The 71,060-nt window shown below is 42.7% G+C and overlaps 1 protein-coding gene across 1 annotated transcript; it reads left to right on the top strand.

Annotated features, from left to right (window-relative positions):
- The first annotated feature begins 7,910 nt into the window (after positions 1–7,910).
- Positions 7,911–60,525, top strand: vps4a (vacuolar protein sorting 4 homolog A). The gene is made up of 11 exons (XM_061977734.2): positions 7,911–8,087; positions 14,525–14,636; positions 14,719–14,863; positions 14,934–14,995; positions 17,807–17,926; positions 19,999–20,155; positions 23,380–23,528; positions 38,512–38,593; positions 43,146–43,365; positions 50,618–50,758; positions 55,000–60,525. Exons 1-11 carry the CDS (start codon positions 8,067–8,069, stop codon positions 55,099–55,101), a joined length of 1,311 nt encoding a protein of 436 aa, XP_061833718.1. The 5' UTR covers positions 7,911–8,066; the 3' UTR covers positions 55,102–60,525.
- The last annotated feature ends 10,535 nt before the right edge of the window (positions 60,526–71,060 follow it).

Consider the following 71,060-nt stretch of genomic DNA (forward strand, 5'->3'; position numbering starts at 1 on the left):
GTCCTTGTTTCCCTTGCTGTTAGCTTCCAAGAATTATAGGCCTTGTTAAATGTTTTTTCACGTTTTTTGGTGTCCTCGTCATGCATTTCTTGGCCTTTCTCTGTTAATTTTCTCTCACGTGAGCTAAACCTGACTGGTGTGTATGTAGGATTCTCTGTTTCTTCTGTTGGGAGTGACATTATATTTGCTTGTGCAACTGCTTTAAGTCTTGCGTGGCTTTTGATTGTCCTATGCCTAAATTCACTTATAAGCTGTAGTTATCTTTTACCACAGAGTGATACTGATATCAAGCATTTGCATATTATGGACATTCAAAGGATTTTTAACATAAAACAGTAACAACAAAGTATGTCATAAATGAGCGCTCTAACCATTAATAGCTAAAGTGCTTCACCCTTTAAACCTTTATCGCAACAGACATGTCACAAATTACCTTTTAAAGACATATACCAATTGTCTTAAAACATTCACCCATTTCAGAATTGTTACGTGTTGCTCACAAATTATTTTGACCTCAAAATATGATGTTAGTATTTAAGACACTTCAAATACGCTGTAAGCTTGTAACGTGTGTGTAAATAGTCTCCTTTGCTCCTTGGCACCCAATGTTATACCTTTAGCGTGCTGTCCTTTTAATCTTGCCTGTGCAGGATGTGGGTGCAAATGGAGTCAGTTGGCTGGTAACAGGTTGGTAGCTGGATCTCGGATGAGATGGCGTCAGCTTCTCTGCAGGGATGGCAGGTCTGTTGCAGCCAGAAGTTGTCACTGGTTGCAGTCGGGGAGTTTTCACTGTAGCGGCCCACTTGGATTAATGACACAAGATGCAGAGAGCTTCGACTGGTGCAACTTTAATTCTCTCCTCCTTTACTCCTCACAATTTTGACACCGTGAAAACTATGAAGATGGACAGAAAATACAAATGCCATATTTCCACAAACAATACATAAATCATGTTTACATTTTCAAACTTATAAACAAATCTTTTTAGTAAACTTAAAGAATGAATTTTCACATGAATTAAGCTTAATTACAAGTTACAGCTCTTATTTAAATAAAAATAATGACATTTTCCCGTTTGTTTTAAATGAAATGAACCACTTGTTTTACAATAAATAAAACCATTAGTCTCCTCCTACCTCCTTCCGCTTCCAAGGGCGCTAAGTTTGCTCCGCTAGTTAGCTTAGCTTCCACACACAGCTCGGAGTGACTCTCCTTAAATGTGACATATAAACAACACAAACACGAGGCACAATAAAATAACCTCTCACAAATGTTCACACAGAATATGAGAAATATATCTTTGTCAGCATGTTTTACCAGTCCTGGAGTAACGTGAGTATGCTGTTGAAGTCAGACAGAACGGCAGCAGGAAGTCAAGTATCAGCAATAAAGGAAGTAACAGAATAAGAGTGGGCTCTTCAAAATAAAGGCACAAAAACGTAACATGCCAGAACTGCAATTATCTCCTGAACAAAATTTGCTGCCATTTACATACACACATCTACTCATTGTTGAGTTAAGGGTTGAATTGTCCATCCTTGTTCTATTCTCTGTCACTATTTTTCTAACCATGCTGAACACCCTCTCTGATGATGCATTGCTGTGTGGCACGCACAAAAGTGCTTTCATCAAATGCACTAGAGTCTGAAATCTTCCATCTCTCCCTAGCATGGCCCAAAACCGGTCAATCTTTGCTTCCTGAGGAAGATCTTCACTGCCAAGCACTTGCTAGTCCACTACTTCTTCCCGGAGGCTATCCAGGTCCAATCGCAGCTGCGGCTTGGAACTTACAAGCGTATTTCTTCATCTTACTCGTCGTCGGCGTCGCCACGGCTGTATCTTCCTCGTTCTTCTGCTTGTCTCCTTGTTGTGTGCGCAGTCTCTAAAAGCCGTAGATGTTATTGTCACATATGCATGTACAGCAGATGGCAGTATTGTCCTGTTTAAGAGTGTCACAACATTGCTGTTTACGGCAGACGAACTGCTTTACGGTAGACGAAAACGTGACTGCTGTTGTTGTGTGTTGTTACCGCGCTGGGAGGACGTTAATGAAACTGCCTAACAATAAACCCGCATAAGAAACCAAGAACTCGCCCTCGATCATTCTACAGTTATAACGTGATTGGGCAGGCACGCTGTTTATATTGTGGGAAAGCAGACGTGAAAACAGGCTGTCGACACGTCACTCAGGTCCGCATGAGTTTCGGGAGATTTTCGGGAGAAAATTTGTCCCGGGAGGTTTTCGGGAGAGGCGCTGAATTTCGGGAGTCTCCCGGAAAATCAAGTATGAACATGCATACATTTACAATACATGTGATTCATCATATCACCTGAAGATTCTCATTTCTCTTCTCAAGATGTCCAAAAAGGAGTGGGAAGAAGCCAGGCTTTATTAACCCTACCCCTTTTCTACTTCATATAAATGTCTAACACATATCGTCACTACCTGTTCTCATCTTGTTACACAGTTTACATTGTATATTGAATTCCAAATACAGCAGTTCTCTTTATAAGTCTATAAATCAATTCTGGTTCTCACAATGCGTTATATGGAGTTTTCAATAAAGTTCAAGATATTAATCAACATTTTTATTCTTTGTACCGAGTTAACACTTCTAGTTTGAACAACGTCTTGAACTGAGTCATATTAGTTTATTGTTTGATTTCCATTCCATTCCATAATTTAATTAAGCCTTCCTGATATATTAAAGGTTTTAAGTGTTGTACGCGCATACAAATGTTTTCAATTAGATTTTTCTCTAAGGTTATATTCCTCCTCTTTTGTTGAGAAGAATTGTTGTATATTCTTGGGTAGCAGGTTATAGTTTGCTTTGTACATCATTTTAGCTTAGGATTTGTATGTTCTTTATATCCAACATTATCCAACATTATGTATTAACCTAACCGTCCTCTCTTGTAACACAGTTAGTGAATGAAGCGCACATTTGTAGTTGTTTCCCCATATTTCTACGCAAAAACTCAGACATGGTAACACTAGTGAGCAGCAAAGAATATGAAGTAATTTTTGGTTGAGAACATATTTTGCTTTCTTCATTATTCAAACCTGTTTTTCCTGTTTGTGTTGTATATTTTTGTATGAGATTTTCAGTTAATTTTATCATCAATTATTACACACAAAAATTTAGTTCATTTTACTCCCTCACTGTTTTCTCTGTCTATTTGTATTTGTGTTTGACTTTTTCTTCTACTGTTACCAAATAGCCTTATTTTAGTTTCACTGAGATTCAATCAATCAATCAATTCCTTTTATTGTCATTGTCATAATAACACTTAAGTCATACATGTCAACGAGATTTTGTTTGAGCTTTGTCCAGCGGCATAGAAACTGCATTGACCATAGTTTACATTTTAGCATTGTCAGGAAGATCGCGATAAGAGGGACGTAGGGGTGGGAACAGTCAGATGTCTGATGGGTGTTACATTAATGTTGCAGCAATGCAATGTCCAGAGCACAATTATTGAGGTGGTGAAGAGTGAGGTAATAAGATGGTCCGGGGCAGCAAAGGGGCAGGCTGTTCATTTAGCAGTCTCACAGCCTGGGGATACAGACTATGAGACATTCTGGTGGTCCTGGCGCGAATCGATCTATACATCCTACAAGAGGGTAGCAGGTTGAAGAGGCAATGTGCTGGGTGGTATCTGTCCTTCAGGATGTTGTGTACTCGCTTTAGGCAGCGAGTTGTGTACATGGCACTCATCTCTGGGAGTATCATCCTTGTAATTTTCCCCGCCGCTTTAACCACTCGCTGGAGGGCCTGTTGGTTCGCTTTAGTGCAGCTAGCAAACCACACTAAAAAGCCGTAAGTGAGGACACTGCTGATGGCACAGTTGTAAAAGTTTACCATTGATTTCTGCGGAATGTTTGAGATAGTCTGTTTTTGTCAAACCATCTTTTTAATTTATTAAATTCTTCTGCTATTATTTGTATTAGCTTGTGTGTGTTCTCTCCTGAACAAAATGCAGTTGTATCTTCTGCAAATAAAACTTTACAGATGTCATTTATATAAAGATTGAACAATTTTGGTCCGAGTATTGACCTCTGGGGTACGCCGCACAATATATTTAGCATTGAAGATGTGTATTCGCCGAGCTTCACGTATTGCTTCCTTTTGGTTAAGTAGCTTCTTATCCAATTCAAGACCAACCCTCTAATGCCATACTGTTCTAACTTGTTGATTAAAATGTTATGATTGATAATGTCAAATGCTTTTGTTAGATCCATAAACACTGCAGCTGCACACTGTTTGCCATCTACTGCATTATTTCCTGTTATGTTGATTAATGTAATGGATGTGGGACGGCGTGGCGAAGTTGGTAGAGTGGCCGTGCCAGCAATCGGAGGGTTGCTGGTTACTGGGGTTCAATCCCCACCTTCTACCATCCTAGTCACGTCCGTTGTGTCCTTGGGCAAGACACTTCACCCCTTGCTCCCGCCATCAGTGTGTGTGAATGGGTGAATGTGGAAATACTGTCAAAGCGCTTTTAGTACCTTGAAGGTAGAAAAGCGCTATACAAGTATAACCCATTTATCATTTATCATTTATGTTAAAATGTTAGCTCTAAATCTGTATTGGTTTTCTGCTAGAGTCCCACTTGTGTTCATGAATTTCTCTAATCTGTTATTGAATAGTTTTTCAATGATTTGTGAAAATTGTGGAAGTAAAGAAATCTGTCTGTAGTTAGTAAATTGGTGTTTGTCTCTACTAGTATATATGGGTAACACTTTTGCTGTTTTCATTTTGTTAGGTCATTTTCCTGTTTGAAAGGATAGATTGCTTATATATGTGAGAGGTTCTGAGATTTCGTCGATAACTTTTTTTTATCGTGACCATATCTATTCCGTGATATTCAGTTGAGGTCTTGGATTTGTACTTCCGTACAATTTTGATTATTTCCTTCTTTGGTAGGTTATTGAGGAACATCGAGTTGGGATTTCTTTCTATTGTGTCATTCAAGTCCTCGACTGACCCATCATTCAAACTTGGAATCCTTTGTGGTCCGTGTACCTTCCGTTCATTCTATTTTCAATTCTGAAATGCAAATCAAAAAATAAAATCAAGGCTATTTTTCGATTTTTATTATATATTGCAGATTTTAAAACAAACAAAAAAGGGGTTGATTTTTATTAAAATATTGCCATAAAATTGGATATTGTGCTGTTTTCCTTTTAGGGATTTTATTTGTTTCAGATAAACACAAATATCGAAAAAAATGTTCATCCAAAATGCAAAAATGTGTGGTTATCTGTTTGATTACAAATTGAACCGAAAGTGGTATTTTTAGCTTTTCCTTTGCATTTAGCATGTTTTTAGCAAAACGGTAACATCTTTGTTCAGTAGGAGTCCTTTTGTCATTTTTAAAAAGTCTCATTAAATAGTTGTCCAACTTTTGTTCCAGAAATTAAAATAGAAAAAATGGTCCAAAATGTGTTTTTTGATTTGCATTTGAAATAGAATGAACACGGACCGGAAAACAGCACAAATTCCAATTTTATGGCAATATTTTAATGAAAATCCACCCTTTTTTGTTTCAAAATCTGCCATATATAATAATAAAAAAAAAAAAATAAAAAAATAAAAATATATATATATATATATTGTTTTTTTTGTGTTTCAGAATTGGAAATAGAATGAACTTAAGGTACACAGACCCTTTGTTCCAACTTTATTCCAATTTTTACAAAGTAGTCATTAAAGTGTTCAGCTATTTTGTCCATATTGTCATTTTTTTAATATTACCATGTAAAAAATATCGAGGGTAATCTTTTTTGCACCATCTTTAATAATACTATTTAGAATGCCCCATGTTGCTCTTGTGTTGCATATTTGTTCTTGTGCAATATTTTACTATTATATTATTTTCTACATGTTCATAGTATGCTAGTTAGCTTATTCTTATAGTTTTTGTACTTATTTTCTGCCTCTATAGATCTTTGTGTTATAAATATTCAATATAATGTATTTTTTTTAAATACAAGCAATTTTACAGATTCCTACCGTACATTGTATCTAAAGTCATCAATGATTTATTGATTTATTTTTGGCTTATTTGGCTTCAAAAGGTCGATGTTAAAGTCTCCACATAAGAAAATCACCTTTTGACTGATTTCAGTGAAGGTTGTCTTATCCCAGTCTATTTTAGAGACAGTTTTTGCTGTGAAACAATGCGTTTTGCGAGGTCACTTTGTCTTTGAATAACCATATCCAAGTTATCATGAGCAGCATTAATAACCACACTATCTTGTGCAGAGTGATTTATTATTTGAATCTGATTTACACTCTGGGTCTTTCAGTTGCGTTTTTGTTTTGAGGTTTATTTAGATCTTCTGATGTATTGGTGTTCCTTTTAAGTAGAGGTCTGTGGAAGTTAAAGGCCTACTGAAATGCGATTTTCTTATTTAAACGGGGATAGCAGGTCCATTCTATGTGTCATACTTGATCATTTCGCGATATTGCCATATTTTTGCTGAAAGAATTTAGTAGAGAACATCGACGATAAAGTTCGCAACTTTTGGTCGCTGATAAAAAAGCCTTGCCTGTACCGGAAGTAGCAGACGATATGCGCATGACATCACAGGTTGTGGAGCTCCTCACATCTGCACATTGTTTACAATCATGGCCACCATCAGCGAGAGCGATTCGGACCGAGAAAGCGACGATTTCCCCATTAATTTGAGCGAGGATGAAAGATTCGTGGATGAGGAAAGTGAGAGTGAAGGACTAGAGGGCAGTGGGAGCGATTCAGATAGGGAAGATGCTGTGAGAGGCGGGTGGGACCTGATATTCAGCTGGGAATGACTAAAACAGTAAATAAACACAAGACATATATATACTCTATTAGCCACAACACAACCAGGCTTATATTTAATATGCCACAAATTAATCCCGCATAACAAACACCTCCCCCTCCCGTCCATACAACCCGCCAATACAACTCAAACACCTGCACAACACACTCAATCCCACAGCCCAAAGTACCGTTCACCTCCCCAAAGTTCATACAGCACATATATTTCCCCAAAGTCCCCAAAGTTACGTACGTGACATGCACATAGCGGCACGCACGTACGGGCAAGCGATCAAATGTTTGGAAGCCGCAGCTGCATGCGTACTCACGGTACCGTGTCTGCGTATCCAACTCAAAGTCCTCCTGGTAAGAGTCTCTGTTGTCCCAGTTCTCCACAGGCCAATGGTAAAGCTTGACTGTCATCTTTCGGGAATGTAAACAATGAAACACCGGCTGTGTTATCCGGCACAACAGTCAGGGGGTGCATTCTACGGCGGGGGTGCGTTATCCGGCACAACATCTGCCGCAATACACCGCTTCCCACCTACAGCTTTCTTCTTTGCTGTCTCCATTGTTCATTGAACAAATTGCAAAAGATTCACCAACACAGATGTCCAGAATACTGTGGAATTTTGCGATGAAAACAGACGACTTAATAGCTGGCCACCATGCTGTCCCAAAATGTCCTTCACAATCCGTGACGTCACGCGCAGACGTCATCATACCGAGACGTTTTCAGCAGGATATTTCGCGCAAAATTTAAAATTGCACTTTAGTAAGCTAACCCGGCCGTATTGGCATGTGTTGCAATGTTAAGATTTCATCAATGATATATAAACTATCAGACTGCGTGGTTGGTAATAGTGGGTTTCAGTAGGCCTTTAAGATGGTTTGGTGAAGTGGGGTTTTGGGTATTGCACCTAACTCTGTAAAGTCCACATTGCTCTCCATAGTTTCTGTTTCATGAATTAAATCACTTTGAAGGATTTCTATTTTGTCCCTCTCGGTAGAGCCTATCCCAGCTGCATTTGGGCGGAAAGGCCAGGTTTGTGAGTTTATATTTTCTTTACTCTTACTTTGAAGGGTTAAACCGGATGTACTAATTGTGCGTTGAGTATTCTGTGGTTGTCAAGCCTGCTAGCAAACATCACAGGATTAGCTTTGTATTGTCATGTTGATACCAGGATTTATGTTGTATTCGCTTGTATTCTGCGTGGAAGGAAAGTAAATCTGTGTGGGCAGCGAAAGTGTGAGATGAAATGTCAACGTCAACATTGCAGGTAGGCTGATTGTGTCAAGCTAGCTTAGCTTTAGAAGCCTGAGTGCTAACAGCTGAGGCCACAGTGAGCTAACCATCACCATCTACTGTAAAATGGACGAACAATATTTGTTTGGACGCGTGTTAACTGCACGAAGATTGTTTTGATGCTGCAGTCTCGTTGTTAAAAGGACTGAAGTGTTTTCGCACATCAACGTTTATACTAGGCGTGTAACGGTAAAGTAACGGTACGTTGTCCTCACAGTTTCAGTTCAGTTTCAGTTTCAGTTTATTTCGAACATGCATAAGATACAATACTACTGCATCACATATTTCCTGTTGTTTCATTACAGCACGTCCGAAAAGGAATAGGAAGAAGCTGAGCTTATTTACCCTACCCCTTTTCATACCATAGCAATTGTATCCCATTTCCTTGTTCTCTGTAACAGAACAGTCAATAAATACATAATAAATAAATAATATACCCATAATAAGTTAAATGCAGCTGAGATAGGCTCCAGCACCTCCCGCGACCCCAAAAGGGACAAGCGGTAGGAAATGGATGGATGGAAGTTAACAAATATTAAATACATAAATAATATTTATCTAAAAAAACAACAAAAATAAATTTAATAAGGGTTCAAGATGGTCATCATAATTATTGTTCTGTGTACTTTTTGAACACTTGCAGTTTGAACAGTGTCTTAAACTCGATCATATTGGTGCTTTGTTTGAATTCTTTGCTTAATCCATTACATAATTTAATTCCATTTAGACTTAGACTTAGACTTAGACTTCCTTTTTATTGTCATTCAAATTTGGACTTTACAGCACAGATAAGAAATTTCGTTACATAAGCTCATGGTAGTGCAGGATAAAAAAGCAATACGGTGCATATATAAATAAATAAATATAAATAATATATATATATATAAAATAAATAAATACATATAAATAAATAAATAGATTACTGTACAGATAAATATATTGCACTTTTTCCACATGCGTCCACGTTTATGGATGTATGTTATATTGTCTTTTTTATTCCAGCGAGTTAATCCATTTTGGGGGGAGTTGAGGGGATAATTTAATTATGATGCGTTTAAGAGTCTTACGGCCTGAGGGAAGAAGCTGTTACAGAACCTGGAGGTTCTGCTTCGGAGGCTGCGGAACCTCTGTCTAGAGTCCAGCAGTGAAAACAGTCCTTGGTGGAGGTGGGAGGAGTCATTGCAGATTTTCTGAGCCCTGGTCAGACAGCGGCTTTTTGCGATCTCCTGGATAGGAGGAAGAGGAGTCCTGATGTTCTTTTCCGCCGTCCTCACCACTCTCTGGAGAGACTTCCAGTCTGAGGCATTGCAGGCTCCAGTCCAGACAGAGATGCTGTTGGTCAGCAGACTCTCTATAGTGCCTCTGTAGAATGTGGTGAGAATGGGGGGAGGGAGCTGTCCTCTTTTCATCCGACGCAAAAAGTGCATGCGCTGCTGAGCTCTTTTTACAAGAGCTCCGGTGTGTAGGGACCAGGTTATATTGTCAGTTATCTGCACCCCCAGGAACTTGGTGCTGCTTACTATCTCCACCGCTGTGCCGTTGATGTAGAGTGGAGCGGGGCTGGACTGGTGCTTCCTGAAGTCAACGATGATCTCCTTGGTCTTGTTGACATTCAGGACCAGGTTGTTGGTTCTGCACCAGTCAACCAGATGTTTCACCTCCTCCCTGTAGTCCATGTCGTTGTTGTCACGGATGAGGCCCACTACTGTCGTGTCGTCCGCATACTTCACAATGTGGTTAGTAGTGGATGTAGCGCAGCAGTCATGAGTAATTTACGGATATGCTAAAGGTTTTAAGTGTTGTACCATCGTACAAATGTTTTAAATTTGATTTTGCTCTAAGGTTATATTTCTCCTCTGTTGTTGTGAAGAATTGTTGTACATTCTTGGGTAGCAAGTTATAGTTTGCTTAGTTCATCATTTTAGCTGTTTGCAAATCGTTGAATTTGAATATTTTTGATTCAATAAAGGGTTTGTATATTTTATACATCCAACATTATGTATTATTCTAATTGATCTTTTTTGTAACACAGTTAGTGAATGAAGCGCACATTTGTACTTATTTTCTCCACATTTCTACACAATAACTCAGATATGGTAACACGAGCGAGTAGTAAAGAATATGAAGTGATTTTTGATCCAGAACATGTTTTGCTTTATTCATTATTGATGTGTTTCTTGCTACTTTATGTTGAATATAGTTTGGTTCATCTCGTAAAAGTACGCAAACAAAATACAAAACATTAAACTGTTAAGCTTTTGTTTAAACACCTGTTATGATTTGTCAAATAAAACACAACCAATGCAAACTGCTGGTGGGCAATTCTCCAATAAATGGCCAACAAATAACACAGACAAGGTTGTGTCTGTGGATGCTCTCATTCATCCAGGTCACTGTACTCTAAAGCCATTCAATCGATCGAAACGAACATTTGTTGTGTCTTAGAAGCATTTTGGCTCTCATCCAAGTATCCTATATCACTTCATGCTCATAGACTAAGGCCATGTCCACACAAACACAGAGAGTTTCAAAAACACATATTTGGGGTTAAAGCAATCTCCATCCACACAAGTGTAGTTTCAAAAGTGTCTATGTCTACACACAAACACATACACTTGCTGTCATGCACATTTTGTCCAATCAGAAGCCTGAAAAAAGCAGCAGTAGCTGACTTGGTGGAATTACACCTCCTATTATGTTTATTTTGATATACTATAGATGTACAATGACATGTACATTATCTTTAAAACCAGCTTGCACAGAGCCCTGGGAACATTATTAAAGAACGAATGCACGCCTGTGCTGCTGAAACCCAACACTCATAGAATTATAACATGTTCAGCAACATGGGGGTGTGCAGTGAAGTGTACATTATTTCTAAAGTCAGCACGCACGAATGAGCCAAGGAAACTATTTTGCATGTTTAAGTGCCTATTTAAAGCGCGCAGACGTGCGTGTGCCGCTGCAAAACCCTCGTGGAATTATAAAGCATCCGACGCTTTGCATTGGACTTGGTGATGTATAATTTAGATGCAGCTGCTCGGCCATGGAAACCCATTCCATGAAGTTCTCTGCGTACTGTACGTGGGCTTATTGGAAGGTCACATGAAGTTTGGATCTCCGTAGAAACTGACTGCAGAAAGTCGGCATCCTCTTGCGCTTTAGCATCCGCTGACCCCTCTCTGTCAGTTTTCGTAGCCTACCACTTCATTGCTGAGTTGCTGTTGTTCCAAAACTCTTCCATTTTCTTATAATAAAGCCGACAGTTGACTTTGGAATATTTAGGAGCAAGGAAATTTCACGACTAGATTTGTTGCACAGGTGGCATCCTATGACAGTTCCGCGCTCTTTCACAAATGTTTGTAGAAACCAGTGACGTCCGGTGAGGTTCATGACTGGTGAGGCACTGACTTCATCACAGTCAGATTTACAAACATATTAACCCTAAAGAGTATCTTATTCACCATTTGATTGGCAGCAGTTAACGGGTTATGTTTAAAAGCTCATACCAGCATTCTTCGCTGCTTGGCACTCAGCATCAAGGGTTGGAATTGGGGGTTAAATCCCCAAAAATGATTCCCGGGCGCGGCGCCGTTGCTGCCCACTGCTCCCCTCACCTCCCAGGGGGTGATCAAGGGGATGGGTCAAATACAGAGGACACATTTCACCACACCTAGTGTGTGTGACAATCATTGGTACTTTAACTTTACACATACAAACTGTAGCACACAAAAAAGCACATTTAATAAAAAAAAACTTTATTATGGTCTTACCTTTACTTATAAATGAAGTCCATGCGCAGCTCCTTTTGAATAAAAGCATCGATAACTTGTTTATAGAAGTCTTCCTTATCTTTCTTCAGTTTTAAAAGACTCTCTGTCTCGATGGAGATCTTCCTTTAAGTATTACCTCCTGCTTCAATTGAAAGTCCAGTTTAGAAAACTGTTTTATTTTAGATATGTAATCCTCCACGTTAATAGTCCAGGCAAGAGGAAAAAATAAACGATCGCTGCTAACTGTTGCTGCTTGTTGTCACTTCTTCTGCAGCCGTGTAGTCGCAAGAATGATCTCTGGGATCACTAGCGCCCTCTACCACTAGGAGGGGGGATTACTGCGAGCCTCAGCCAGTGCGTCTTCGCAGCTGTTTTATGATTGCTCAGCACAAGAAATACGTTACACACATACAGTTGTTGAGAAAATACACTGTACATTATATACCTCAGCTAACTAAACTATGGAAATGTATAATATAAATCATATAGCAATGCGGTCTCACTGCACAGCAGGCCAGCAGTTAGCCGAGTCATTGCGCAATACATGGTGAGGCTCAACTCAGTGACGTGCCTCAACTGGCTGCTGACTCAATGGAAAATAACTTTATAGTATAATCACTGGATATATATAACAATTTCTTTCTTTTTTTTTCTTTTTAATTTTTTTTTCTTTCCACGATGGCACGTGAGGCCCCGCCTCACCTGCCTCCCCTGACTGCATGTCACTGGTAGAAACAGTCTCCATGCCTAAGTGCTTGATTTTATACACCTGTGGCCGGGCCAAGTGATTAGGACACCTGATTCAAATTATTTGGATGGGTGGCCAAATACTTTTGGCAATATAGTGTATATAGTAGTAGTGTGTAGTAGTGTACCAGTTTGTGCCACTGGTACACATCATACTACTACTGGTATGATGTGTACCAGTAGTAGTAGTATATATATATATAGTGGATATACATATATGTATATACAGTCATGGCCAAAAATATTGGCACCCCTGCATTTTGGTCTATAATATAATATATTTATATCATACGGGACAAGCGGTAGAAAATGGATAGAATATATCCATCCATCCATCCATCTTCTTCCGCTTATCCGAGGTCGGGTCGCGGGGGCAGCAGCCTAAGCAGGGAAGCCCAGACTTCCCTCTCCCCAGCCACTTCGTCCAGCTCCTCCCGGGGGATCCCGAGGCGTTCCCAGGTCAGCCGGGATATATAGTCTTCCCAACGTGTCCTGGGTCTTCCCCGTGGCCTCCTACCGTTCGGACATGCCCTAAACACCTCCCTAGGGAGGCGTTCGGGTGGCATCCTGACCAGATGCCCGAACCACCTCATCTGGCTCCTCTCGATGTGGAGGAGCAGCGGCTTTACTTTGAGCTCCCCCCGGATGACAGAGCTTCTCACCCTATCTCTAAGGGAGAGCCCCGCCACTCGGCGGAGGAAACTCATTTCGGCCGCTTGTACCCGTGATCTTGTCCTTTCGGTCATGACCCAAAGCTCATGATCATAGGTGAGGATGGGAACGTAGATCGACCGGTAAATCGAGAGCTTTGCCTTCCGGCTCAGCTCCTTCTTCACCACAACGGATCGATACAGCGTCCGCATTACTGAAGACGTCGCACCGATCCGCCTGTCGATCTCACGATCCACTCTTCCCTCACTCGTGAACAAGACTCCGAGATACTTGAACTCCTCCACTTGGGGCAAGATCTCCTCCCCAACCCGGAGATGGCACTCCACCCTTTTCCGGGCGAGAACCATGGACTCGGACTTGGAGGTGCTGATTCTCATCCCAGTCGCTTCACACTCGGCTGCGAACCGATCCAGTGAGAGCTGAAGATCCTGGCCAGATGAAGCCATCAGGACCACATCATCTGCAAAAAGCAGAGACCTAATCCTGAGCCACCAAACCAGATACCCTCAACGCCCTGACTGCGCCTAGAAATTCTGTCCATTTTTTTTGCTAATTCTTGCATGTTCAATTGCTGAAAAACCAGGAGTTTTGGGGGGGACCTGCGGCCCCCAGATCCCCGGCTGGTTTTCAGTCTTTTTCATTAAGTTCAAATCACATGCCTGCAGAGGTGCTCAATAAAACCCTAATAGTGCTTGTAAATCGGTGATGGGTATTGGTAATTTGCATAGCCTGTGGTCTATAATATATTTGCATCTTCTCTGACGAGTATTGGGGGTGTTTTGATGATCAGCATATATTCTGCATATTATTGAAGACAAAGACGCAAAATTGAAGGCACGCCTTATTCTGCTCACCTAAAAGATGCAATCCACTTTAGACACATTTAATAGATCAGCTATCAAGCTTACACTGGTTTTAGTACATGCAAACCTTTAGTAAGTTAGGCCCTAAGTTTCTCAAACCACGGAAGAGGGTTGTCAAGCTCTGGATCCTCCTTGGCGGTATTGCTAGCCATGACTCCTGCTAGCCAAAGGCAGGTCTACACTGTTTTTAATGCCATAAATACTTCCTGGCCCTCACTTGAGATGTGTACCGTGTGGTGAAACGGGTTTGCGAGTAAGAATACAAGTTCTGTTACAACTTTAGTTGATCTCATTTGTAAGTAGCATTCACAGTGAAAAGCTCTCAAGTTGCTCATGTTTACCGTGTTCCATGTCAGAAAGCGATCGACCTTGTGACCAAAGCCACAGAAGAAGATAAGGCTAAGAACTACGAAGAGGCGTTGCGACTTTACCAACATGCCGTGGAATATTTTCTACACGCCATTAAATGTGAGTACCACGTTCTGACCATCCGCCCGCCACAAACGTGGCCTGAAGTTTTTCACCCGGAATGTTTTGGTTGCTGGAGCAGATGAAGCCCACAGCGACAAGGCGAAGGAAAGCATTCGAGCAAAGTGCATGCAGTATTTGGACCGAGCGGAGAAACTGAAGGACTACCTGAAGAACAAGGACAAGCAAAGCAAGAAACCTGTGAAGGAGTCACAGAGCAATGACAAGTAAGTGTTTGTTTTTCACAGCCAGAATCAGATCCTAAAGTGCTTTTAATGGACTTTGTGTTCCGCGTAGGAGTGACAGTGACAGTGAGGGTGAAAATCCAGAGAAGAAGAAGCTACAAGAGCAACTTATGGGTAAGTGACCTACAAGTTACATTTACATATGATACACCTCATTATACCAATACCAATATTTTAATCCATCTTTCATTATTATATTATTATTATATTGTAGGGCTGGGCGGTTCATCAAAACATAATCAAAACCAACATTTAGAGCTTTTAACTGATCGAAAACTGCTACTTATTTAGCTTATTCCTCCATCCATTCCTACAAATAACCTCAACCATCCATCTATTTTCTGTACCGCTTATCCTCATTAGGGTTGCAACTTTGGGTGAGGTGGTGTACACCCTAGACTGGTCGCCAACCAACCGCAGGGTAGTCACCTGAAATGGTTTTCACTTCACAGGTGTGCTTGAAGCTCATCGAGAGAATGCCAAGAGTGTGCAAAGCAGTAATCAGAGCAAAGGGTGGCTATTTTGAAGAAACCAGAATATAAAACATGTTTTCAGTTATTTCACCTTTTTGTGTTAATTGCATAACTTCACAGGTGTTCATTCATAGTTTTGATGCCTTCAGTGACAATCTACAATGTAAATAGAAAACGTATTGAAGGAGGAAAGGGTATGTCCAAACTTTTGGCCTGTACTGTACATATATGTACATATATACATATATGTATGTATATATAAGTACACATTTGGGGTAATCTTCCCACCACCGCAAATATATGTAAAGTATGTATATATATATATATATATATATACTGTATATGCAGTATATATATATTAGGGTTGTCCTGATACCAATAATTTGGTACCGGTACCAAAATGTATATATTGATACTTTTTGATACATTTCTAAATAAAGGGAACTATGAAAAATATTTTATTTTAATAGAAAATATTACAATACAGACAACATATGTTTTCTATTGCACTCAAAGAACAATTTTAGAAGGTTAAAATCTAAGTTAAAAGGCATTAAACACATTGGGGTTTTTGTTGTTGCACTCAAAGAACTATATACAATTTTCCATATTACATATAGTCTGCCATAATTAATTATTATGTTAGAATAGAACAGAAAGTTATATTAAATTATTCATGATTTATGGTTGCCACTTCTGGTATTTGCTTTAAGACAAACTATTCACAATCATTATGAAAGACATGACGACGGATGTATTTTTTTTTTATGTATTATAACTCGTAAATAAACGTAAATGAAAGTCTGCTTACAACGGAGCCAATGGGAGGTCCTCTATTTCGCCCATAAAACCCAACGCTGTGATCGTTCCGTGTGTGCCTATGTTTACATCATCGAGTGGTCTGCTGCTTTCTCGCTTCTTTGCTCCCTGTAAGTCAATTCTAGGTCATTAATCATGCATCTCAACTGGACATGAGACGTCTGAGTAGGTAGTCCGACAAGTTGGGACACTTTGACAGCCATTACGGACCTGGAGATGGCGAGGACTACACAAAAAGCGCTTGTTCCCCACCCCGTTTCTTCGCAAGGATTATGAGACCTTTTTCAACTTAAAGGGAATATATGAACATCCTAGCAGTCGGCATCCTGATGATAGCAGACCTTGTACAGTAAGTGATATTTTATTATGTTTGTTGGGTCTCAGTGCAGTGAGCAAAAATCCGGAAAAAAAAAATGCATGATGCGTTTTTGAAATTGTTGCGCTGCGTATGCTTAAAATGATCAAAACTCGTAAATGTTATTATAAATGTGCCTGTTACTACATTTAAATATATACTTTAATCATGTATATAAAACCTCATTGGAAGTGTTTGGATATTTTTTGGGGCTCTATAGCCAAAATTGAACTACTCCCATAGGCTCCATTGTAAGCGGACTTTTACCGTATTTTTCTGAGTATAAGTCGCTCCGGAGTATAAGTCGCACCAGCCGAAATTGCATAATAGAGAAGGAAAAAAACATATATAAGTCACACTGGAGTATAAGTCGCATTTTTGGGGGAAATTTATTTGATAAAACCCAACACCAAGAATAGACATTTGAAAGGCAATTTAAAATAAATAAAGAATAGTGAACAACAGGCTGAATAAGTGTACGTTATATGACACATAAATAACCAACTGAGAACGTGCCTGGTATGTTAACGTAACATATTATGGTAAGAGTCATTCAAATAACCATAACATATAGAACATGCTATACGTTTACCAAACAATTTGTCACTCCTAATCGCTAAATCTGATGAAATCTTATACGTCTAGTCTCTTACGTGAATGAGCTAAATAATATTATTTGATATTTTACTGTAATGTGTTATTAATTTCACACATAAGTCGCTCCTGAAAAAAACTGCGACTTATAGTCCGAAAAATACGGTAATTGTTTTTATTTGATATTTAGAATGAAAAAAATATATATATCCATCGTAATGTACGTCATAATGATTGTGAACAATGAAAAGTGCAGTTCCCCTTTAACAAAACACCCAGACACCTCCATTTAGGTTTTATGTACATGATGTAATTTATATGTAATGTAAAAGGCACATTTATAATAAGATTTAATATTTACGTAATTTTAAAAACGCATCACGACGTTCGCTTTTTTTTCTAACAACATCACTGTTGTTGTCACTGCAGACTTTGAGCGTCAACAAACATAATAAAACATCACTTACAAACTTCATAAGCTCCATTGTAAGCAGATTTTTGATCGCATTTATTTACTATTTAGAATGCATTAAAAAAAAAGAAAAACATATGTGTTCTTGCCTTACATGTGAATGATAGGCAAAACTCCAAAAAAAGTGTGGTTCCCCTTTAAAGACAGCAGGGGTCCATTCCAGACAGTAATAATTATGTCTTGTTCTCTGTTTGTTTGTTCTGTGTTTCCAGGTGCAATTGTGATGGAGAAGCCCAATGTGAGATGGAATGATGTGGCTGGACTAGAAGGAGCCAAAGAAGCTCTGAAGGAAGCCGTCATCCTTCCCATCAAGTTTCCTCACCTCTTCACAGGTGTAAACACACAAAAATGAAAACAATATATTACCATTAAATTTTGAATCTAGAGCAGGGATGTCCAAACTACGGTGCACGGGCCAAGTGCGGCGCGATGGCGTCTTTAGTATGGCCCGAGAGACGTTAAGTTAAATAAGAAGTCTGGCCCGCTGACTGTCTCCAGTTTAATTTTAATTACTTTACGGTCTAATTCCTGCAAACATGTCACTATATTGTGGACATGTAGTACTTTTAGTTACTTTGACTATGAGTTTTATTTTGAAGTGTAGCGAGCACAGCATCAATTAATATGACCCAATCCAAACAACCTTTTCTGCTCATGGTGCAAATATATTATTACTAACACAAAAAGTAAACACATATGGTTGCACATGACACACAACCTGCTCACTGAACTATGTGGACATTATAAAAATGCTGAAATATCATACACAATTGAAAATTAAACCCATAAAACATCCCCTACAAAGCAGAATGAACTCTCTCCACACTTTGCCATGTTCGGCTCATTTTAGCTGCTTGATATTACTAATTGATTACAAAACTTTCAGGAGGTTGTCATAAAGGAGTCAAACTTTCACATGCTCTAACTATTCAATGGTTTATCAATTATACTTCATATTGCACTGTCGTCAGGTTCTGATGTGGGCGGGGGAGGTTAATAACAGTTATGTGTTGCTCTTCGGTATGTCAGCTCTTGCTTGTTTATATCAATGTAACGGAAGTGTCTGATCATTTCCTAATAATATTGTAAATCCTACAATCTTCTTTTTTGTACAAATGATTGCACCTGGGGATAGGTTGATTGGCAACACTAAATTGGCCCTAGTGTGTGAATGTGAGTGTGAATGTTGTCTGTCTATCTGTGTTGGCCCTGTGATGAGGTGGTGACTTGTCCAGGGTGTACCCCGCCTACCGTCCGAATGCAGCCTTTATAGGCTCCAGCGCGTCCCGCGACCCCGAAAGGGACAAGCGGTAGAAAATGGATGGATGGATGGATGGATGGATGGATTGTTGTTACATCACATTCAACGTTCTGCTGTGTGGCGAAAAAGAAACAGCGTTATGTGTCTTATTTGTCTGCGTGTCTGTGTGTGCATTCGCACGCATCTATATTTCAATATTTTTAAAATTTTTACTTTTTTTAACCAGGTAAAAAGTCATTGAGTTTAAAATCTCTTTTACAAGATTGACCTGGCCAAGAGGGCAGCAAAACAGGTTTCATAAAAACAACAAAAAGCAGTGGTTAAAAGCACGGATTACTTACAACATAAACATAAAAACACGCAATTGGTAAAAAAATAAAATGTTTCAATAAAAACAATTTAAAAACAAGTACATCGCCTACTAGAAACAGCTTCTCGATCTTTTAAAATGGCTTGAAATTATATAACAGCATATTGGTGATTACCCTCAAAAATATGGCTTTACAGCAGGTTGTACTGTATTTTTACATGCTTGGCAAATTTTCCTCTTCAATTTGGTATGAAACTAATATAAAGAATTAAATCATTGCGATTGCCGATTATGTGTAAAAACAGCTTTCTAAACGTCATCAGTATCAATCAATCAATCAATGTTTATTTATATAGCCCTAAATCACAAGTGTCTCAAAGGGCTGCACAAGCCACAACGACATCCTCGGAACAGAGCCCACAAAAGGGCAAGGAAAAACTCACCCCAGTATGAACGCACAGGCACTCGATCTGAATAACACAGCACGCAAAGTTGTAATAAATAATAAGGGAGTCCTGGCCAAGAGGCAGTACGTTGTGTGTACATTGTGTGTGTGTGTGTGTGTGTGTGTGTGTGTGTGTGTGTGTGTGTGTGTGTGTGTGTGTGTGTGTGTGTGTGTGTGTGTGTGTATATATATATATGTGTATATATATATATATGTGTGTATATATATATTTATATATATATATATATATATATATATATATATATATATATATATATACATACACAATATTTAAAAAATATATATATATATTTTAAGGATGTAACGGTATCAAATCTCACAGTACAATATTTTCACGGTATTAAAGAAAACGTCTGTGCACTTTCAGGTAAGCGGACGCCATGGAGGGGCATTTTGCTGTTTGGACCACCAGGGACGGGGAAGTCGTACCTGGCAAAGGCTGTGGCTACTGAGGCCAACAACTCCACTTTCTTCTCCGTCTCGTCCTCAGATCTCATGTCCAAATGGCTGGGCGAGAGTGAAAAGTAGGTTCACTGCTTTATTTCTTTTATCATTACAAGTTCAGAAAACAGTTTGGTTGGCGTGATGATATAATTGTTAAATTTGCATATTTGGCCATGATGCATCTGCAAAAAGTGAGTAAAAAACATTAAAAGAAAAACAAACTTGTTTAGAGCTACAAATAAACTTAGTTGGGTCATTTATGTTTATTTAATTGTTTTATTTCCGTATAAGATTAGCTGCATGTGAGTCTTTAGATGCCGGAAGAGTGGTCTACAGGAGCACCAGTCTGGAAGGCTCGCAAAATATTAGAAGTGTGCCGACTAATCGATTCTTCTTTTGAACACAAAGTCAAGGCTGATTGGCGCGGTAGTACCACAGATCTCCCTGAAGGGGGCAAAGTCCTCCACCCTCTACTCGATATCAACTGCAGTGCTTCCGCGTAGCTCCTTGGTGGTTGGTGACGCTCAACGCCAGCTTCTAAACTCCGTCCCCTCCTCCGCATCTACTTTCTCTCCACGCGGACTCCTTTGAGGAGAGTGGCCAACAACCGAGCTACGGCCAAAAGGCTCTGCGGTATCACATCCAAGATTTCACAAAAAGCGAGAAAAAAAAGAGGCAAAACACTAATGGAAACATTAACCGAGACAAAATGGGGAATACAAGAGCACAGAGCTCCTGCAACTAGCTGCCACTATAATGGCATCATTTTGGAGTATGTTACAGCTGTCACATAATCATGTTCGGTGTTTACTTATAAAGTACAATTCAGTCTGGTGTGTCCTAATCAAACACATAATATGATTCCTTCCTCGGTTGTGTTCCCCCTGTAATATCTACATCAAGTTAAATGTAGAACAGTAAGAAATCAACTTGTTATAGACATCAACGAACTAAACAAATACTGAAGATGACATTAACTTAACTTCAAGGACATAAAAGACAACTCAAAGACTTATTGCAGCTGATGCCAACAACTACAAAAATAACAAGATTGACAGATTCTACAATATCAAGTAATACACAACATTGATTAAATATCACCATTAAGTTATTACGTATTTATATATACCTTACCTTCTTTCAAACAGGAAGTGAACATAATGTAAAAATGAAAAGGGTGTAAATGAACTGTCAGTAAAAAAAGACATAGGAGAAGCTTAAATATACAAACCCCGTTTCCATATGAGTTGGGAAATTGTGTTAGATGGGTTATGGGTTATACTTGTATAGCGCTTTTCTACCTTTTTAAGGAACTCAAAGCGCTTTGACACTTATTTCTACATTCACCCATTCACACACACATTCACACACTGATGGCGGGAGCTGCCATGAAGGCGCTAACCAGGACCCATCAGAAGCAAGGGTGAAGTGTCTTGCTCAAGGACACAATGGACGTGACTAGGATGGTAGAAGGTGGGGATTGAACCAGGAACCCTAAGGTTGCTGGCACAGCCACTCTCCCAACTGCGCCACGCCGTAAATATATTATATATATATATATATATATATAGATGTAAATATAAACGGAATACAATGATTTTTAAATCATTTTCAACCCATATTCAGTTGAATATGCTACAAAGACAACATATTTGATGTTCAAACTGATAAACTTTTTTTTTTTGCAAATAATCATTAACTTTAGAATTTGATGCCAGCAACACGTGAGAAAGAAGTTGGGAAAGGTGGCAATAAATACTGATAAAGTTGAGGAATGCTCATCAAACACTTATTTGGAACATTCCACAGGTGTGCAGACTAATTGGGATCAGGTGTGTGCCATGATTGGGTATAAAAACAGCTTCCAAAAAAATGCTGTCTTTCACAAGAAAGGATGGGGCGAGTTACACCCCTTTGTCCACAACTGCGTGAGCAAATAGTCAAACAGTGTAAGAACAACGTTTCTCAAAGTGCAATTGCAAGAAATTTAGGGATTTCAACATCTACGGTCCATAATATCATCAAAAGGTTCAGAGAATCTGGAGAAATCACTCCACGTAAGCGGCATGGTCGGAAGCCAGCATTGAATGACTGTGACCTTCGATCCCTCAGACGGCACTGTATCAAAAACTGACATCAATCTCTAAAGGATATCACCCCATGGGCTCAGGAACACCTTAGAAAACCACTGTCACTAAATACAGTTCGTCGCTACATCTGTAAGTGTAAGTTAAAGCTCTACTATGCAAAGCAAAAGCCATTTATCAACAACATCCAGAAACGCAGCCGGCTTCTCTGAGCCCGAGATCATCTAAGATGGACTCATGCAAAGTGGAAAAGTGTTCTGTGGTCTGACTAGTCCACATTTCAAATTGTTTTTGGAAATATTCGACATCATGTCATCCGGACCAAAGGGGAAGCGAACCATCCAGACTGTTATTGACGCAAAGTTCAAAAGCCAGCATCTGTGATGGTATGGGGGTGCATTAGTGCCCAAGGCATGGGTAACTTACACATCTGTGAAGGCACCATTAATGCTGAAAGGTACATACAGGTTTTGGAACAACATATGCTGCCATCTAAGCGCCGTCTTTTTCGTGGACGCCCCTGCTTATTTCAGAAAGACAATGCCAAGCCACATTCAGCATGTGTTACAACAGCGTGGCTTTCATAAAAAAAGAGTGTGGGTACTTTCCTGGCTCGCCTGCAGTCCAGACCTGTCTCCCATCAAAAATGTGTGGCGCATTATGAAGCGTAAAATACGACAGCGGAGACCCCGGACTGTTGAACGACTGAAGCTCTACATAAAACAAGAATGGGAAAGAATTCCACTTTCAAAGCTTCAACAATTAGTTTCCTCAGTTCCCAGTCGTTTATTGAGTGTTGTTAAAAGAAAAGGTGATGTAACACAGTGGTGAACATGCCCTTTCCCAACTACTTTTGCACGTGTTGCAGCCATAAAATTCTAAGTTAATTATTATTTGCAAAAAAAAAATAAAGTTTATGAGTTTGAACATCAAATATCTTGTCTTTGTAGTGCATTCAATTGAATATGGGTTGAAAAGGATTTGCAAATCATTGTATTCTGTTTATATTTACATCTAACACAATTTCCCAACTCATATGGAAACGGGGTTTGTATATTTAGTTTATCTCATAAAATCACAAGGTATAAATATATTCTTTATGAAAGGTATCATTAATTTACTTGGGATGTGGTGCTTGTCTTGAAAAATAGAAAATAAAATAATTTCACTCTCTAATATTGTGACAACCGTTCACTGCATGCTCTTTTTTTTGTCAGACTTGTAAAGAATCTGTTTGACCTGGCCCGCCAGCAAAAACCTTCCATCATTTTCATCGATGAGGTGGACTCACTATGCGGTTCCAGGAACGAGAATGAGAGCGAAGCAGCTCGCAGAATCAAGACAGAATTTCTGGTCCAAATGCAAGGTGAGCAGAATCCACTTGTAATCCTTCTGAAGAGTCGAATCAGCAGTAGAGCAGACAGACGTTTGTATCAGTCCATCTAGGATTTCACTAAGACCCCATCATGCCAATTCATCACAAATTCAATCATCCATCCAGTTACTACTGTTTGTCCGTCTCGGGGTCGCCAGGGGGCTGTAGCCTATCCCAGCTGCACTTGGGCTGAAGGCAGAGTACACTCTGGACAAGTCGCCATCTCATCGCAGGGCAACCGATCCACACAAATTATGCGCTGCCTCACAATTTTGTACAACTTCCCCACACATTTTAGCCAATCAGTCATTTTCACCAATGGAATTTCTCTCTCAAACGTTCACTTCAACTGTCTAATCAAAACGCATGTTTGTTTCTTGTGTAGATGAAGCAGGTACAACGTGTAACAAAATATCAACTTATTGTTCAATCGACACAATTGTTGTCCTCCCGTGTAGCTCAGACCTACTTCCTGTACCTGTCTACAGCGTTAAGCCTTCTGGGTAATATAGTATATAAACATTTATTTTCTAGTTCTGTCTTAGTGGGGCGGTGTGGCGCAGATGGTAGAGCGGCCGTGCCAGCAAGTTGACAGTTCCAGGTTTGAGTCTAGCTTCCACCATCCTAGTCACAGCTGTTGTGTGCTTGGGCAAGACACGTCACTCTTACTCCTGATGAATCGGGGTTAGCGCCCTGCATGTCAGCTTCCGCCATGAATGAATGTGTGTGTGAATGGGTGAATGTGATGTAAAATGTAAAGCGCTTTGGGTATCATTCCAGGTATAGTAAAGCGCTATATAAATACAGACCATTCACCATTTAGTTTACATGTAGTTATATACCGTATTTTCCGCACTATATGGCGCACCGGATTATAAGGCGCACCTTTAATGAATGGCATATTTCAAAACTTTGTTCATATATAAGGCGCACCGGATTATAAGGCGCACCTATGCATCCATTAGATGGAGCTGCGCTAAAGGGAATTTCAACAAAACAGTCAGATAGGTCAGTCAAACTTTATTAATAGATTACAAACCAGCGTTCTGACAACTCTGTTCACTCCCAAAATGAATAAACAGCTGTTTTATTATTTTCCTCGAGGTAAAGTCAGTGACGTGGTGTTTTGTTTATCTTTTAACAACAGCAAGGTGTAACAGTAGTGCAACATTTATATCACATAGTGGAGGGGAACTTTTCCCTGATTCAATAAACACGTAAAAAACAGTGATACTGTTACGATAAATCAAACGTTAGTGCAATCACAATATAGTAACACTCGAAATAGTGCAGAGCAATAACAATATATCAATAACTCAACGTTGCTCAAACGTTAATGTGCAAGTTTCAGTAGGCCTTTAAATCTTTAAAGTTAATTTTTTCCTCATATTAATGAGCTGTGTCTACATTAGACACAGCTCTTAATTTTGTAGCAAAACACATCATTGTTGAAATTTTGGCAGCGATGTCAAAAAAGAAAATGTTTGATATCATAAGGTCAGAAGTATTTAGACCCTTTGCTCAGTGTTGCATAGAAGCACCTTTTGAGCTAAGACACCCATGAGCAACGTACCCTCTAAGGTGCGCGCCTGCGCAATTGCGCACGGCTCACGCGTCCTCTGCGCACAGCAAATTAATGCCGCGCAGAAAATCAAAAATCCCATCGGAACTTTAAACAAAATAAACACATTACAATTTATTCTGTATGATTTTGCAATGCAACTCTATGAGTGACAGGTGACAACAAGTGTGGCCCCAATGAATAAAACAATCTTTGTCAACACAGTTCAATTATCGTCTGTCGAGACACTTTATGGACAGGAATTCCATCAATCACTTCATTGAGAAAAACTGTTTGTAACCACACCAAAAACATGAGTAATACAAACTTTTATCTATAAAAACTGGTCATTTTCTGCAATACAAACCATGCTTTAACCAACTTTGTCATCCGTCGTTTTAACAGAAGCCGTTCGCTCTGTCTCACCTGCACCAACACACGCACTCATGGCACTTAGCCAGTGCTGCGTTTATGGCCACACAAAAAGTCGGACAACCCCAACGCCAAACAATGTGTAAATGCCAGGTTGTAACACTCTGACTCCTCAATCAGATGTGTGCTTATTTTACTGCCATTTATTAAGAATGTTAATCTAAGGATATTATTCATGAAATATTGTCACTAGATTTCATAAATGCTAATAAAAAGATGTATTTTACAGACAGAAAGTTACAGGAACTAAATGTAATCTCTGAAAGGGGTAACATTTCTTTTAAAGGCAGGACCCGCAGCCAGACATACAATACTAGCACATAGGTCAAGAAAAACATGTATTTTTGTTATTTTCATTGTAAGAGGGCAAAATCACTTATATCAGAAAATTATTTTAATAGAACATTTAAATTGTTATGATGTCAGGTTTGGGACAGGTGTGACGCTGGTGTGGCCACAGTGTGCACGTCTGATGTTGCTCACATGTGCGCCACTGAATGCTCAGGGAGTTTGTGCGTTTGCTCACACACATGAAAAATTTGAGGGAACATTGCCCATGAGTCTTCTTTGGAATTAAGTATTTCACACCTGGTTTGAGATCCTCCGCCATTCTCCTTGCATATCCTCTCAAACTGTCAGGTTGGGCGCTTAATGTTGGTGGACAGTGATTTTCAGGTCTCTCCAGAGATGCCCAACTGGGTTTCGGTCAGGGCTCTGGATGGGTCATCCAAAAACATTCATGAATTGTTCCTAAGTTACTCCTGTTATTTTAGCTAGATATATTTACCAGACTATTTCTATGCTTACTGTAGCTGCATTCACATTTCTTTCAACTGTAGTCAGTGGTCTTGTCCCCACAGCTACAAAGCACAATTCTGCCACCACCGCGGTGCACTGTTAGATTGTATAGCAGGTGATGAGCAGTGCCTGCTTTTCTCCAAACATATCGTTTAGAATTCATACCAAAAAGTTTATTCTTGGTCTCATCAGACCAGATAACTTTTTTCTCGAAGACTCTGAGTACTCCAAGTGCTTTTTGAAAAACTCCTTGCAGTCTTGCACTGAGGAGAGTATTCTTTCGGGCCATTCTTGTTAGGATATGGTGGAGTGGATCCCAAGGATGCAGAGACGTGTTGTGTACAATTGTTCTTCCTTTTATTTAGGAGGAGCACAAAGTAACAAAACAAAGGTGATGGTAGATAACACACAAAACTAAAAGCGCTAGACAAGGCTAGGAAAAATACTTCATGAAAGAAGTTAATATAAGGACAAAGTACAAACTAAAAACGCTAGACAAGGCTAGGAAGACATACTTCATGAAAGAAGTTAATATAAGGACAAAGTACAAACTAAAAACGCTAGACAAGGCTAGGAAAAATACAGGCAAACCTTAGATGAATGGTACACGATGAACTAGTGAGTTCTCTGGCAATATCAACAGGTTTGCAAGCAGTGACAAAGTTCCGGCGCTCACAGGCCGTCAGCAGCCAGGTTAAATAGGCTGCTTCTAATCTACGTCAGGTGTGTGCTGCTGCCTTGCGCCAGCTGCACTCCATACTGTGGACGAGAGAGAGAGTGAACATGGTGTGCAGACAACAACAGAACTGAGCAAGGAAATTTCAGATTACCACAGTACCCCCCCTTCAACGGACGCCTCCTGGCGGCCTACCTGGCTTGTCTGGGAATCGAATGTAAAAATCCTTGATCAAGTCTTTGTCAATAATAAGCGATCTTGAAATCCATGACCGCTCCTCCGGGCCGTACCCCTCCCAGTCTACCAGGTATTGGAATCCCCTGCCCCTTCTTCTCACATCCAAGATGGTGTTTACTGTAAACGCTGGGTGACCCTCAACCAGCCTGGGTGGAGGAGGTGGTACCTCAGGAGGTTCTGAGCGGGCTGGATGCGACAGGCTTGATGCGAGACACGTGAAAGACAGGATGGCATTTGAGAGATCTTGGGAGACGGAGCTTGACTGCAACACGGTTGATGATCTTGATAATGGGGAATGGTCCAATGAACCTGGGAGCCAGTTTCCTAGAGTCGGTGGCCAATGGTAGGTCCCGGGACGACAACCAGACCTTCTGTCCCAACTGGTAGTGTGGGGCTGGTGTGCGATGGCGGTTGGCTAAGAGTTGGTTCCTGGCCGATGTTCTTTTTAACGCCGCCCTGGTGTTGCGCCAAGCCTGGTGAGCCCGACGCAGGTGTGCCGTTACGGATGGTACGTCGGCATTGGGTTGGGTAGAAGGAAAAACTGGGGGTTGGAAACCATAGGCGACGTGAAATGGAGACAGGTTGGTGGCGGAGCTAATGAGGGAATTGTGAGCGTATTCTATCCATGGGAGATTCTCAGACCAGGTTGAGGGTTGCCGATGACAAGTGCACCGGATGGCCGCCTCCAGGTCTTGGTTGGTCCGCTCGGTCTGTCCATTGCTCTGTGGGTGGTAGCCGGAGGATAGGCTAGGGGAGGCCCCCAGGGACTTGCAGAATGCCCTCCAGACAGCCGAGGAAAACTGTGGCCCTCTGTCGGATACCACATCAGCGGGGATGCCGTGCAGCCGGAAAGCGTGGAGCACTAACAGTTGGGCTGTTTCAAGAGCCGAAGGCAGCTTGGGGAGGGCCACGAAGTGGGCCATTTTCGAGAACCGGTCCACAATGGTCAAGACAGTGTCATTTCCTTCAGAGGGGGGAAGTCCTGTGACAAAGTCCACCGCTATGTGTGACCACGGGCGGGAGGGGATGGGTAATGGGTGTAACAGTCCTGCTGGGGCCTGGTGGGATGCCTTGTTCCGGGAGCAGGACCGACATGCTGCCACAAACGCCTTCGTATCTGCCAGAATGGATGGCCACCAAAAACGCTGGGAGAGGACAAAACTGGTGCGACGAGTACCTGGATGGCAAGCGATCTTTGACCCATGTGCCCAATCCAGAACGCTGGAACGGAGCCGAGGAACCACAAACAACCGACCTGGTGGGCAGCCCCGAGGAGATGTGTCCGACTTTAGGGCCTCCAAGACTTGCCGCTCGATGTCCCACTGGAGTCCCCCAATGATGTGGGTATGGGGAACAATTGGTTCAGGTGAGGAATCCTCAAGAGACGAAGAGTAGAGACGGGAAAGGGCATCGGGCTTCCCATTCTGAGAACCAGGTCGGAAAGTGATGATAAAGTTAAAACGGGTCAGAAAAAGTGCCCACCTGGCTTGGCGGGGGTTCAGTCTCTGTGCGGTCCTTAAGTAGGACAGGTTCTTGTGGTCCGTGAAGATGATGAATGGTAGCTCCGCCCCTTCCAGCCAATGTCTCCACTCCTGAAGAGCCAAGATGACCGCCAGAAGCTCCCTGTTGCCAATGTCATAATTTTTTTCAGCAGGGGATAGGCGACGAGAGAAGAAAGCACAGGGGTGCAACTTCTGGTCGGTGGTAGATTGCTGGGAGAGTACGGCCCCTACACCTGAATCAGAAGCGTCCACCTCAACAAAAAATTGGAGAGAACGGTCAGGGTAACAAAGCACAGGAGCCGAAGTAAACAATCTTTTCAGCCTCAAGAACGCGGAATTGGCTTCGGGTGTCCATTCAAACGGAACTTTAGTAGAGGTTAGCCTTGTAAGTGGCTCAGCGACGCGACTAAAATTGCGAATAAATCGCCGATAAAAATTAGAGAAGCCCAAGAATCTCTGAAGGTGCTTCTTGGACACCGGAGTGGGCCAGTCTACTACTGCTTTGACCTTAGCGAGGTCTGGTCTGAGTCTACCCTCCTCAATGATAAATCCTAAGAAGGGAATGGAGGATGAGTGAAACTCGCATTTCTCCGCCTTCACGAACAGTTTATTTTCGAGCAATCGTTGAAGGACCAACCGAACCTGCTGTACATGTTCGTCAAATGTCGATGAATAAATTAATATATCGTCCAGGTAAACGAAGAGAAACCGACCTGTCATGTCCCGAAAAATATCGTTAATGAAGCCCTGAAAAACGCCAGGTGCATTAGTAAGTCCAAAAGGCATGACAAGATACTCAAAATGTCCGAGAGGAGTGTTGAATGCGGTCTTCCATTCATCCCCCTCTCGGATGCGAACTAGATGGTACGCGTTACGTAGATCGAGTTTAGTAAAAAACTTTGCGGACTGTAAGGGAGTAAAAGCAGAATCAAGGAGTGGAAGAGGATACTTATTCTTGACAGTAATCTGATTAAGAGCACGGTAGTCTATACAAGGCCGTAGGGACTTGTCCTTCTTTTCGACGAAAAAAAATCCGGCGGCTACCGGTGCGGTCGAAGGGCGAATGAGGCCCGCAGCTATTGATGTGTTTATGTATTCTTCTAGTGCTTTGAGTTCGGTGTTAGACACCTTGTACAAACGGGTCGATGGTAAAGCCGCTCCGGCTAGCAAATCGATACCACAATCGTAGGGTCGGTGGGGGGGAAGTGAGAGTGCTCTATCCTTGCTAAACACCGCTCTTAAGTCATGGTAGTTTGTGGGCACGTTTGTCAAGTCTATGTTCTCTATAACGGCGGTAGGTGGCGGTGTGTGAGATCCTGCTGCGGAACGAAGACAATGTGTGTGGCAGGTCACACTCCAATTAATAATGGCCGAACGAGGCCAGTCTATGTGCGGGTTATGCTTATGTAACCAGGTGATCCCCAGAATGACGGGCGCGGACCGTGATGGCACAATAAAAAAAATTATTTTCTCACAATGATTACCAGACAAGCGCAGGTTGATTGGCAGGGTCTGGTGGGTTATGCTGGCTAATAGGCGCCCATCAAGAGAATACACCCTCTTGGGCACATACAGTTTTACAACAGGAATCTTATGGAGTCTCATGAACTCAAAATCCAAAAAGTTATCATCTGCTCCTGAGTCAATGAGAGCGCAAATGTCTATTTGTTGGTTAGGCCAAGAAAGAGTACCTTTTAGTTGCATTCTGCCTGCGGCCAACGAAGGAGAACGGCGACCTCTGGTGGACGTGTCCTCTGGCGAGTGAGGGCGCACTCGTGGCCGTGCGGCGGGGCGCGGTAGTTCCTTACAGTGGGAGATGAGATGATCAGCGGCCCCACAGTATAGGCAGAGTTTGAGGCGAAAGCGGCGTTCCCTCTCGGCGGTGGTGAGTCGGCGACCTCCCAGTTGCATCGGCTCATCTATCTGCCACGAAGGAGAGGTGTCTTCGGGAACGAGATGCTCCGTCATGCAGATGGCAGGTCTAGCAGGCGCTGATTGGCTGCTAGGTGGGGCTTGTCTCCCTCGTCGATCCCTCCTCTCCTCCAATAGGCGGAAATCGATCTGCACCGCCAGCTCGATGAGATCATCCAGATTCGTCGGAAGTGACAGCGGGATCATCATGTGACGAATCTCGTCCGCGAGACCCAGGTAGAAGGCGTCCAACAGCGCCGAGGGACCCCAGTCACAGTCGGCGGCCATGGTGCGGAACTCGATCGCGTAATCTGCGACCCGTCGTGAACCCTGTTGCAGCCGGAAAAGGGATCTAGCTGCCTCTCTACCTGGGAGTCGTCGTTGGAAGATCTGCCTCAAGGATTTGGAAAAGTTTGCATACGTGGAGCTGGAGGCGGTCTGACGGTTCCATTCTGCAGTCGCCCAGGTGCCAGCACGGCCTGACAGGTGGGAGATGACAAACGCTACCTTAGCCCGCTCAGAGGTGAAAGCGGAAGCGTTTAGTTCAAAATGTAGTTCACACTGCGTCAGGAATTGTCTTACATCTTCCTTTTCTCCGGAAAAACGTTCGGGTCGGGATAGCCGCATGTTGCTGGTACTGGCGGGTTGTGTAGGTTGGGTGGATGCCTGGTCGGGCACGGTGGTCGAGGTGGGTACGACGGTGGCTAGCAGCATATTGACTCGCTCCAACATGGTGTCTTGACGCTCCGACAGTCCCTGTAGACCTCGGCTCAGGTGGTCTAGCTGGTCCCCCTGCTGGTTGATTCGTTGAGCCTGGCCTTGCAATGCTCTTTTCCAGGCATCTGTCTCTGCGGGTTCCATAGTATGGCCGGAACTTTTCTGTTAGGATATGGTGGAGTGGATCCCAAGGATGCAGAGACGTGTTGTGTACAATTGTTCTTCCTTTTATTTAGGAGGAGCACAAAGTAACAAAACAAAGGTGATGGTAGATAACACACAAAACTAAAAGCGCTAGACAAGGCTAGGAAAAATACTTCATGAAAGAAGTTAATATAAGGACAAAGTACAAACTAAAAACGCTAGACAAGGCTAGGAAGACATACTTCATGAAAGAAGTTAATATAAGGACAAAGTACAAACTAAAAACGCTAGACAAGGCTAGGAAAAATACAGGCAAACCTTAGATGAATGGTACACGATGAACTAGTGAGTTCTCTGGCAATATCAACAGGTTTGCAAGCAGTGACAAAGTTCCGGCGCTCACAGGCCGTCAGCAGCCAGGTTAAATAGGCTGCTTCTAATCTACGTCAGGTGTGTGCTGCTGCCTTGCGCCAGCTGCACTCCATACTGTGGACGAGAGAGAGAGTGAACATGGTGTGCAGACAACAACAGAACTGAGCAAGGAAATTTCAGATTACAACAATTCTACCATATAACCCTGATTGGTGGAGGGCCACAGTGTTCGTAGACAATCTGAAACTTTCTCCCATCGCCACACTGACTCTTTGGAGCTCAGCCACAGTGACTTTAGGTTCTTCTCTGCCTCTCTAACCACTCTTCTCCCCCGATTGCTCAGTTTGGCCGCACGACCAGCTTGAGAAAGAGTTCTATTTAAGAATTATGGACCCCCAGCACGGTGGAACAGGGGTTAGTGCAGGGGTCGGGAACCTTTTTGGCTGAGAGAACCATGAAAGCCAAATATTTTAAAATGTATTTCCGTGAGAGCCATATAATGTTTTAACACTGAATTCAACTAAATGTGTGCATTTTTAAGTAAGACCAACATTTTTAGAGTATTATCCTTTTTAATAACATTGTTATTCTGAAGCTAGCCAATAATAAATAACATACTTCCATCCATCTTCTTCCGCTTATCCGAGGTCGGGTCGCGGGGGCAGCAGCCTAAGCAGGGAAGCCCAGACTTCCCTCTCCCCAGCCACTTCGTCCAGCTCTTCCTGTGGGATCCCGAGGCGTTCCCAGGCCAGCCGGGAGACATAGTCTTCCCAACGTGTCCTGGGTCTTTCCCGCGGCCTCCTACCGGTCGGACGTGCCCTAAACACCTCCCTAGGGAGGCGTTCGGGTGGCATCCTGACCAGATGCCCGAACCACCTCATCTGGCTCCTCTCGATGTGGAGGAGCAGCGGCTTTACTTTGAGCTCCCCCCGGATGGCAGAGCTTCTCACCCTATCTCTAAGGGAGAGCCCCGCCACCCGGCGGAGGAAACTCATTTCGGCCGCTTGTACCCGTGATCTTGTCCTTTCGGTCATAACCCAAAGCTCATGACCATAGGTGAGGATGGGAACGTAGATTGACCGGTAAATTGAGAGCTTTGCCTTCCGGCTCAGCTCCTTCTTCACCACAACGGATCGATACAGCGTCCGCATTACTGAAGACGCCGCACCGATCCGCCTGTCGATCTCACGATCCACTCTTCCCTCACTCGTGAACAAGACTCCGAGGTACTTGAACTCCTCCACTTGGGGCAAGATCTCCTCCCCAACCCGGAGATGGCACTCCACCCTTTTCCGGGCGAGAACCATGGACTCGGACTTGGAGGTGCTGATTCTCATCCCAGTTGCTTCACACTCGGCTGCGAACCGATCCAGTGAGAGCTGAAGATCCTGGCCAGATGAAGCCATCAGGACCACATCATCTGCAAAAAGCAGAGACCTAATCCTGCAGCCACCAAACCAGATCCCCTCAACGCCTTGACTGCGCCTAGAAATTCTGTCCATAAAAGTTATGAACAGAATCGATGACAAAGGGCAGCCTTGGCGGAGTCCAACCCTCACTGGAAACGTGTCCGACTTACTGCCGGCAATTACGGACCAAGCTCTGGCACTGAGCATACAGGGAGCGGACTGCCACAATCAGACAGTCCGATACCCCATACTCTCTGAGCACTCCCCACAGGACTTCCCGAGGGACACGGTCGAATGCCTTCTCCAAGTCCACAAAACACATGTAGACTGGTTGGGCAAACTCCCATGCACCCTCAAGGACCCTGCCGAGAGTATAGAGCTGGTCCACAGTTCCACGACCAGGACGAAAACCACACTGTTCCTCCTGAATCCGAGGTTCGACTATCCGGTAGCCTCCTCTCCAGTACACCTGAATAGACCTTACCGGGAAGGCTGAGGAGTGTGATCCCACGATAGTTAGAGCACACCCTCCGGTTCCCCTTCTTAAAGAGAGGAACCACCACCCCGGTCTGCCAATCCAGAGGTACCGCCCCCGATGTCCACGCGATGCTGCAGAGTCTTGTCAACCAAGACAGCCCCACAGCATCCAGAGCCTTAAGGAACTCTGGGCGGATCTCATCTACCCCTGGGGCCTTGCCACCGAGGAGCTTTTTAACTACCTCAGCAACCTCAGCCCCAGAAATAGGAGAGCCCACCACAGACTCCCCAGGCACTGCTTTCTCATAAGAAGACGTGTTGGTGGGATTGAGGAGGTCTTCGAAGTATTCCCTCCACCGATCCACAACATCCGCAGTCGAGGTCAGCAGAACACCATCCCCGCCATACACGGTGTTGATAGTGCACTGCTTCCCCTTCCTGAGGCGGCGGATGGTGGTCCAGAATTGCTTCGAAGCCGTCCGGAAGTCGTTTTCCATGGCTTCCCCGAACTCCTCCCATGTCCGAGTTTTTGCCTCTGCGACCGCTGAAGCCGCACACCGCTTGGCCTGTCGGTACCTGTCCGCTGCCTCAGGAGTCCTATGAGCCAAAAGAACCCGATAGGACTCCTTCTTCAGCTTGACGGCATCCCTCACCGCCGGTGTCCACCAACGGGTTCTAGGATTACCGCCACGACAAGCACCAACTACCTTGCGGCCACAGCTCCAATCAGCCGCCTCGACAATAGAGGCGCGGAACATGGTCCATTCAGACTCAATGTCCAGCACCTCCCTCGTGACATGTTCAAAGTTCTTCCGGAGGTGGGAATTGAAACTCTCTCTGACAGGAGACTCTGCCAGACGTTCCCAGCAAACCCTCACAATGCGTTTGGGCCTGCCAGGTCTGTCCGGCATCCTCCCCCACCATCGCAGCCAACTCACCACCAGGTGGTGATCGGTAGAAAGCTCCGCCCCTCTCTTCACCCGAGTGTCCAAAACATGAGGCCGCAAATCCGATGACACAACTACAAAGTCGATCATGGAACTGCGGCCTAGGGTGTCCTGGTGCCAAGTGCACATATGGACACCCTTATGTTTGAACATGGTGTTCGTTATGGACAATCTGTGACGGGCACAAAAGTCCAATAACAAAACACCGCTCGGGTTCAGATCCGGGCAGCCATTCTTCCCAATCACGCCTCTCCAGGTTTCACTGTCGTTGCCAACATGAGCATTGAAGTCCCCCAGTAGCACGAGGGAATCACCCGGGGGAGCACTCTCAAGTACTCCCTTGAGTGAATCCAAAAAGGGTGGGTACTCTGAGCTGCGGTTTGGCGCGTAAGCGCAAACCACAGTCAGGACCCGTTCCCCCACCCGAAGGCGGAGGGAAGCTACCCTCTCGTCCACCGGGTTGAACTCCAACGTACAGGCTCTGAGCCGGGGGGAAACAAGAATTGCCACCCCAGCCCGTCGCCTCTCACTGTCGGCAACGCCAGAGTGGAAGAGAGTCCAGCCCCTCTCGAGAGAACTGGTTCCAGAGCCCTTGCTGTGCGTCGAAGTGAGTCCGACTATATCTAGCCGGAACTTCTCCACTTCGCGCACTAGCTCAGGCTCCTTCCCCCCAGCGAGGTGACGTTCCACGTCCCAAGAGCTAGCTTCTGTAGCCGAGGATCGGACCGCCAAGTGCCCTGCCTTCGGCTGCCGCCCAGCTCACATCGCACCCGACCTCTATGACCCCTGCTATGGGTGGTGAGCCCATTGGAGGGGGGACCCACGTTGCCTCTTCGGGCTGTGCCCGGCCGGGCCCATGGGGACAGGCCCGGCCACCAGGCGCTCGCCATCGTGCCCCACCTCCGGGCCTGGCTCCAGAGGGGGGCCCCGGTGACCCGCGTCCGGGCGAGGGAAATCTGGGTCCTTGTTTTTTATTATTCATGGAGGTCTTCGAGCCGCTCTTTGTCTGATCCCTCACCTAGGACCAGTTTGTCTTGGGAGACCCTACCAGGGGGCATAAAGCCCCCGGACAACATAGCTCCTAGGATCATTGGGACACGCAAACTCCTCTACCACGTTAAGGTGGCAGCTCAGAGAGGAGCTGCATTTTAATGCATTCTCATGCATTAAAATGCATGAGAATGTTTTATATTTTGAACATTATTTTTAACACTGTGATTACCAGCGGAATTATTCATTACTTATCGTGTTAAGCAATGTCAGCTAAGATTTATCTGAGAGCCAGATGCAGTCATCAAAACCTAAGGCTCCAGAGCCATAGGTTCCCTACCCTTGGGTTAGTGCATGTGCCTCACAATACGAAGGTTCTGGGTAGTCCTGGGTTCAATCCCAGGCTCGGGATCTTTCCGTGTGGAGTTTGCATGTTCTCCTCGTGACTGCGTGGGTTCCCTCCGGATACTCCGGCTTCCTCCCACCACCAAAAACATGCACCTGGGGATAGGTTGATTGGCAACACTAAATTGGCCCTAGTGTGTGAATGTTGTTTGTCTATCTGTGTTGGCCATGTGATGAGGTGGCGACTTGTCCAGGGTGTAACCCCGCCTTCCGCCCGAATGCAGCTGATATAGGCTCCAGCACCCCCCGCGACCTCGAACGGGACAAGCGGTAGAAAATGGATGGATAATTGGATTATGGACACCATTGTGCTCTTTAGAACCTAAGTGCAGCAGAAATATTTGTAATCTTTGTCAGATCCATGCCTTGCAACAATTCTGTCTCTGAGATTTTCAGGCAGTTCTTCAGACCTCATGATTCTGATTTACTCTGACATGCAGGTTTGTGCTAAGGTCTTATATAGACCGGTGTGGGCTAAGGTCTTATATAGACAGGTGTGTGCCTTTCCTTCCTAACACAGCTGGACTTAAATTAAGCTGTAGAAAATGCATACTTGCCAACCTTGAGACCTCCGATTTCGGAAGGTGGGGGGGGCGTGGTCGGGGGCGGGGGGCGTGGTTAAGATATATATATATATATATATATATATATATATATATATATATATATATATATATATATATATATATAAGAAATACTTGACTTTCAGTGAATTCTAGCTATATATATATATATATATATATATATATTTTTTTTTTTTATTTATTTTATTTTATTACATATATATATATATATATATATATATATATATATATATATATATATATATATATATAAATAAATAAAAGAAATACTTGAATTTCAGTGTTCATTTATTTACACATATACACACACATAACACTCATCTACTCATTGTTGAGTTAAGGGTTGAATTGTCCATCCTTGTTCTATTCTCTGTCACTATTTCAGAACACACACATTCTACAAATATACATTATAAAATCAATAAGAAAACGGGAGCTCTAATTTGGGAGTCTGAATTAGGATCAGAAGTTCCTATATAAACATTGCGTACTCACGTCACCTTTTTGTATTGATTACTGCAGCTGTGCACTGGATTCATTCACAAATACAAACTACAACTCACAAACACTTTAGAGTTAGGCTCCACCATCAGAATGTGTACTTAAACTTATAAAAGATCACATGGATATTATTCAGTGAGTTGATTCACCAAAACTAACCTGTTATACAGGAGGAAAAAGCACACAGGACGTTTCAATTGTTCACAGACTGGTCGCGCTCATCAGAATGACAAGACACTTCCGGTCTGCAGGTGATAGCATTCAATTGGGAAGAAACGCCCTACTGCCCCCTACTGACCAATGTGAATACTGAAAAATCTGTAATGACAGCTCCAAAAACGAATTCAAACCACAAAATAAAATAAATAAATCAACACAAAAATGTGACACATCATGGGTGGGTCACATATGCATGTATAGTAGATGGCAGTATTGTCCTGTTTAAAAGTGTCACAACATTGCTGTTTACGGCAGACGAACTGCTTTACAGGGGACGAAAACTTGACTGCTGTTGCTGTGTGTTGTTACCGCGCTGGGAGGACCTTAATGAAACTGCCTAACAATAAACACACATAAGAAACCAAGAACTCGCCCTCGATCATTAGCTGTTTATATGGTGGGAAAGCGGACGTGAGAACAGGCTGTCAACACGTCACTCAGGTCCGCATGCATGAATTTCGGGAGATTTTCGGGAAAAAATTTGTCCCGGGAGGTTTTCGGGAGAGGCGCTGAATTTCGGGAGTCTCCCGGAAAATCCGGGAGGGTTGGCAAGTATGTGAAAATGTCAAGGATGATCAGAAGAAATGGACAGCACATGAGTTCAATATGCAAATGTCACAAAGTGAATACTTATGACCTTGTGATATTTCACTTCATTGTTTAATACATTTGTAAAACATTGGGAGAAAAATAACTTGATTTTAACAGACTTTTGCAATGTTACAGAGTGTGAAAAACGTAATAGAGTTTGAACACTTTCCATACCCTCTGTATATTTAAATGTGTATCAAAAACAAATTGAAACTGTTTTACAAAATTATTGAAGGTGTACTATACACTGTCATTTAACCCTAGAGAAACGGTTCAAATCAATAAGGGCTCAAAATCAATATGACATTTATGCCCATGACGAGATCAAGCAATAATCCAGTAGTTTATATGAGACAGTAAGCCATGTATTTATCAATTTTGTGCATAAATCTATGAATATTAAAGAGCCCATATATTAGAAGTCTTGTAAGAGTGTGCATGTTATAACAATAAGATATTGCATGGTATTTGAAGTGTATCTAAGGTCTGATTCTTTTATAGGTGTGGGAAACAACAACGATGGTATTTTGGTACTGGGGGCCACCAACATTCCCTGGGTGCTTGATGCTGCTATTCGGAGAAGGTCAGGGCTCATTGCAATACTCTTCACTTAAGAACATTGTTTTCCTTTCATATTTGATAAGATGCTGCGATAAAAAAGAGAGACTCTTGCTAACCATTATTTGATTGATTTGCTTTGTCGAAAATAAGCAAAACTTGTTGATTACTGAAGTGTACTTATACTGCTGGGCTGCACAATTATGGCCAAAAAAATAATCCAGATTATTTTTATCAATATCGATATCAGGATTATTAATCACAATTATCCATTATTGTTAGGTAAAACATAGTTTTTTACACAAGTCAGCAATCTACTTGTGGTAATGGGGACCTTGGGGGGGAAGGCCGTCATTATGTAATGTGTAATAAAATAGTCTAATAAAAATGGGAAAAAAAGTTAACCGCTTGTCCCTTTCGGGGTCGCGCCTATCTCAGCTGCATTCGGGCGGAAGGCGGTGTACACCCTGGACAAGTCGCCACCTCATCACAGGGCCAATACAGATAGACAGACAACTTTCACACTCACAGTGACACACAAGGGCCAGTTTAGTGTTGCCAATCAATCTATCCCCAGGTGCATGTTTTTAGGAGGTTAGAGGAAGCTGGAGTACCCAGAGGGAACCCACGCAGTCACGGGGAGAACATGCAAACTCCACACAGAAAGATCCCGAGCCAGTTAACCATATATTTAAAAACAAATCTTTGCTTTTTTATTATTAGTATTAACATTTCATCTTGTTCTCATTACCTGATGCCTTTAGTTCAGTTTAAGTATTTTTGATGTTGTTTTGGGGTGCAAAAACCCCAATCATGTTCCATGGGTAGGGATGGGAATTGATAAAATGTATCCGGTTCCGATTACACTTTTGATACTGTTTAACGATGTGGTTCTTTTAATGATTTTCTTATCGATTCTTATTTGGAAAAAAAGACAACAAAAGGTAGATTACCATCAATTGTGTTTAGATTAGAGCTAACATGACTTTACAAAGCCAACAGTGAGCTCTTAATTGATTGATTGATTGAAACTTGTATTAGTAGATGGCACAGTACAGTACATATTCCGTACAATTGACCACTAAATGGTAACACCCGAATAAGTTTTTCAACTTGTTTAAGTCGGGGTTCACGTAAATCAATTCATGGTAAGAAGCACATAGCATATATATTTTTTTTTTATAAATATAAGAAATAAATATTCTTCTGTAGAATTTAACAAAATAAAACATGTAGAAATTCCTCAAGAATGTAACATTTATATTACCATTTTTAAAATGTTCAAGAATCTTTTGTCATCTCCCTAGAAAATATTTTGGTGACACTCAAAATATTAGAATGGTATGTTTAGATTTACAAGATGAAACTATCATATACATAGCATGCAACACAAGATATTTCAAGCCTTCTTTTGATTAGATTTTGATGATTATGGCTTACAGTTTACCTTGAATTGAAAATCTCAGAAAATGTGGGGTCTTCAAAAACTGTAAGCCATATTTGAAGGTAATTGCTGACGTGATTGGACTTTTACACAATTTTTGAATGCTATGAGTTTCACCTGAATAATGGAAATGACTGAGTGAATGTGTTTGCAGAAAAACATTCAACTTTTTTCTGACTACAATTGAACATTCACTTCTTAAAAATAAGGAGCACTCTGGCAAATTGGTGCAAGTTTAATAGCACAAACTTAGTCACTGCATGTATACTTCCCTGCCGCGGTGAAAGGAGACCCTATAGCGCCGGGCGACAGACATAATATTAAGCTCGTAGTTACTGCCGCCTCGGAGCCAGTCAGAATCTGTCTCTCATCTGGCTCATTTAAATGAGAAGGTATTCATTTCAATTTAACAAATAATAGGGCTGACATGATAAACGGTGAGTTAGTACCTGTTGTATTTACGGCAGATGACGTGCTAGCGTTACTGCTGCTGGGATGAGATCGATGTGGTTAAAAAGCACAACATTCATTTATAGTTGTTGCATGCTTTGTGTTCAAATGTTTCAGCATATTGCTCATATGTTCTCCTCTTAATGAAGTAGCAATATTGCAGTTAGTACATGTAGCGCTGTTGCTCGAGAACGTTTGTTTTGCTGGGGGGCCGCCATTTTGCTTTCTGACGTAACTCACACGTCATTCCGAACCACTGGCATTAATAAGGATGATTGATAATTGGTACACTGGGAACTGGTACACTTTGGATTCCCATCCCTATCCATGGGTAAACCTTGCATCATCTATTGGAAACATTTGCTTGATCTCTTTCTACATTATATGGTTTGCAGCGTGAAGCATGTGTATTATATTACAAAATAGAAAAATATAGCATTATTTTGAGCAACGATTGTACTCATGTGAAAGAGACCTTCAATACATTTCTGCATTCCCTGGAGTCAAGCGCAAACGCAGGGGAGAGCGCATAGATTCAATGGGGAGCCCTTCTCACCAAAAGACTGCAAAGAATTGTTGGCATTCGACGTAGAAGTATCTCCAGACGCTATTCAGCAGGACTGCTAGCTGTTAGTCCCGCAAGTGCCACTCCAAGGAGACAAGCAGATCAACAGGCAGTTATGCAGGCGTCCAAACCTGTCGCCATCTAATTACAGCAGTGCGGCTGGCTGCAGCACCCCGGGAAAAGTATGTTAATGCCGGCCAACATCAATCAATCAATCAATCAATGTTTATTTATATAGTCCTAAATCACAAGTGTCTCAAAGGGCTGCACAAGCCACAACGACATCCTCGGTATAGCCCACATAAGGGCAAGGAAAAACTCACCCCAGTGGGACGTCGATGTGAATGACTATGAGAAAGGAGAGGACCGCATATGTGGGTAACCCCCCTCCTCTAGGGAGACCGAATGCAATGGATGTCGAGTGGGTCTAACATAATATTGTGAGAGTCCAGTCCATAGTGGATCCAGCATAACAGTAAGAGTCCAGTCCACAGTGGGGTCAGCAGGAAACCATCCCGAGCGGAGACGGGTCAGCAGCGCAGAGATGTTCCCAACCGATATACAGGCGAGCGGTCCACCCCGGGTCCCGACCCCGCACAGCCAGCACCCCATCCATGGCCACCGGATCTGTGTGTCTCCCCTTCCACAAGAGATAGGGGGGAGCAGAGGAGAAAAGAAAAGAAACGGCAGATCAACTGGTCTAAAAAAAAAAAGGGGGGCTATTCAAAGGCTAGAGTATACAAATGAGTTTTGAGATGGGACTTAAATGTTTCTACTGAGGTAGCATCTCTAACTGTTACCGGGAGGGCATTCCATAGTGCTGGAGCCCGAATAGAAAACGCTCTACAGCCCGCAGACTTTTTTTGGGCTCTGGGAATCACTAATAAGCCGGAGTTCTTTGAACGCAGATTTCTTGCCGGGACATATGGTACAATGCAATCGGCAAGATTGGACGGAGCTAGACCGTGTAGTATTTTATACGTAAGTAGTAAAACCTTAAAGTCGCATCTTAAGTGCACAGGAAGCCAGTGCAGGTGAGCCAGTATAGGTGTAATATGATCAAACTTTCTTGTTCTTGTCAAAAGTCTAGCAGCCGCATTTTGTACCAACTGTAATCTTTTAATGCTAGACATAGGGAGACCCGAAAATAATACGTTACAGTAATCGAGACGAGACGTAACGAACGCATGAATAATGATCTCAGCGTCGCTAGTGGACAAAATGGAACGAATTTTAGCGATATTACGGAGATGAAAGAAGGCCGTTTTAGTAACACTCTTAATGTGTGACTCAAAGGAGAGAGTTGGGTCGAAGATAATACCCAGATTCTTTACTGAGTCGCTTTGTGTAATTGTTTGGTTGTCAAATGTTAAGGTGGTATTATCAAATAAATGTCGGTGTTTAGCAGGACCGATAATCAGCATTTCCGTTTTCTTAGTGTTGAGTTGCAAGAAGTTAGCGGACATCCATTGTTTAATTTCATTAAGACACGCCTCCAACATGATCATGGAGCTCTGTGCGAATACACAATGGTCTCTGGCATGGGTGGAAACCTCTTTACGGAGCATCAAGATGAGTCGCTGCTACTTTCCTGCGTGCGGCGAGTATGCTTTTTAAGTGTTAATATCGCTGACGGTCACCCTCATTTAATCATGGAAGCCAAAATCGTAATCGTGATTATAATTTGAATAATTGTGCAGCCGTAACATAATGTTACTCTTACACTAAATTTACTTCTGGATTATACAAAGATTTATGCTCAGTGGGTTTTAGAGGTAGAGGAATGATACTTGTAATGTTGAAAATGTTAAGTGTTAGCTTTCAAACGCTGCTATTATTGTTACATTTTTATTTTGTTTAATTAAATTATTAATCGTTGTTTTATACATTTAAGTATTAAATGATGTTCTGTTTTCATGAAGTTGGTTTTGTTGAGCTTTTAGCTGCCATTCTTCCTATTACCTGGACGTATAGCATGTGTATGTTACTAAACAAGCATCATGAATTAGTTACTATAGTAACACAAATACTGGAGGCTGTAGGTTTGAAGAAAAAAAACTGTTGAATTTAAGTTGTATTTTCTTTATCATTGACTGACTTGTAGTCTGTGTCGATCAGATTTGAGAAGCGTATTTACATCCCGCTACCAGAAGAGCCGGCCCGTGCACAGATGTTCCGCTTGCATCTGGGCAACACACCTCATAGCCTGAGTGAGGCGGACCTGCGACAGCTTGCCCACAAGACAGACGGCTACTCTGGTGCTGACATCAGTATCATCGTACGGGACGCCCTAATGCAGCCTGTTAGGAAGGTCCAGTCTGCGACACACTTTAAAAAGGTGAATTCAGCAAACACTTAGCAGCATCAGTGTAGATTTACACTTAGCTGATAATACGTACATACATCTAACATGGGGGAGCTACAACAGAGCTAAATTGTTGTGACCTTAGCCAAAGATGCTTAGTGTGACATCTTAGGTCAACCAGAAAAGCAACATTTTTATCCACGCTCAAAGGAAATAAGCGCCCCCACCCCAGTGACCAATAGGCGCATTAGAGAGAGTGCATGGACACTAGGACTTCACACGTAGGTGTGAAAATACAAAAAAACTAACTATTTGAGAAATCAGACTAATTTAGTGCATCGTAATGTAGTGAGTGGAGCACGGTCAGATATCACTATTGTTGAATATTTTATGTTATCGACAACAGGAAATAAGTAATTATTAATATAAAAGTAATCAATTCTTGAGAATGTTTTATGAACCAGAGAGTAAAAAAAAAAAAAAAAAAAAAGATCTTGATGGAGGAAGCGTGTGGCTCCACTCTTCATATTTGATCCACATATATTGAAATTGCATTGATCATCTTAAAGGTAAAAAATTGCCTTGGACAGGATTTGTCTAACAAAGGGTCTGTTACGCAGTTTAGGTCACCCCCTAAGATTAAGTGATGAGAATTTAAATCTGGTAGGAGTGTAAATACTTCCCCAACAAATGCCTCATCATCTCAGTTGGTTGCATACAGATGGACAAGAACCACTGGTTAATTTTTAAGGGAGCATGAGATTCTGACAATCTGGCCCTGATGGTCAGCTAAAATATTTGTTAGACTAAACGATATTTACTTATGTATTAAATTTGCTGTAAACCCTTGTTTTGCTACTTTGGCCAACCCATGAGGCTTTTAACCTATGATGATCTTTAGGAATCAAATGTGTCTCTTGTAAAAAACAACTTCCGTTTTAAGATATTTCAAGAGGCAAATCTTAAGCACGATATTGCTTTTTGTGTATTATTAGCCATAGTCACATGTACATGTTAATGGTGAGAGGAAACACTGCTTTGTGAAAAGTAGTATATTGATAAATACACAGACAATAATTAAAAAAAAATCTGTAGGACCTATAACCCAAATTTCCCCCAAACAAAAACTCTTAAAAAAGGAAACAAAAAACAAACCCACAACTAATCCTTCAAAGGATAGTCCTAAAAACAAAGGGTTTAATCAACTTTGTAACTTGGTGTAACTGGAATCTTTTAACTAAGCCCTCAACAAGCAGACATGGCTCCTATATCTGTGTAAGTGTCTACAATGTAAGATATGTGCAAAATGAAAGTAAATAGCTATGGGCAACAGTATCCGTATCCAAAGGAATATTAGGTTAAATAAATAATTGAAGGAATTAAAAAATAAATAGCCCCTGCTAACATATTTTGTTGAACATCCAGGTCACACCAGGTTATATGAATTTGTGCAAACATGGATATTCATAATGACTATGTCTATCCGGCATAATCTTTCTCATAATACCCAGTTTGTAAACATTCTTAAACTTAAACTTTACTGCGCACTAAATTCAGATAAAGCTGGTGTCCTCAAGACAGAAAAAAAGAAGAGAGGGGAAAAAAGGGTGTCTACTTAGCAGTGAAAGCAGTGTGCTCGTCAAAAAAGTTCTGAGCTTTTTGTGGAGAGTCAAAGTAACAGTTATCTTCTCCGAGCGGGACTTGGGGACGGCAGGATGCAGCAGGCGGAATATGATTATTTCAGGTAAACAGCGTGTTTAATATTGTTGAATGCAGCCTATTTTTACCCAGAGCAGCACTGATGTCTTGATACACTTTCAACTCAGATTCTCAGTACTCCATCTTGTGTTGTCTGGCCCAACTGAGGACTGTTTCTTTATCTTGAAAACGGAAACCTTTAAGGATGAAGGTCCTCTGTTTCGAAGCACCAGCCTCACCCGGTCCTTCTCGCTCACCTCGGGAATGTTAATAATACTCAAGTTAGAGCGCCTCGACCGATTCTTGAGATCTTCCACTCTATCCAAAAGCGCGGTAGCACGGGACTGCAAAGTTTTAACAGTTGTCACACTTTTTCATCTATTGTGAATTGTCCATCAAACCTTATTACAATATTATGTAGTGCATCCAAAGAGTATTTACAGCCATTCACTTTTTCCACATGTTATGTTAAAGCCTTTTTCCAAAATGGAATGGATTAATTTTTGTCCTTACAATTCTACATGCAATACGCCACAATGACAATGTGAAGAAGTTTTTTTTTTTAGAAATGTCTGCAAATTTATTAGAAATAAACTAAGAATTCACAGTCAAAAGTGAGCTCAGGGGCATCCTGTTTCATCACATCGTCCTTGAGATGTTCCTACAGCTTAGTTGGAGTCCACCTGTGGTAAATTCAGTTGGTTGGACATGATTTGGAAAGGCACCGAATGGACCTAAATACACAGCCGAGATATCAAATACCGTATTTTTCGGAGTATAAGTCGCACCTGCCGAAAATGCATAATAAAAAAGGAAAAAAACATATATGAGTCGCACTGGAGCCCGGCCAAACTATGAAAAAAACTGCGACCTATAGTTCGAAAAATACGGTAAATGGCTTCAGGAACTCCGTAAATGTCCTTGAGTGGCCCAGCCAGAGCCAAGACTTGAATCAAATTGAACATCTCTGAAGAGACCTGAAAATGGCTGTGCACCAACGCTTCCAATCCAACCTGATGGAGTTTGAGAGGTGCTGCAAAGAGGAATGGGTGAAACTGCCCAAAAATGCGTGTGCTAAGCTTGTGGCATCGTATACAAAAAGACTTGAGGCTGGCTGTAATTGCTGCCAAAGGTGCATCAACATAGTATTAAGCAAAGTCTATGAATACATGTGATTTCTTAGTTTTTTATTTTTAATATAAAAAAGTGTTGAAAAAAAACGTTTTCAGATTGTCAATTTGGGGTATTGTGTGTCGAATTTTGAAGACAACAATTAATGTATTCCATTTTGGAATCAAACTGTAACAACAAAATGTAGAGAAAGTGAAGCACTGTGAATACTTTCCGGATGCACTGTATGAAATTGAAGCTTAAGGTGTTGCCTTGAAATGTGTATTGTGTATCTTATTGTCCAACTCATGTAACCCCGATTACATGCAGGGATGCTTGTCACAATGTTACTTTAATGGAAAAAATCTTTAATATGTAAGTCTAATTGCATATAACAATGCATCTTAACACAAAATTGTCATGTCTGTGTAATCATGTTTTTGTCTTAGTCATGTTTTGTTTAGTTTCTGGCTTTTCACTCCCTTGTCTTGTTTGCATGATTACCCATTAGTTTCACCTGTTCCACGTTTGGACTCATTGTGCACTCTTGTTTGTCACCATAGCAACCATTAGTTTTCACCTGTCACGTCACGCACCTGTTTCACGTTTTGAGTCACGCACCTGTTTTCGTTAATCATGTCTGTGTTATTTAAGCTTTTCATTTTCTGTTGTTCGTCCTGACGACATCCCCGCATTTATGCCCCCTGTCACACTCTGTCCACCTCTGTGCACTTCATGTCCATGCCAAGTAAGTTTGTTTATTATTGCCACAGTTAGTGTTTTTTGTTGTTCATAGTTTTTTGCCCCCGTGCAAGTCTTTTGTTTTCATTAGTCAAGTTTGTACATCCGCCTTGAGCGCGCCTTTTGTTCTTTTGAGTGTTATTATTAAAAATGTATTTACCTTCACGCCATGACCAGTCCAATTCACTTGCACCTCGGGAGAACAAACCAAGCCACAGTCCTAGTCATGACAGATGTCGTCAGCTAAGAAGTTCTCCCGCAAGATTGGACGAAGGAACGTGGGAGGTCCTGCGCGCCATGGAAGCTGAGACGCTCCGCTATTCCCCCACGGAGCGCAAGGATCTCATGTGGGGTCCGACCGGGAAACTGGTGCCGATCACGGGGACGTTGGCGCGTCATCCCAGCCACGGAAGCGCCGCCAAAGGCGAGGGACGCCAGGAAGGACATCCGCGAGCCAGCGGGACACGCCGCTCCCACAAGCCCCGCCCCCTCCGGGCGGAAGCAAGCAACAGTCTGCCCGGCTTCCCCAGGATGACATCACAGCCCAGGATTTTTTTTTCAACTCTTTTTCTTTTGAACACCCGCCTCCAACAAAAGACTCTAATGGCATGACTTTGATAAATCATTATCAAAACATGTTTTTAGAAATCAGGTCTAATCAGTCCAAGCCACATCCCAAATTGCATGCCCCGCCCCCCAAGACTCATGCCCCGCACCCCAAGACTCAAGTCCCGCCCCCGTCACAATTTTTTTCTTTTTTTCCGCCCACACAACCCCAGGTGGGGGATAAAAAAACAAACATTGTGGACAACTTAAAGGGGAAATTTCAGCCCCCCTCCAGACCTCCCTCCGCCCACCCCTAGAGAGAGTTCCAGACCGCAGGGAGCGCGTCTGGTATCCGCCCCTTGAGGGGGAGGCTGGGGTCGGGAGCTGTGTTGGTGGGGTGGCTCGGCATCACCATGCCAAGCCACAGCCTCCAGCACGGCCGCCACCACCAGTCTTCCGACCTGTCAAGCCACAGCCTCCAGCACGACCGCCCCCACCAGTCTTCCGACCTGTCAAGCCACAGCCTCCAGCACGACCGCCCTCACCAGTCTTCCGACCTGCCAAGCCGCAACCCCCAGCTAGGCCACCTCCACCTGCTCCAAGGCTAGCACCTGTCGCTGCTCCAAGGCTAGCACCTGTCGCTGCTCCAAGGCTAGCACCTGTCGCTGCTCCAAGGCTAGCACCTGTCGCTGCTCCAAGGCTAGCATCAGCTCCAAGACGCCAAGTGCCGCCAGTCGCAGCTCCAAGACGCCAAGTGCCGCCAGTCGCAGCTCCAAAACGCCAAGTGCCGCCAGTTGCAGCTCCAAGACGCCAAGTGCCGCCAGTCGCAGCTCCACGACGCCAAGTGCCGCCAGTCGCAGCTCCACGACGCCAAGTGCCGCCAGTCGCAGCTCCACGACGCCAAGACCCGCCATGCCAAGACCAAGACCCGCCATGCCAAGACCAAGACCCGCCATGCCAAGACCAAGACCCGCCATGCCAAGGCCAAGACCCGCCATGCCAAAACCAAGACCCGCCATGCCACGACCAAGACCAAGACCCACACCAAGACCAAGACCAAGACCCACACCAAGACCAAGACCCGCCATGCCAAGACCCACACCAAGACCAAGACCAAGACCCACGCCGAGCTTCGCCGCTGGACGCGTCACGCCGAGCTTCGCCGCTGGACGCGTCACGCCGAGTTTCGCCGCTGGACGCGTCACGCCGAGCTGCCACGCCTGACTTGCCACGCCGAGCTGCCACGCCTGCCAAGTTGACGACGCGCCTGCCTCCTTGTCGGCTACGGATATGGCCGCTACCTGGTCGCCTGCCACGCCAAGTGCGCCCACCTCCCAGTCGGCCACGAATGTGGCCAATCCCTGGGCGCCCGCCTCGCCTGCTGTTCCACTCGCCGCCGCCACCTAACTCTGCCTCGATGGATTCAGGGCCACTTGGGCTGGCGACCCACCGCCATGTCCCCCTCCCGCCCTCCCATGACTCTTGTTAAGTTTTTTCTTGGACATCTGGGATCTGTCCGTAAGGGGGGGGTTCTGTCATGTCTGTGTAATCATGTTTTTGTCTTAGTCATGTTTTGTTTAGTTTCTGGCTTTTCACTCCCTTGTCTTGTTTGCATGATTACCCATTAGTTTCACCTGTTCCATGTTTGGACTCATTGTGCACTCTTGTTTGTCACCATAGCAACCATTAGTTTTCACCTGTCACGTCACGTTTTGAGTCACGCACCTGTTTTCGTTAATCATGTCTGTGTTATTTAAGCTTTTCATTTTCTGTTGTACGTCCTGACGACATCCCCGCATTTATGCCCCCTGTCACACTCTGTCCACCTCTGTGCACTTCATGTCCATGCCAAGTAAGTTTGTTTATTATTGCCACAGTTAGTGTTTTTTGTTGTTCATAGTTTTTTGCCCCCGTGCAAGTCTTTTGTTTTCATTAGTCAAGTTTGTACATCCGCCTTGAGCGCGCCTTTTGTTCTTTTGAGTGTTATTATTAAAAATGTATTTACCTTCACGCCATGACCAGTCCAATTCACTTGCACCTCGGGAGAACAAACCAAGCCACAGTCCTAGTCATGACAAAAATAAGCAAGGAACACGATCAGAAAACTATGGATGCTTTGATCAGTATCAGCTTATTTTCAGGAAAAAGTATGCGATGAGCCAATGCCGATTATTGTCTTTTAATGTCGACCACAAAAGCCGATGACACGTATTTATTTTTAGTTTATTTGTGGTTCCCCGGCTGACAGGTTCATACGCAGTGTGGAGCCGCTCCCCTAAAAAGATAAACATCACCTCCGTTAAGACAAATAAAGTGCTTTTCTTACAAGTATTATTGTTATTGGAGGACCAGGCTAAACATGTTACACACCAACCAAGAACAAGCAGGAGCAAACAAGAAAGCATGTTGATCGCTAAGCTATCCTGCTAAGCCAGCTTGAAACAACAGAAGAAATAAGTGCTTAGTAAAGTATGGAAGCGTGTTACAGCAGAAAGTAAACAGTTATTAACAGGACACTAACAAGAACACGAGTAAGAGTTAGAGAGTGGGTAATATACAGTAACAACAAACACTGCTGTGTGGCGGCCAAGGTGTCCATGTAAGGAAAGGGCAGATACATCCATGTATATCAGTAGTGTCAATACCAAGGGTAATATGATCAATACTAGTTTAATTAGATTGATATTTATTAATATTATTATTTATTTTACATAAAATATATATTTTTTGTTTTTGCTACTTACAAATTCAGGGAATAATTCCATGATTAGGGAAAGTATTTAAAAGAGTAGTAGATAGTTTTTAATTTTGTTTAGTTATTATGTACTATAGATTTTGTTTTGATCAAAAAATTGTATGTAATACAAAACCATAATGAACTAGTTTAAATATTGTTAAATGTCTACAGCATTCATTATAAATACATTACAGCATTGACCGTTAAAACATGGTTGGCATCGGTCTATTTCACCCTGATAGGAACATCCCTGCAGAAAATATTACTGTATATGTGATCTGTACGGTGATATTAGTATGCGGGATGACCAATCCCCAACTCAATATTTTTTCCAGCTTCAAGGCTGATTACCATTTAACAACTAGTTAGCTAATATTTAACAATCTAAACTAAAGCACTTTGTTGGTGCGCAATGAATCATATCTTCACTTGTACTGTGTTTGTTGTCTTAAGGTACGTGGACCATCACGCAGCAACAACCAGTTAATGGTGGACGACCTATTGACCCCGTGTTCCCCTGGTGACCCCACTGCCATAGAAATGACTTGGATGGACGTGCCTACTGATAAGCTGCTGGAGCCAATAGTCTGCATGGTAAATATGCACACCTCTCTTGCAGGACTACAATCTACCTGGGCTGCGAGGTTTCTCCATAGAACATTACGCATAATGCTTCAATTTAATATAGTCATAGCTGCTAACTCTTCCGTATTCTGCAGAAAACTTCCGGTAATAGCCTTTGTCTTTTGACAAACTGACTTAGACTTAGACAAAATGTATTGATCCACAAGGGAAATTGTTCCACACAGTAGCTCAGTTACTAAGGCTGGAAAGGATAATGCACACAAGGGCACAAAAAGAAGGTGAAAACAAAAGGTAGACTAAAAATGTACCATAGTAGCAATATAACATATGTAATATTTACATATTGTATATACAGTATATAATATATACTGTTTTATATTATATTATATTGTATTGTTATATTGTTGCGCTTGTAACGTGAAAGCAAGACAACTTTAAGTATCGTTTGACACACAAAAACGTGTGCGTCGTTTATTCCTCCAAAAAACAATGAATGAACGCTTACGTCACACACCCTCCAAAATGGCGGGTACAACAAACCCCCACGTTTGGGAAAATCTCCTGATGGCCACTTAAAGGGGCCGCACTGAATTACTCACTCTTAACTGCATATATGGATGTAAACAAGAACAACATTGTTATGTGCACAATACAACAATGGTAGTGGATAATGAGGACAAAGTCAAGTAAACAGGTGTGGTGAATTATGTCCTTAAATCAACCGCTACACACGTCCCCCCAGATTTCGCCATCACAAAGCAAAACAAACGGTCAATGGACAGGGGCACGGACAGGCCGACCAGACCGGGTGCACCGGACTGGGACTAACGCCGGGGAGTCAGCAGGTGGGACCGGTAGGGTATCTGTACTGTCTAAGGTCCCGGGGGCCTGCGTAGAAGGATGAAAAACATTATCATGGGGTCTAGATAGAGCGGGCGGACGACCCCGGGGCGGGGGTACGGCCGTGGTAGCCGGCTGACTAAGATCCAAGTGGGCCGCTTTCAGCCGGTCCACTGTGATTTTTTCAGACTGACCCCCGATATCCAACAGAAAATGCTTATCTCCACTCTCGAGGACGCGAAACGGCCCATCGTAAGGAGGCTGAATGGGGCCGCGGTGGGCGTCGTGGCGGACAAAAACAAATGCTGCTCTCCTTAAAGAAGCGGGAACATGAGACGGCGTAAGGCCGTGTTGAGAAGTGGGGATGGGGGCAAAACCCTTGGCGGCATCGAGGAGAGCAGCTCGCTGCTCACTGACGGACCAAGGTGCAGTCGTGCTAGGAATAAAGTCACCTGGCACTCGCAGGGGCTGGCCATACACCAACTCTCCCGAGGAAAATTGCAGGTCTTCCTTGGGGGCAGTCCGAAGCCCAAGCATCACCCAAGGGAGCTTGTCTACCCAAGCACTGTCTTTTAGGGACGTTCTGAGCGCTGCCTTCATGGATCTGTGAAATCGTTCACACATACTATTGGCCTGTGGGTGATACGCTGTCGTGTGGTGGAGTTTCACTCCCAAGCTCTCGGCCACAGCGGTGGCCGAGAGCCCAGAGCCAGAGCCAGAGCCCAGAGCTCAGAAGTGAACTGAGAGCCCCGGTCGGATGATATGTCCGACGGGGTACAGAAACGGGCAACCCACGGACCAATGAACGCGAACGCCACCTCTGCGGAGGTGGCGGACGTCAGAGGTACTGCCTCCGGCCAGCGGGTGGTCCTGTCGACCATTGTGAGGAGGTATGTGCAGCTGCGTGAGGATGGGAGAGGCCCGACCAGGTCCACATTGACATGGTCAAAACGGCGCTCCGGAACCGTAAACGGTGCCAGTGGAGCCCGCGTGTGGCAGTGCACTTTTGAGCGCTGGCATGCCACACATGTGCCACGAAGGAGAGGGGGGCAGAGCAGAAAAGAAATGGCAGATCAACTGGTCTAAAAGGGGGGTCTATTTAAAGGCTAGAGTATACAAATGAGCTTTAAGATGGGACTTAAATGCTTCTACTGAGGTAGCATCTCTAACTGTTACCGGGAGGGCATTCCAGAGTACTGGAACCCCAATAGAAAACGCTCTATAGCCCGCAGACTTTTTTTGGGCTCTGGGAATCACTAATAAGCCGGAGTTCTTCGAACACAGATTTCTTGCCGGATTTCTTGAAGATTTCTTATACTTTTTTAAATATTAAATAAACGTAAATAAAAGTCCGCTTACAGTGGAGCTCCGATGGGCTCTACTGTAAGTATCAGTGATAGTAATATAAGCGCTAACGCAGTAAAACTTTTTATAGAGGCGCCGTGATCACTATTGTGTGTGCCTATGTTACACCATTGACTGATCAACTGCTTCCTCGTTTCCCCGCTCCCTAGAAGTTAATTGTAGATCATAAATCATGCCTCACACCTGAAAAGTAGATGGCTGAAGATATAATCCAACAGGTTGGGACACTTTGATAGTCATTTAGGACCTGGAACTGGCAAGAACGACACAAATAGCACTTGTCTTCCCCCCCACCCCCCCTTTTTTTAGGGTTTTTAAGGGGCTCTATAGGCAGAATTTAACGGCTCCCATAAGCTCAATTGTAAGCGGACTTTTGATCAAATTTATTTAACATTTAGAATGCATTTTTTTAAAATCCAACCGTCGTCTTCCATAATGATTGTTGATGAAGGGCAAAATTCCAAAAAAAGTGCAGTTCCCCTTTAAGAAACACTAAATAAATTCAAGAAAACACATTGTGGTAGTCAGTTTCATTTTTAGCTCAAGCAGAGTGAAAAAATTATGGAGTAACTCAATTCTGAGGAAGAAATTAAGGAATCACAACACATCACTCGTACTTTGTTGCACCACCTTCGGGCTTCATAACACCTTAACGAGTGACATCCAGTACTTTTCATCAATCATGCTCTAACTTCCTTCCTGGTTTGTCAGATCGGGATTGCAGGTTGGAGTCTTATCATGGACCATTTTCTTAAATGACCTATGTATATTTCCTCAAATAAATATTTTACAGTTATTGCTCTATGGCAGTACTTCTCAATTATTTTCTGTTACACCCCCCAAAAAAAGCATGTTCCCCGAGGTCAAACATCGCACCGCGCTCCCCCTAGGGGCCCGCCCCACTATATGAGAAGGACTGTTCTATCGCAAGATGCATTATCATCTAGGAAAATGATGTCATCATCCTTAAACATAATTTCGATTGAAGGAATAAGTTTCCAAAATGTAAACTTGTGCATTTATTAAAGATGTAATGACAGTCATCTCCCCTGTGCCATTACCTGAAATGCAGCCCCATATCATTAATGATTGTGGAAATTTGAATGTTTTCTTCAGGCAGTCGTCTTCAAAAATCTCATTGGACTGGCACCAAACAAAAGTTCCAGCATCATCAGCTTGCCCAATTTCAGATGTGTGATTCATCCCCTCAATATAATTTCATCCAGTCATTCATAGTCCACGATTGTTTTTCCTTAGCCCTTCTTTTTTTATGTTTAGTTTTGAATAACTTTTGTTTTGCTGGTTTCTTATAGTTCGATCACAGATGGGGATTCCAGTTTCCGCCCATTTGTTTTCATTTGTTTTGCTTTGCATATTCTGTTTTCAAGACATTACATTTTTGCTTTAAATTTTCTGTCTTGACGTTTTAATGTTTTCCTTGCTCCACCAGTATGCTTGCTTTTTACAACCTTCCTATGTTTGTAGTTGGTCCAGATTTTAGACACAGTTGACTATGAACAATCAACATAGTTTGCTACATTATGTGATGATTTACCTTCTTGAAGATGTTTGAATAATCCTCCTTTGTGTTAATTGACATCTGTCATGCCATGATTCATGGCTTTCCACCTGGTGGAGTAGCTCTCCAAGTTGTGAACACTCCTTTTTAATTACAGACTAATAAACAGATCTGATGCAGGTGTTAGATTTGGAAATTAAAATTGACAAGGTAATTCCGTAATTCCTATTCAGAGTTCAGTGATTCAATTTTTTTTCTCACTCTGTTGAATCCAAAAATTAAACCACCATTAATTTTCTTGATTTATTTTAGTGTGTTGTAGAGCCAGATAGTTGCCATTTGAAAGGTATCTGTTTTTGTTTATATTCAATTGAACAACTAAATGAACATTCTCCAAGTCTGAGATTTAATTTTTTTTTTCCAGGAGTTGTGTATTGTTGTGGTAAATACAGTAGTTGTGTTGAAATGTATGAAAGTTGTTTACAGTAAGTTGGAATAAAATGAATGCTTTGTTTTGTGTCTGCAGTCCGACATGCTGCGTTCTCTGTCCACCACGCGGCCAACAGTCAACACTGAAGACCTGCTGAAGGTGAAGAAGTTCACTGAGGACTTTGGGATGGAAGGCTGAGTGTGACGAGTCACAGTCGGTACCGTTGTTCCCTCTTGCTCCATCTCAAGGTAGATGAATGGAAAAAGGCGAGATTTTCTCTTATTTAATCCTCCAGTCTGCTACGTTTGCATCTTGGAGAGCTGACTAAATCCTAGCATAGAAAACTCTGACGCTCCATTGCAGCAGAAAAAGTCACTTGATGACGAGCAGGTTGTTCTATTTTATTTTGGCTATAGGATGACGTGTTGAAGGAGGAAGAATCAGGTGACCAAATGTTTTTATTTAACACCTGTGTGTTTAATCACGTTGAGCAGTCATTGCTGCCATGTGTTGCTTGAGGTCAGCCATTCTGCACATTTTAGTATCGTCCAGTAGCAAGTAAATACTTTGGACTTGAAATGAAGAATTTTGTCTTTCATTTGTAAATGGTGATAATGATCAAAATAAAACACTGGACAAAAACTACAGTGGTACCTCAGCTTTCGTACTCCCCATTTTTCATATGATTTAATTTTTAAACAAAATTTTGCGGGTTTCATAGACGGTCTTGGTTATCATAAATTGTTTAACAAACTTACCTGATTGATACGCTGGCAACAACAACGTTGGTGACTCTGTTTTCTGCACTTTTTTTATTGATCGCAAAATAATCCACCATGGGGCCAAAGAAAGTTGTGAGTGACAGAACTATGATAAGTAACAGGTGTGTCCAAACCTTTTCCAGAATTGATGAAGGGTGATACATTTTAAATATTCAAGATATTGAAACCATAAAATGTAGATTAGCGCCGCATGATTTTAAGGAAAATACTGAATCCTGATTTTAGATTGTATTCATAAAACTGTTAAAATAAGGAGTAAAGGAAATTTTACTTTTTGTTAATATATTTTTGTCTCTTGTTCAATCAATCAATCAATATCCTTTATTTAACTAGGTAAAAACTCATTAAGATTCAAATCTATTTTCCAAGAGTGAAAAACAAAGTTACAGAAAAACATATAAGAACAACAAAAACAGCAGCAGTCACATACCACAATTAAAAAATAAATGACTTACATACATCAACATAAACACATGTGGTAGGTCAAATCAATGTATAAAATGTTGACCGTGTCTGGTATGTTAACGTAACAAATTATGGTAAGAGTCATTCAAATAACTATAACATATAGAACATGCTATACGTTTACCAAACAATCTGTCACTCCTAATCGCTAAATCCCATGAAATCTTATACGTCTAGTCTCTTACGTGAATGAGCTAAATAATATTATTTGATATTTTACGGTAATGTGTTAATAATTTCACACATAAGTCGCTCCCGAGTATAAGTCGCACCCTCGGCCAAACTATGAAAAAAACTGCGACTTATAGTCCGAAAAATACGGTAGATGAAGCCCATGCTTTCGGTCCTCTCAGAAATCAAACCTGGATCCACTGGTGTGAAATTTTAGTGTGCTAGGTACCGAGCTAAACGCCTAAGCTGTCAACCGCTGTCCAGTACTAGCTTTTATTGATACAACAGGAAAAAATTACATTATATTAATAATGCATTGCTGCGACAGGACTACCGTTTTGGCTAATTTCGGGGATAAATCAATGTTTTGTTATTTTATTATTTATTTTTTTTACCAAAAATATATTACCTTATTGTATGGAACATTACCTGCAAACAAGCTTACTTTTAGGGGGGGGAAATGTCATCACCAAATAATGCTTATGAACAGCAAAGGTAATAATGCATAGATGGCCGCCACTGCACACACTTAATGCCACAGGTCAGAATGACTTGAGTAACCATAACACATTGCTGCGACAGTACAGCGTTTTTCCTCATTTTTGGACTAAATGTTTTTTACGACAACAAATATATTTTCTGATAGTGTGGAGCATTCATTTGCGATCAAAATTATTTTTACGGGGAGAAGTTAAAACCGTAAGCAAGAATGGTGGGAAGGATAACAGTTATTTTGTCCGATGTTGTGGCAAAATGTGAATACAAGAAAAAACAGGAATTTATACAATTTATAAAATATAGAAAAGTTTGGAAAGACAAATGTTTTGATGGTTGAACAATTGAAATTGATTGAAAAATGTTGAAGGAGGAGTCGAAAGGAATGAAAATCCCGGAAAACGATGAATTCCGGTAAAACCGGTAATTTTGGGATACGTTTAATGAACCCGCGTGTCCTGAGAGCGCTGTACATTTTGAAATTCTAACAATAAGAATCGGATTTGTAGAGTAGAGTAACATGCCTTGCGGCATTATCACAGTAGCAGTAATCACCGATGATACATAAAGCTACTCCAGAATCAAAACAATAGGCTTTTATTGTCTTTGCACATTTAAGTACCAGTAGAGTGGAAAAACAAGTTGCCTCCATATTGAAGCTGTTATCATATACAAGGCTGCCAAGTTTCAGAAAATGACAAGCGTGAGACTTTGGTGGCATGATGCATTTGAAAGAAAATTGGAGTATTTTAACACCGATTTGGCCTGTTTTAATGTCGATTTATACCTAAAGACTGATATCCTCACCTCCAACAGCTCTCCCTGCACTGTGGCCTCCTAATGTTAATCTTAATTAACCAGAATTTAGAAATGAAAATCATCCCCACTGTTTTCTCGGCTGGCTCTTCTGCATTTGTGTTCTCAATTTGTATCTCTTCGACATCTCCGTCCTCACTGTCCTCAATATCTTCTGATCTCTGTCCATCTTCCAGTGCTGCCAACTCCTCAGTAAGGAAAGTAGCTATTGGCTGTCATAAAAGTTGCTAGAAGTTGATAGATGACAACATTGCCTCATTTGCATAATTGATTACAATGGACGCTGTAGGAGAGAGAAATAACGTAGTGGGAGATGTAAAAAGTGAGCTAAAAAATGCAATTTATGATTACAATTTTAAGTACATTTTCTTCTGTTGATTATTAGTTTAGATGTGTTTTTCTTTGTTCTACGTCGTTAAATGTTAGGGTATCAAATTGGATCAAATTACTAAAGGGTTGTGATATTTACGGATAAACCAAATCTACTAACTGGCAATAACGTGAAACCCACAATGCATTTTGTTACCTACATCACTCTTTGCAGTCCTTAAGTGAACACTTTTATTGTGTACTTAAAGGCCTACTGAAATGCGATTTTCTTATTTAAACGGGGATTGCAGGTCCATTCTATGTGTCATACTTGATCATTTCGCGATATTGCCATATTTTTGCTGAAAGGATTTAGTAGAGAACATCGACGATAAAGTTCGCAACTTTTGGTCGCTGATAAAAAAGCCTTGCCTGTACCGGAAGGAGCAGACGATATGCGCGTGACGTCACAGGTTGTGGAGCTCCTCACATCTGCACATTGTTTACAATCATGGCCACCAGCAGCGAGAGCGATTCGGACCGAGAAAGCGACGATTTCCCCATTAATTTGAGCGAGGATGAAAGATCCGTGGATGAGGAAAGTGAGAGTGAAGGACTAGAGGGCAGTGGGAGCGATTCAGATAGGGAAGATGCTGTGAGAGGCGGGTGGGACCTGATATTCAGCTGGGAATGACTAAAACAGTAAATAAACACAAGACATATATATACTCTATTAGCCACAACACAACCAGGCTTATATTTAATATGCCACAAAGTAATCCCGCATAACAAACACCTCCCCCCTCCCGTCCATATAACCCGCCAATACAACTCAAACACCTGCACAACACACTCAATCCCACAGCCCAAAGTACCGTTCACCTCCCCAAAGTTCATACAGCACATATATTTCCCCAAAGTTACGTACGTGACATGCACAATGCGGCACGCACGTACGGGCAAACGATCAAATGTTTGGAAGCCGCAGCTGCATGCGTACTCACGGTACCGCGTCTGCGTATCCAACTCTAAGTCCTCCTGATAAGAGTCTCTGTTGTCCCAGTTCTCCACAGGTCAATGGTAAAGCTTGACTGTCATCTTTCGGGAATGTAAACAATGAAACACCGGCTGTGTTATCCGGCACAACAGTCAGGGGGTGCATTCTACGGCGGGGGTGCGTTATCCGGCACAACACCTGCCGCAATACACCGCTTCCCACCTACAGCTTTCCTCTTTGCTGTCTCCATTGAACAAATTGCAAAAGATTCACCAACACAGATGTCCGGAATACTGTGGAGTTTTGCGATGAAAACAGACGACTTAATAGCTGGCCACCATGCTGTCCCAAAATGTCCTCGACAATCCGTGACGTCACGCGCAGGCGTCATCATACCGAGACGTTTTCAGCAGGATATTTTGCGCGAAATTTAAAATTGCACTTTAGTAAGCTAACCCGGCCGTATTGGCATGTGTTGCAATGTTAAGATTTCATCATTGATATATAAACTATCAGACTGCGTGGTCGGTAGTAGTGGGTTTCAGTAGGCCTTTAATGATCGCTATAGAAAGTTTTGATTGTACTTGGATTGACTTTGTTTCTCAGAGAAAAAAAATGCTTCAGTTTTCTTACGATTCTGTTTCCATCAGAACTTTTTTAAGAGATTAATATCGAAAACTGAGGTACCACTGTGAGTGTAGACAACACACAAAAAAGCACACATTAGTAAAAATGAACATAGAAGATATCTAAAAATGTAAATCCGATCATGGTAGTATCAACCTGATTGTGATAATACCCTTGATATCGATACTATTGGTATTTGAAGCGATCCAGCCTAACCCCATAGTTGTTGTGTCAATAACAACACAAGCTGCGCTTCAATGATAACAAATTATGAAGAAATACTTTTGAAGTCTGTTTGATGGACTATTCCAATTCATGTTTCATCACCTAAGCTAGAAAAGTCCTCTCAATAACAAAGAATCCTTAGAGAAAAAAAAATCCTGAATCCAGACGGTGATCCAGATCATCCCCAAATTGTAATCACATGTTCCTGATCCGATTTCTGACATTTCATTAAAGTTTCATCAAAGTCTGTCTATAACTATTTAAGGTAATAACACATCATGAGTTGCCGATGCTTCAGTCCTCAGACTTGATTTCATCTTTGGCAATGCAGTACGGTCGTCGTGTACTTAACGGAAACGACAATCGCAACGCTTACTCCATCTTCTCTCCTTTTAATGTGAATTTCAACCACTCCACTTAGTCCCTCCCACATTCTGTGGTACTTCCTATATGTAATTTACTCAAAAATCTACAGTAGGTCTCTGCCTTTTTTACCCATGTACTGAAATACACATGCAGTATTTCCTCTGTTATGAACTACAGAACAAGTATTTAGTCAGAGATCTTTTCTTCATGATGAGCTGAAAGTGGACAAAAGAAGCTGCATATTTATGCACCAGGGTTAGCAGCATGTGAATGTGGTGTACTACAGTAGTGTGTACTTTTGGGGGTACACGCAGGTCAAATTGTTTGTTTAAGCAGGCTTGTGAACTATAATAAAAAAGTAACCTTTCAGTGCTTTGGACTTTATTCTATCATCAAAGTGGTCAAAGACAAACATCAATAGAAAAAAATAATAACATTATAGTAGTCAACATTTCTCCTTCCTGTAATAATAAATATGAATATGCTAAGACAGGAAGTGATGGAGCTGGAACAGGAAGCAAAGATTGGAAAATGGAATGATCATTGAAAGTGGGAGAGTACAGGGTGATGATGACCATCAATCAGTGCTCCTTTTGTGAAATGAGACATAACAGAAAAGAGTTTTGCAGAAAAAATAGAATGACAAGAAGAGACAAAATACAAGAAGGAATATATAGTCTAATAAACATGGTTATTAATAGATTGTTTATGTTGAGTTGATTGACAATGTCCATTGTTTTTATTTATTAAAGGCCTACTGAAATGCGATTTTCTTATTTAAACGGGGATAGCAGGTCCATTGTATGTGTCATACTTGATCATCTTGCGATATTGCCATATTTTTGCTGAAAGGATTTAGTAGAGAACATCGACGATAAAGTTTGCAACTTTTGGTCGCTGATAAAAAAGCCTTGCCTGTACCGGAAGTAGCAGACGAGTAGCGTGACGTCACAGGTTGTGGAGCTCCTCACATCTGCACATTGTTTACAATCATGGCCACCAGCAGCGAGAGCGATTCGGACCGAGAAAGCGACAATTTCCCCATTAATTTGAGCGAGGATGAAAGATTCGTGGATGAGGAAAGTGAGAGTGAAGGACTAGAGGGCAGTGGGAGCGATTCAGATAGGGAAGATGCTGTGAGAGGCGGGTGGGACCTGATATTCAGGTGGGAATGACTAAAACAGTAAATAAACACCCCATCCATTCATCCATTTTCTACCGCTTATTCCCTTTGGGGTTGCGGGGGTGCTGGAGCCTATCTCAGCTACAATCGAGCGGAAGGCGAGGTACACCCTGGACAAGTCGCCACCTCATCGCAGGGCCAACACAGATAGACAGACAACATTCACACTCACATTCACACACTAGGGCCAATTTGGTGTTGCCAATCAACCTATCCCCAGGTGCATGTCTTTGGAGTAAATAAACACAAGACATATATATATATACTCTATTAGCCACAACACAACCAGGCTTATATTTAATATGCCACAAATTAATACCACATAACAAACACCTCCGCCCTCCCGTCCATATAACCCGCCAATACAACTCAAAACACCTGCACAACACACTCAGTCCCACAGCCCAAAGTACCGTTCACCTCCCCAAAGTTCATACAGCACATATATTTCCCCAAAGTCCCATGTGACATGCACATAGCGGCACGTACGTACGGGCAAGCGATCAAATGTTTGGAAGCCGCAGCTGCATGCGTACTCACGGTACCGCGTCTGCGCATCAAACTCAAAGTCCTCCTGCTAAGAGTGTCTGTTGTCCCAGTTCTCCACAGGCCAATGGTAAAGCTTGACTGTCATCTTTCGGGAATGTAAACAATGAAACACCGGCTGTGTTTGTGTTGCTGCAGCCGCCCGCAATACACCGCTTCCCACCTACAGCTTTCTTCTTTGCTGTCTCCATTGTTCATTGAACAAAGTGCAAAAGATTCACCAACACAGATGTCCAGAATACTGTGGAATTTTGCGATGAAAACAGACGACTTAATAGCTGGCCACCATGCTGTCCCAAAACGTCCTCTACAATCCGTGACATCACGAGCCGGCGTCATCATACCGAGACGTTTTCAGCAGGATATTTTGCGCGAAATTTAAAATTGCACTTTAGTAAGCTAACCGAGCCGTATTGACATGTGTTGCTATGTTAAGATTTCATCATTGATATATAAACTATCAGACTGCGTGGTCGGTAGTAGTGGGTTTCAGTAGGCCTTTAAAGTGTTGAGTTCATTTGTGGATTAAATATTTACAAAGCAGGATGAAATGATTTATTTCACATGATTATGGGTACTTTTTAAAGAAAAAGCAGCAAAACTTCTTGTCTTTTGTCTTTGTTTTTTCTGTTTTTTGCTTTGATACTTTTCTATAAATATTTAAAGAAAATCACAGTCCTAAAGAACAAAGAAAGAAATTGTAGATGACTAAGATTCTGTGTTCCTGATTTTTTGTAAATATGTGTTACTTGTGCATTCTTTTCAATGAAACCTTTTTAGTTTGGTTGACACATTTGCTATTTTGCTTTGTTACTTTTTTAATCAATGCCATTCAAATTGTATTTATTCGTACTGATTAGAAATGTAACAATATCAACATTTTGGAGTTCAACGTTGGAGTTCAACCCAGTGGTGTTGGAGTTCAACCCAGTGGACGAGAGGGTAGCCTCCCTCCGCCTTCGGGTGGGGGGACGGGTCCTGACTGTTGTTTGTGCTTACGCACCAAACAGCAGTTCAGAGTACCCACCCTTTTTGGATACACTCGAGGGAGTACTGGAAAGTGCTTTCCCGGGTGATTCCCTTGTTCTACTGGGTGACTTCAACGCTCATGATGGCAACGACAGTGAAACCTGGAGAGGCGTGATTGGGAAGAATGGCCGCCCGGATCTGAACCCGAGTGGTGTTTTGTTATTGGACTTTTGTGCCCGTCACAGATTGTCCATAACAAACACCATGTTCAAGCATAAGGGTGTCCATATGTGCACTTGGCACCAGGACACCCTAGGCCGCAGTTCCATGATCGACTTTGTAGTTGTGTCATCGGATTTGCGGCCTCATGTTTTGGACACTCGGGTGAAGAGAGGGGCGGAGCTTTCTACCGATCACCACCTGGTGGTGAGTTGGCTGCGATGGTGGGGGACGATGCCGGACAGACCTGGCAGGCCCAAACGCATTGTGAGGGTCTGCTGGGAACGTCTGGCAGAGTCTCCTGTCAGAGAGAGTTTCAATTCCCACCTCCGGAAGAACTTTGAACATGTCACGAGGGAGGTGCTGGACATTGAGTCCGAGTGGACCATGTTCCGCACCGCTATTGTCGAGGCGGCTGATTGGAGCTGTGGCCGCAAGGTGGTTGGTGCCTGTCGTGGCGGTAATCCTAGAACCCGTTGGTGGACACCGGCGGTGAGGGATGCCGTCAAGCTGAAGGAGGAGTCCTATCGGGTTCTTTTGGCTCATAGGACTCCGGAGGCAGCGGACAGGTACCGACAGGCCAAGCGGTGTGCGGCTTCAGCGGTCGCGGAGGCAAAAACTCGGACATGGGAGGAGTTCGGCGAGGCCATGGAAAACGACTTCCGGACGGCTTCGAAGCGATTCTGGACCACCATCCACCGCCTCAGGAAGGTGAAGCAGTGCACTGTCAACACCGTGTATGGTGCGGATGGTGTTCTGCTGACCTCGACTGCGGATTTTGTGAATCGGTGGAGGGAATACTTCAAAGACCTCCTCAATCCCACCGACACGTCTTCCTATGAGGAAGCAGTGCCTGGGGAATCTGTGGTGGGCTCTTCTATTTCTGGGGCTGAGGTTGCTGAGGTAGTTAAAAAGCTCCTCGGTGGCAAGGCCCCGGGGGTGGATGAGATCATCCCCGAGTTCCTTAAGGCTCTGGATGCTGTGGGGCTGTCTTGGTTGACAAGACTCTGCAGCATCGCGTGGACATCGGGGGCGGTACCTCTGGATTGGCAGACCGGGGTGGTGGTTCCTCTCTTTAAGAAGGGGAACCGGAGGGTGTGTTCCAACTATCGTGGGATCACACTCCTCAGCCTTCCCGGTAAGGTCTATTCAGGTGTACTGGAGAGGAGGCTACGCCAGATAGTTGAACCTCGGATTCAGGAGGAACAGTGTGGTTTTCGTCCTGGTCGCGGAGCTGTGGACCAGCTCTATACTCTCGGCAGGGTCCTTGAGGGTGCATGGGAGTTTGCCCAACCAGTCTACATGTGCTTTGTGGACTTGGACAAGGCATTTGACCGTGTCCCTCGGGAGGTCCTGTGGGGAGTGGTCAGAGAGTATGGGGTATCGGACTGTCTGATTGTGGCTGTCCGCTCCCTGTACGATCAGTGTCAGAGCTTGGTCCGCATTGCCGGCAGTAAGTCGGACACGTTTCCAGTGAGGGTTGGACTCCGCCAAGGCTGCCGTTTGTCACCGATTCAGTTCATAACTTTTATGGACAGAATTTCTAGGCGCAGTCAAGGCGTTGAGGGGATCCGGTTTGGTGGCTGCAGGATTAGGTCTCTGCTTTTTGCAGATGATGTGGTCCTGATGGCTTCATCTGGCCAGGATCTTCAGCTCTCACTGGATCGGTTCGCAGCCGAGTGTGAAGCGACTGGGATGAGAATCAGCACCTCCAAGTCCGAGTCCATGGTTCTCGCCCGGAAAAGGGTGGAGTGCCATCTCCGGGTTTGGGAGGAGATCTTGCCCCAAGTGGAGGAATTCAAGTACCTAGGAGTCCTGTTCACGAGTGTGGGAAAAGTGGATCGTGAGATCGACAGGCGTATCGGTGTGGCATCTTCAGTAATGCGGACGCTGTATCGATCCGTTGTGGTGAAGAAGGAGCTGAGCCGGAAGGCAAAGCTCTCAATTTACCGGTCGATCTACGTTCCCATCCTTACCTATGGTCATGAGCTTTGGGTTATGACCGAAAGGACAAGATCACGGGTACAGGCGGCCGAAATGAGTTTCCTCCGCCGGGTGGCGGGGCTCTCCCTTAGAGATAGGGTGAGAAGCTCTGCCATCCGGGGGGAGCTCAAAGTAAAGCCACTGCTCCTCCACATCGAGAGGAGCCAGATGAGGTGGTTCGGGCATCTGGTCAGGATGCCACCCGAACGCCTCCCTTGGGAGGTGTTTAGGGCACGTCCAACCGGTAGGAGGCCACGGGGAAGACCCAGGACACGTTGGGAAGACTATGTCTCCCGGCTGGCCGGGGAACGCCTCGGGATCCCCCGGGAGGAGCTGGACAAAGTGGCTGGGGAGAGGAAAGTCTGGGCTTCCCTGCTTAGGCTGCTGCCCCCACGACCCGACCTCGGATAAGCGGAAGAAGATGGATGGATGGATCAACATTTTATAACACAATTATCATTATCACGGTGTTGTCGAATGTGCTCAAGAAGTACTTATTGAATGTATTCCATCACGTCACATCACTTGGGCACACCTGGAACACGCTGTCGTTAAAGTCGATCCACAGCATCCCAAACATGCTCAGTGGGTGACGTGTCCGGTGAGTATGCAGGCCATGCAAGAACTGGGATGTTTTCGGCCTTCAGGAATTGTGTACGGATCCTTGCAACATGTGGTCGTGCATTGTCATGCTGCAACATGAGGTGATGGCCCCGAGTGAATGACGGCAACAATGGGCCTGAGGATCTCGTCACGGTATCTCTGTACATTCAAAATGCCAACCATAAACTGCACATGCGTTCGTTGTGCGTTCGTTGTCCATTCCATAACCCCACCCCCACCATGGGCCACTCCATTCACAACGTTAACATCAGCAAACCGCTCTCCCACACGACGCCACCTATGCTGTCTGCCATCTGCCTTGAACAGTGATTCATCCTTGAAGAAAACACCTCTCCAACGTGCCAGATGCCATGGTATGTGAGCATTTGCCCGCTAAAGTCGGTTACGATGACAAACTGCAGTCAGGTCGAGATCCCAATGAGGACGACGAGCATGTAGATGAGCTTCCCTGAGACGGTTTTCCACAGTTTGTGCAGATATTCTTTGAATAGGCAAACCAATTGTTGCAGCAGCTGTCCGGGTGGCTGGTTTCAGATGATCATAGAGGTGCACCTGCTGGATGTGGAGGTCCCGGGCTGGTGTGGTTACATGTGGTCTGCGGTTGTGAGGCCGGGTAGATGTAATGCAAAACTCTCTGAAACACTTTTGGTAGAGAAATGAACATTCAGTTCACGGGCATCAGCTCTGGTGGACATTCTTGCAGTCAGCATGCCAATTGCACGCTCCCTCAAAACATCTGTGGCCTTGTGCTGTGTGACACTCAAAAAAATGTTTCACTAACTCAATAATGTTGCACACACACACACAAATGGATTCGCAAGAAGAAAAACTTTTTTCTTCAAGTTAATACTTTTGACACATTTTTTTCCACTTTTTGTTCCACGCACGCAATTTTTTGTTTCTCACGCGCAAAAAACGTAATTCGCACTCTTCAACGACAAGTGGTGCTGCTGAGTCCATTTAAGGCCGACGGGGCGAGTGATTTGCGACACTGCCGTCAATAAGAAATAACAGAAGAAGAAGACAAGTATTTCTGTAATGGAACGCCCACAGCGCAAATAATGTGTTCTACTCAATTAATGCAAACAAGGTGACATAAAAAAATTGACATGCATGTCGATCGCAGATAAATTATTTTAGTCATCACTAAGCAGAAATAATTCCAATAAACTATGGACTTAGCCTCCTTGTTAAATTGATGTACATTTATAGTAGATATAGTACTGATATTTTAGAACATCAAAGTATAAATGATGAGAACAATTTAATATTTTGTAAATATCACATTATTGTTTTTTTTTGGCATTAACGCTTATAATGTTTGCATCTGAAAACATTTAAGTCTCCTGCCCAAATCTCAAATGTATTTTATTTTTGTGATGGTATCATCACACCTCAATCATGATTACAATTGTTTATTTTTTTAATCACACTGAAGCCACTAACGAGCTAAATCTTATTAAAGAACCTATTTCAATAATAAAGTAAAATAAGTGTTTATTAAATTAATTAAAAATGTTATATTTTTCTGAGGGTTATAAAGCAGCTTACCTCCAGTCCGGAGGTCGGCAACCCGCAGCTTTAGAGCCACATCCAGCTCTTTAGTGCCGCCTCAGTGGCTTCCTGGAACTTTTTCAAAAATATATCAAAATGAAAAAAGATGGGAGAAAAAAATTAATGTTTTATTTTAATATGGTTTCTGGAGGAGGAGAACATGAAACAAACCTTCCTAATTGTTAGAAATTCCACTGTTTACATTAAACATGCTTCACTGATGAGTATTTGGCGAGCGCCATTTTGTCCTACTAATTACGGCAGTCCTTGAACTCACTATAGTTTGTTTACATACAACTTTCTCTGACGCTACCACAGAAAGACGTGTTTTATGCCAGTCCTTCTTTGTCTCATTTTGTCCACCAAACTTTTGATGCTGTGCGTGAATGCACAATAGTGAGTTTTGTTGATGTTATTGACTTGTTGGAGTGCTAATCAGGGATATTTGGTCTGTGCATGACTGCAAGCTAATCGATGCTAACAGGCTATTTACGCTGGCATCATTATGCCTTGTTTGTAGGTATATTTGAGCTCTAAATTTATTTTGCTTGTGTCCTCTGTGTATTTAATTTATATTTGCATGTCTCTTGACACATTATCTGTATGTAATATTGCCTGCATTTCTGATAGTTGTTTGTGTGCCATGTTGTTCCAGACCACAGCAAACGTTACCAAGCTTGCAAAGATTGTAATAAATCCATTAGAAGAAGACAGCCCGCCGTTTCCTTAAACTTAGACACACACATCTATACCTTTGGCCATTCTCAGCCAGTAATTTCCAGGAGTTATCTCACCCTCTGAGAAGCATCCATTTTATCAATCAATCAATGTTTATTTATATAGCCCTAAATCACAAAAGTCTCAAAGGGCTGCACAAGCCACAACGACATCCTCGGTACAGAGCCCACATAAGGGACGTCAATGTGAATGACTATGAGAAACCTTGGAGAAGACCGCATATGTGGGTAACCCCCCCCTCTCTAGGGGAGACCGAAAGCGATGGATGTCAAGTGACATAATATTGTGAAAGAACAGTCCTTAGTGGATCTAACATAGTAGTGAGAGTCCAGTCCATAGTGGGACCAGCAGGACACCATCCCGAGCGGAGACGGGTCAGCAGCGCAGAGATGTCCCCAACCGATGCACAGGCGAGCGGTCCACCCCGGGTCCCAACTCTGGACAACCAGCACTTCATCCATGGTCACCGGAACCGGAGTAACCCGGCGAGGAGGCAGAGGAGAAAAGAAAAGAAACGGCAGATCAACTGGTCTAAAAAAGGGGGGTCTATTTAAAGGCTAGAGTATACAAATGAGTTTTAAGATGGGACTTAAATGCTTCTATTGAGGTAACATCTCTAACTGTTACCGGTAGGGCATTCCAGAGTACTGGAGCCCGAATAGAAAACGCTCTGTAGCCCGCAGACTTTTTTTGGGCTCTGGAAATCACTAATAAGCCGGAGTTCTTTGAACGCAGGTTTCTTGCCGGGACATATGTTACAATACAATCGGCAAGATAGGCTGGAGCTAGACCGTGTAGTATTTTATACGTAAGTAGTAAAACCTTAAAGTCGCATCTTAAGTGCACAGGAAGCCAGTGCAGGTGAGCCAGTATAGGCGTAATATGATCAAACTTTCTTGTTCTTGTCAAAAGTCTAGCAGCCGCATTTTGTACCAACTGTAATCTTTTAATGCTAGACATAGGGAGACCCGAAAATAATACATTACAGTAATCGAGACGAGACGTAACGAACGCATGAATAATAATCTCAGCGTCGCCAGTGGACAAAATGGAACGAATTTTAGCGATATTACGGAGATGAAAGAAGGCCGTTTTAGTAACACTCTTAATGTGTGACTCAAACGAGAGAGTTGGGTCGAAGATAATACCCAGATTCTTTACCGAGTCGCTTTGTGTAATTGTTTGGTTGTCAAATGTTAAGGTGGTATTATTAAATAGGTGTCGGTGTTGAGCAGGACCGATAATCAGCATTTCCGTTTTCTTGGCGTTGAGTTGCAAGAAGTTAGCGGACATCCATTGTTTAATTTCATTAAGACACGCCTCCAGCTGACTACAATTCGGCGTGGTGGTCAGCTTTAGGGGCATGTAGAGTTGGGTGTCATCAGCATAACAGTGAAAGCTAACACCGTATTTGCGTATGATGTTGCCTAGCGGCAGCATGTAAATATTAAAGAATGCAGGGCCAAGAACCGAACCCTGGGGGACTCCGCACGTTACCTTAACATAGTCCGATGTCACATTGTTATGATAGACGCACTGCATACTGTCAGTAAGATAAGAGTTAAACCAAGACAAGGCTAAGTTTGACATACCAATACGTGTTTTGATACGCTCTAATAAAATATTATGATCGACGGTATCGAAAGCAGCGCTAAGATCAAGAAGCAGCAACATAGATGACGCATCAGAATCCATCGTTAGCAATAGATCATTAGTCATTTTTGCGAGGGCTGTCTCCGTAGAGTGATTTGCCCTTTACTAATGTTTTCCAATGTTGTAAACATGTGTAGAATAAATATGGTAAATGGGTTGTACTTGTATAGTGCTTTTCTACCTTTTTTTTAAGGAACTCAAAGCGCTTTGACACTATTTCCACATTCACTCATTCACACACACACATTCACACATTCACACACTGATGGATATTACATTTCAACATTTCTGTCAACGAAGATTTGCATCAGCCTGCGACACATAGTCATCATAGTAGGCTAATATATCTAATTTAGACACTTGTTGTTTGTTGTCTTCATTATAACACTTAATATAAGACTTTTAAAGTCACTTTGATAGTAGGCTATAGACACTTACTTCATTATAACACTTGTATAAGGCGTTTAATTTTTTGCGGCTCTAAACAGATTTGTTTATTGTATTTTTTGGTCCAATATGGCTCTTTTTAACATTTTTGGGTTGCCGACCCCTGCTCCAGTCATACTCAAACACAGTGTACGGCTGCCAGGGCTTGGACTGTGTAATTCAGTGATTAAAAACAGACTTCTACTATTATATGAAAAATACAACGTGAACTTATGTCATGTTGCAGCTGACGTGAGTTATTTGACATGAGAAAATGGATACGGAGCATTGCTTCAAGTGTGACATACGTAACACATTGTGTTGTTTATGAATATAAAGGGGAGTACAACATCACCTCTGGCACAAGCACATCCATCACATCATCACCTGATCTGTAAACCTGACTCGTGTATTTTTAAAAAGCAATGACAAAAAGGACAACACTTGGTCAACTTGGTTATCATCGTCAAAGAAGAGGACGACCCTGTCCTCCATTTTCTGTCAGGACTTGGTCTTGGGTGTTTGCTTTTCCGGGATGCAACGGAAAGTCGGCACGGGCGAGACGGGAATTAAGGTACATGGCGGGTTTTAATATATCAATTTAATATATAAAAAAAAAAGGGATAAATGAAAGCGCGCACAGTGGCGGAGAATAAACTATGAAAAACAAAAAAGACTATAAACATGGAACCAAAACTTACTGTGACAAGGGACATGAAGCAGGATCATAGAGGAATGGACAGCATAAATGTGGTGCGAGGTCGTCAGAAAGACAAACTAAAAAACACTGAACTTAAATACTACAGACATGATTAACGAAAGCAGGTGCGTGACTCAAAACGTGAAACAGGTGCGTGACGTGACAGGTGAAAACTAATGGTTGCTATGGTGACCAGACAAGGGAGTGAAAAGACAGAAACTAAACAAAACATGACTTAAAGCAAAACATGATAATACAGACATGACAGAGCCCCTCCCTTAAGGACAGATACCAGATGTCCAAGAAAAA

This window comes from Nerophis lumbriciformis, linkage group LG18 (assembly GCF_033978685.3).
Source record: "Nerophis lumbriciformis linkage group LG18, RoL_Nlum_v2.1, whole genome shotgun sequence".
NCBI classification, from domain to species: domain Eukaryota; kingdom Metazoa; phylum Chordata; class Actinopteri; order Syngnathiformes; family Syngnathidae; genus Nerophis; species Nerophis lumbriciformis.

What these genes read in the sequence shown, in the direction of transcription:
- vps4a (XM_061977734.2), top strand. Translation starts at nt 8,067, where the DNA reads ATGTCAACGTCAACATTGCAG. An exon ending in GTTTCCTCACCTCTTCACAG is followed by an intron (nt 17,927 to 19,998) that starts GTGTAAACACAC and finishes GTGCACTTTCAG; the next exon opens with GTAAGCGGACGCCATGGAGG. An exon ending in TGGAGCCAATAGTCTGCATG is followed by an intron (nt 50,759 to 54,999) that starts GTAAATATGCAC and finishes TTGTGTCTGCAG; the next exon opens with TCCGACATGCTGCGTTCTCT.